Raw genomic sequence first — 60,879 nt, forward strand, 5'->3', positions numbered from 1 at the left:
ACAACTGCTTGAATCTGCCCACTGGAACTCAAGGAAGGCCATGGAGGCTGAATGAAGGCTGTTTCCTATAACCAAAGAAATGGGGGACACACAAAATCTTTGTTCTTAGGAAACCCACAAGGCCTTGCTCAGCATCATTTTCCAACCAGTGACAATTATGCCTCTCTAGGCTGCTGCCTACAACTAGATATAGAAGCGTCTCTCTCCCTCTCTCTGTCTTTCTCAATCTCACTCTCCCTCCCCTCCCCTCTCTCCTCTCCTCTTCTTTCCTTTTCTCCTCTCCTTCTCCTCCTTCTTCTCTCTCTTCTCCTTCTCATTCCCCTCTTCTTCTCTCTCTCTCTCTGTCTCTGTCTCTGTGCGTGTATGTCTCTATCACTCTGTGTATGTGTGTGCACAAACTGGAACCCCAAAGAAGAAAGTTTGCAAACTTTGATGATTAGAGTAAGTGACCTCCTGTCAAGAACTGAACTGTGAAGGGTCTGAGATTTCACCCTACCTGTAAATTGTCAAGTTAGTTTACCACAGTTCCATGAATACTGGCAGGAGACACTGGAATCCTAGGTCAAGGACACAGGACTTGAGACTTCCCTGGTGGTACAGTGGATAAGAATATATCTGCCAATTCAGGGGACACAGGTTCAATCCCTGGTCCAGGAAGATTCCACATGCCACAGAGCAGCTAAGCCTGTGTACCACAACTACTGATCCTGCACTCTAGAGCCTGCAAACCACTACTACTGAGCCTACATGCTGCAACGACTGAAGCCAGTGTGCCTAGAGCCTCTACTCCACAACAAGAGAAGCCACCACAATGAGAAGCCCTCACACTGCAACCAAGAGTAATCCCCACTCACCACAACTAGAGAAAGCCCACACATAGCAACAAAGACCCTATGCAGTAAAAAAAAAAAAAAAAAAAAAAAAGACACTAGATTTTGCTACGCACAGCAGTAACAGTAGGCAGAGATCATATTTGTGTCAGGTCCCCAATCCTACCTTTTTATTCAGAGGGTTGTGTTACAGGAGAGGAACCCTGAGCTTCTGGAACTCAAATCTTCATAATGGGCAGTCAGTAAACCTGCCAAACACGTGCTCTGGAAGTAAACATTTTATTACACTGAACATTAAGTAAACCTTTCCACTGGTCCAGAGGGAGATGTTGCCTCTTGTCAAAAGCCATTTGCTCTATAATCATCCTTGCAAAAGCCTTGCAAAAAACATTCTTGCAAAACAAAAAGGCAGTTACTACATTTTCTTGAAAATCATACAGAAACACAAAAGACCCATGAAAAATTGTCTCTGAATAATATCTCCCATCTTGACTTCTAGCATATTTCCCCTTGAGTATACTACCTCATCAGCTACTCTGGTTAATCTTAGATTTGGACCAAATTTATTTGGTTCAAATTTATTTAATTTGCCTCATACAATTGTTAAGACTACTATCAGTAGAACTTTAAACAACATGATGAGGCTAACCTACAGTATTTGACTTTAACCATGCCTCCCAGATCTCAGAACCAACTAGCTGAACAAATCCTATAAACCAATTTAGTTAACCTTAGAAAATCAAGTGGCTTTCTCACATTTCTGTATTCACCATTTCACTTGTACTGAGGCAATGATTCGTGAATAGTACAATGTAATAGTAATTACACTGACTCTCTGCTGGCCTGCAAAAAGAAAATCTAGGGAAGTTCTACCACTCTAAACCACCTTGGTTGTGAGATTCTGATTTAACTGCCTTCCTAAATGTCTGCTCTCTTATAACCAACTCAAAGGAGCAAGGCAGTGTTTTTTGAAGGGAAGCAAGCTGATGGCTCGATTTCATACAGTGATACAATTATGTGGGTACAACTGGTACCCCAGGAAAGTTTTTCAGTTATTCATGCCCCCCAGTGGGATCCATCTCAGTCAGACATCACACAGGTTCACAGTGCCTCAAACATATCCTTCTGGCCAGTTTATAAATATTAAGATTCTCAGTTTGGTATAAATAATTGAATCTAGCCTTTGCCTTTTGAGAGACTACTTGAAGAATATGAATGCAACCCATTCACTTGTCTATACCAACAACAGAAGACATTTAGCTGCCCCCAAGGAAAGATAGAACAATGGCTACAAAAGAAGGGATGGGTAAGATGTGGGTGTTAACAAGTGTACTACATGGGAAGTGGAGCCATCCACTGGTATTTCCAGTAAGCTTATCATTAATGTTAAGGAGTTACTATTGTTCAGTTGTTCAGTCATGTCCAACTCTTTGCGACCCCATGGACTGCAGCACGCCAGGCTTCCCTGTCCTTCACTATCTCCTGGAGTTTGCTCAAACTCATGTCCACTGAGTAAATGATGCCATCCAACCATCTCATCCTCTGTTATCTTCTTCTCATGCCCTCAGTCTTTCCCAGCATCAAGGTCTTTTCCAATGAGTCAGCTCTTTGCATCAGGCGGCCAAAGAACTGGAGCTGCACCTTCAGCATCAGCCCTTCCAATGAATATTCAGGGTTGATTACCTGAATATTGACTGCTTTAATCTCCTTGCTGCCCTAGGGACTCTCAAGAGTCTTCTCTAGCACCATAATTCAAAAGCATCAGTTCTTCAGTGCTCTAGCCTTCTTTATGGTCCAGCTCTCACATCCATACATGACTACAGAAAAAAAACCATATCTTTAACTATATGGACCTTTGTTGGCAAAGTGATGTCTCTGCTTTTTACTATTCTGTCCAAGTTAGTCATAGCTTTCTTCCAAGGAGCAAGCATCTTTTAATCTCATAGTTGCAGTCACCATCTTCAGTGATATTGGAGCCCAAGAAAATAAAGTATGTCACTGTTTCCATTGTTTCCCCATCTATTTGCCATGAAGTGATGGGACTGGATGCCATGATCTTGGTTTTTTGAATGCTGACTTTTAAGTCAGCTTTTCACTCTCCTCTTTCACCCTCATCAAGAGGTTCTTTAGTTCCTCTTTGTGCCATAGGGTGGTGTCAGCTACATATCTAAAGTTATTGATATTTCTCCCAGAAATCTTGATTCCAGCTTGTGCTTCCTGGAAAAAATCTACCTGGCATTTCATATGATGTACTCTGCATATAAGTTAAATAGGCAGGGTGACAATATACAGCCTTCACACACTCCTTTCCCAATTTGGAACCAGTCTGTTATTCCATGTCTAGTTCTAACTGTTGCTTCTTGACCTGCATACAGGTTTTGTAGGAGGCAAGTAAGGTGGTCTGGTAGTCCCATCTCTTTAAGAATTTTCCATAGTTTATTGTGATCCACACATTCAAAGGCTTTAGTGTAGTCAGTGAAGCAGATGTTTTTTCTGGAATTCTCTTGTTTTCTCTATGATCCAACAACTGTTGGCAATTTCATCTCTGGTTCCTCTGCCTTTTCTAAATTCGGCTTATACATCTGAAGTTCTCAGTTCACAGCTTCCTAGCTTGAAGGATTTTGAGAATTACTTTGCTAGCATGTGAAATGAGCACATTTGTGCACTGGTTTAAACTTTCTTTGGCATTGCCCTTCTTTAGGATTTAAATGAAAACTTATCTTTTCCAGTCCTGTAGTCACTGCTGAATTTTCCAAATTTGCTGGCATATTGAGTGCAGCACTTTAATAGCATCATTGTTTAGGGCTCAAAATAACTCAGCTGGAGTTCCATCACCTCACTAGCTTTGTTCATGGTAGTACTTCCTAAGGCCCACCTGACTTCACACTCCAGGATGTCTGGCTCTTGGTTAGTGACCATCATGGTTATCTGGGTCATTAAGACTTCTTTATACAATTCTGTGTATTCCTATGGTTTTTCCAGTAGTCATGTATGGATGAGAGAGTTTGACTATAAAGAAAGCTGAGAACCGAAGAATTGATGCTTCTGAACTCTGGTGTTGGAGAAGACTCTTGAGAGTCCCTTGGACTGCAAGGAGATCAAACCAGTCAACCCTAAAGGAAATCAGTCCTGAATATTCATTGGAAGGACTGATGCTGAAGCTCCAATACTTTGGCCACCTGATGAGAAGAACTGACTCATTGGAAAAGACTCTGATGCTTGGAAAGATTGAAGGCAAGAAGAGAAGGGGATGACAGAGGATGTGATGATTGGATGGCATCATCAACTCAATGGACGTGAGTCTGAGCAATCTCCAGGACTTGCTGATAGACAGGGAAGCCTGGCATGCTGCAGTCCATGGGGTCACAAAGAGTCAGACATGACTGAACTGAACTCTGTATTCCTACCACTATTCTTGCCTTGTTAAAGAGAATGGTGATTAAATTGTGATCAGAACCATCTGATAAAAGATGGAAGACTTTTAAAAGATGATAGTCAAGTTTAGTATGCATGGAACAGTTTGGGAGAATTGCATCATAGCATTTTCCTTCACAAGGCATACTCCACCAGTGGTTCTGAATGACAAAAGATCATTAATGTCCTCCTTTCCCTCAGACTTTCCAGGGTCTAAGATGTTCTTTTCCCAAGGTTCCTGGCTGTTGGTCTCCCACAACTACCACAAAGTTGGTGTGTGTCATTCCAGTAACTATAACTTCACCTTCATTTCATTCATCTCCTGTTCACAGTCAGACCTCTTATTTGGAAGGGACAGGTACAAGAAGGACAAGTTTCAAAATAAGACTTAAAGGAGAAGCCTAAAGAGACTTGAAGATTAAATGTAATATGCTATTCTGGTTGGGATCCTGGAACAGAAAAACATTAGGTAAACACTTAGGAAATCTGAACAAAATATGAACTTTAGCTAATGCAACAACATTGGTTCACTAATTGTGAAAAAGGTACCACACTACTGTAACATGTTAATGATAGAGGAAATTGGATATGAAGTGTATGAGAACTCTTTTTACTATTTTTCTTATTTTTCTATGAAACTATAACTATTCTTTAAAAGAGGTTTTTATTTGATGGATCATAGACCTAAGTATGGAGAAGGCAATGGCACCCCACTCCAGTACTCTTGCCTGGAAAATCCTATGGACGGAGGAGCCTGGTAGGCTGCAGTCCATGGGGTCGCTAAGAGTCAGACACGACTGAGCAACTTGACTTTCACCTTTCACCTTTCACCTTCATGCACTGGAGAAGGAAATGGCAACCCGCTCCAGTGTTCTTGCCTGGAGAATCCCAGGGACGGGGGAGCCTGGTGGGCTGCTTGTCTGTGGAGTTGCACAGAGTCGGATACGACTGAAGTGACTTAGCAGACCTAAGTATAAAACCCAAAACTGTAGAACGTGCAGAGAAAATGGGAAATTTTTTACGGCCTTGTCTTAGTCAAAGATTTCTTGGCTATGACAAAAAATCATAACCCGTGAAAGAAAAAAACTGATAAATTGGACTTCAACAAAATTAAATTTTATGCTATTAATAAACATTGTTAAGGAAATGAAAATACAAGCCACAAACTGGCAGAAAATGTTTGCACTGGGTGAAATTATACCCAACAAGGTATTTGTATCTAGTATGCTATGGTATGAATGTGTTCACCCAAAATTTGTCTGCTGAAGCCTATCAAAGGTGAGATGTTAGGCAGATGGGCATTCCGGAAGTGATTAGATCATGAGGGTGAGGACTTCATGAATGGGATAAGTGTTCTTACAAAAGAGACTCCAGACTTCCCTGGTGATGTGTATAAGTACTATGGATAAGGGGTAAGTGGATATCCACCTGCAAATGCAGGCAACACAGGTCTGATCCCTGGTCCAGGGAGATTCTACATACCACAGGGCAACTAAGCCCATGAGCTACAACTACTGAATCCAGTGCTCTGGAGCCCTCAAGCGGCAACTCCTGAAGCCTGCGTGCCTAGAGCCTACGCTCTGCAACAAGAGAAGCCACCTCAATGAGAAGCCTGTGCAACACAACGAAGAGTAGCCCCCATTCACTGCAACTAGAGAAAGCCCACATGCAGCAACAAAGATGCAGCATAACCAAATAAATATTTTTAAGATATATTCATAAGAGACCTCACAGAGATCTCTTGCCCCTTTTATCAAGTGAGGACACAGAAAAACATACTAGCTATGAACTAGAAAGAGAGCCTTCATCCAACCATGCTAGCATTGTGATCTCAGACTCCAGCCTCCAGAATGATAAGCAATAAATTTATATGATTTATAGAATTTATATTATTTATAAATATTATTTATAAACTACCCAGTCCATGGTATTTCATTACAGCTTAAGATCTGAACAGACCAAAGAACATATGCAAATGGCAGATTAGGGCAAGAAAAGTTGTTCAACATTGTTAGTCATTGGAAAAATGAAATCAGAACCACAATGAGATAACACTACCCTTCTATTATAAAGCTAAAATTAAAATAACTAACAATTATTGATGAAGATGTGGAACAACTGAAATTTTCATACATTGTTGGTGGAAATGCAAAATTATACAGCCACTTTGGAAAACAGCTTGACAGTTTCTTATAAAAGTAAACACACACTTGCTATATGTCTCCACAATTCTACTCCTAGGTTTTAACTCAAGAGAAACAAAACCTTATGTTCACACACAAAAAAAAACAGATTAAATCTTTAAAGTGACTTTTTAATAACTGCCACAACCTGAAAACAATCCAAACATCCTTCAACTGGTTAATGAATGAAGAATCAGTACATACATTGAAACAATGGAATACTAGTCAGCAATTAGAAAAACAAAAGGACAATTGATACACTCAAAAAAATGGTTGACTCTTTAGTTCAGTTCAGTTCAGTTTAGTTGCTCAGTTGTGTCCGACTCTTTGCAACCCCCATGAATCGCAGTGCGCTGGCCTCCCTCTCCATCACCAACTCCCAGAGTTCATTCAGACTCATGTCCATCGAGTCAGTGATGCCATCCAACCATCTCATCCTCTGTCATCCTCTTCTCCTCCTGCCCCCAATCCCTCCCAGCATCAGAGTCTTTTCCAATGAGTCAACTCTTCACATGAGGTGGCCAAAGTACTGAAGTTTCAGCTTTAGCATCAGTCGTTCCAGTGAACACCCAGGACTGATCTTTAGAATGGACTGGTTGGATCTCCTTGCATTCCAAGGGACCCTCAAGAGTCTTCTCCAACATCACAGTTCAAATGCATCAATTCTTCGGCACTCAGCTTTCTTCACAGTCCAACTCTCACATCCATACATGACCACTGGAAAAACCATAGCCTTGACTAGACGGACCTTTGTTGGCAAGTAATAATGTCTCTGCTTTTCAATATACTATCTAGGTTGGTCATAACTTTCCTTCCAAGGAGTAAGCATCTTTTAATTTCATGGCTGCAGTCACCACCTGCAGTGATTTTGGAGTCCCCCAAAAAAAAGTCTAACACTGTTTCCACTGTTTCCCCATCTATTTCCCATGAAGTGATGAGACCAGATGCCATGATCTTCATTTTCTGAATGTTGAGCTTTAAGCCAACTTTTTCGCTCTCCTCTTTCACTTTCATCAAGAAGCTTTTTAGTTCCTCTTCACTTTCTGCCATAAGGATGGTGTTATCTGCGTATCTGAGGTTATTGATATTTCTCCTGGCAATCTTGATTCCAGCTTGTGCTTCTTCCAGCCCAGCGTTTCTCATGACGTACTCTGCATATAAGTTAAATAAGCAGGGTGACAATATACAAATATACAGCCTTGACGTACTTCACTACCTAACACCATACACAAAGATAAACTCAAAATGGATTAAAGACCTAAATGTAAGACCAGAAACTATTTTTTAACTCTTACAGGAAAACACAGGCAGGACACTCAATTACATAAATCAAAGTAAGATCTTCTGTGACCCACCTCCTAGAGTAATGGAAATAAAAACAAAAATAAACAAGTGGGACCCAATTAAACCTAAAAGCTTTTGCAGAGCAAAGGAAACTACAAACAAGGTGAAAAGACAGCCCTCAGAATGGGAGAAAATAATAGCAAAGGAAAAAACTAACAAAGAATTAATTTCCAAAATATACAAGCAGCTCATACAACTCAATATCAGAAAAGCAAACAACTCAATCAGAAGGTGGGAACGGGACCTGAAGAGACATTTCTCCAAAGAAGACATACAAATGGCAAACAAGCACATGAAAAGATGCTCAACATCAGTCATTATTAGAGAAATGCAAATCAAAAGTACAATGAGATACCACTTCACATCAGTCAGAATGGCCATCATCAAGAAGTCTACAAACAATAAATGATGGAGAAGGTACAGAGAAAAGGGAACACTCTTGCATTGCTGGTGGGAATATAAACTGATGCAGCCACTATGGAAGACGGTATAGAGATTCCTTAAAATGGTAGGAATAAAGCCACCATATGACCCATCAATCCCACTCCTAGGCATATACCCTAAGGAAACCAAAATTGAAAAAGACACACGTACCCCAGTGTTCATTGCAGCACTATTTACAATAATTAGAATATGGAAGCAACCTAAATGTCCATCGACAGATGAATGGATAAAGAAGCTGTGGTACATATATACAATGGAATACTACTCAGCCATAAAAAAGGAATGCATCTGAATCTATTTTAATGAGATAGATGAAATGAGAGCCTATGATACAAGTGAAGCAAGTCAGAAAGAGAAATATAAATATCATATACTGACACATACATATGGAATCTTAAACGATGGTGATGGTTTAGTTGCTAAGTCATGTCCTACTCTTGCAACCCCATGGACTGTAGCCTGCAAGGTTCCTCTGTCCATGGGATTTTCCAGGAAAGAATACTGGAGTGGGTTGCCATTTCCTTCTCCAGAGGATCTTCTGGACCCAGGAATTGAACCTGGGTCTCCTGCATTGCAGGCAGATTCTCTACCGACTGAGCTACAAGGGAAGCATGTTCTAAAAAGATGGCACTGATGAATCTATTTTCAGGGAAACAGTGGAGAAACAGACACAGAGAACAGACCTATGGACATGGTGAGAGAGTGCCGGGAGCCAGTGTGAGGAATCCCGCCCGTGACAAGGTCATGAGGAAGGAAGCTGACATACGCAAGGCGTGCTCAGACTTCAGGGACCCCTCTGGAAATTCCTAAGCATGTACCCCAACAAAAATCTGCCGGCTTTTGTGCTCTGCTTTTCCACTCTTCTGACATTTTCTGGAAAAAGTCAATTCAGGGCTTTAGTCTTCTGCATTTGAAAGAGTGTTTCAATCCAAAAACCCTCTGATGGCTTTCTAGCCTGCCTGCAGGACTCGTACAGCTGCGCATGTGATTGTTTGAGGCCTCCTGACCGCAGGAGGCACAGGAAGCTTAAAACATCCTAGGAATGTAGGAGCTTCCGAGGAGTCAAAATCTTTAGAATAAGACTGATTAAAAGTTTCATTTTTTGGGTCAATGCTTGCTGCCAAATTTTCATATCCTTTATTTTTAGATATAGTTGGTATATAGAAAAACAAGTAGTAGACCTGGTATTAGCAACATTAGATCTTTGAGTTAAGTACCTTCTTTGTTATATCCCACTGCACCTTTGTTCTATAGAGATGTAACTTTAATGCTTTAAGGAGATGCAGATTAAAGAAAAACACTTCAGGGGAAACAAAATTAACATTCATTAAGGAAGAGAGCCAAAAAGTGTTAACAAGCCTCTTGGCCAAAAGATAATGTAAATCACCTGAGACCTTTTGTATACAAAATGATATACGGAAAGAATCTGGGTTGCGAACGCTACATAATTTTGTGTTATCCATTGATCTCCGTGTTTTATCAAAAGTATAAAAGGCCTTCTGAACAATAAAGGAGGGGGCCAGTTTCTCGGACCAGTTTCTCGAGCTAGTCTCTCGGCCTGGTTTCTTGGGACTCTGGCTCCCCCCGTGTCTTTCTCTCTTTCTTCTCTCCCTTTCCTTCTCTCTGCTCTTTACTTTAACTTCAGGCTGAATCTCCACCTGGGGCGCGGAGGCTCGCCAGGTCTACTCACTTGCCCTGGCTGTTAAGACCCGCACGAAAGGGAGCTTAAGGCGAGGCACCCTTAGATATTCAAGCGGGCGCCGGTGGCCCAACGTAGATGGTGCAAATTCCTTGTCTGGAATTTTATTGGCCTTCCGCGTAAACCAAGCTATTCAGCCCTCTTCCTCCACTTAATCTTCTTACTACACTATAGTTTCCTAATCTAATCTTATATTAATAAACAAACAAGTCTTTCCACGCCAACGCCGTCCACCCTTCGAATTCCCTGGATCCACCGGGGCTGGACCCCGGCAAGAGAGGAGGAGGGAGAAGGGGAGACGTATGGAAACAGTAACATAGAAATTCACAATACCATATGTAAAATAGGTAGCCAATGGGAATTTGCTGTATGACTCAGGGAACTCAAACAGGGGCTCTGTGACAGGCTGAAGGATGGGATGGGGAGGGAGATGGGAGGGAGGTCAGGGAGGGAGGGGTGTATCAATGGCTGATTTTTGTTGATGTATGACAGAAAACCACAAAATTCTGTAAAGCAATTATCCTTCAATTAAAAATATTTTTAGTCTTTTAAAAAGTGCATTAAAGATCTAAACATGAGACAGGATACTATAAAATTCCTGGAGGAAAACATAGGCAGAACACACTCTGACATAAATCACAGCAACATCTTTTTTGATCCATCTTCCAGAGTAATGGAAATAAAAATAAACAAATAGGACCTACTCAAACTCGAAAGCTTTTGCATAACGAAGAAAACAATAAACAAAATGAAAAAAACAACCCACAGATTGGGATAAAATATTTGCAAACAATGTGACTAACTAAGGATTAGTTTCCAAAATTTACAAACAGCTCATGATGCTTAACAGCATCAAAACAAACAACCCAATCACAAAATGGCAGAAGACGTAAGTAGACACATCTCCAAAGAAGACCATGCAGATGGCCAAGAGGCATGTGAAAAGATGTTCAATGTTGCTAATTATTAGAGAAATGCAAATCAAAACTACAATGAGATATTACCTCACTCCAGTCATAATGGCTATCATCAAAAAACCCACAAATAATAAATACTGGAGAGGGTGTGGAGAAAAAGGAAACATCCTACACTGTTGCCAGAAATGTAAATTGGTACAGCTACTATGGAGAACAGTATGGAGCTTATTTAAAGAATTAAAAATGGAGCTACCATAGGACCCTGCAATCCCACTCTTGGGCATGTATCTGGAGAAAAACATGATCTGAAAGAATACATGCACACCAATGTTTATTGCAGCTCAGTATACAATAGCCAAGACATGGAAGCAACCTAAATATCCATCGACAGAGGGACGGATAAAGATATGGTGTATATATACAATGGAATATTACTAAACCACCAAAAAGAATGAAATAATGCCATTTGCAACAACTTGGATGGACCTAGAGATTGTCATACTTAATGACAGATAAGGAGATAAGGAGAAATATCATATGACATCCCTTAAATGTGGAATCTATAAAGAAATGATATAAATGAACTTACTTATAAAACATAAAGACTCACAGAGAACAAATTTATGGTTGCCAGAGGGAAGGATGGGGGAAAGGGATAATTAGGGACTTTGGAATGGACATGTACACACTGCTATATTTAAAATGGATAACCAAGAAGGACCTAATGAATAGCACATGGAACTCTGCTCAACGTTATGTGGCAGCGTAGATGCGAGGGAAATTTCAGGGAGAATGGATATATGTATGGTTGAGTCTCTGCTGTTCACTTGAAACTGTGACAGTATTAATTTGCTATATCCCAATACAAAATAAAAAAAATTTTAAGTTTATTTTGCCTTAATATTAATAGAGCTGCCCCTGGTCTCTTTTGGTTATTGTTTGCATGGAGTATCTTTTTCCATTTCTTTCACTTTCAACCCATTGTATTTAAAGTCTAAAGTTAGTCTCTGGTAAGCAGCATATAGTTGAAATATGTTTTTATCAATTCATCTAATCTTTTGATTACATTTACATTTAAAGTAATTACTAACAAGGACTTACTTCTGTCATTTTGCCCTTTCTTTTCCATATGCCTTACAGCTTTATTTTGGTCCCTTATTTCCTATATTAATGTTTTCTTTTGTCTTTAGTTGAATTTTGTAGTAAAATCCTTAAATTCCTTTCTCTTTTCAGTTTGTGTATATTCCACATCTATTTTCTTTATGGCCACCATTGGGACTACATTTAAATTGTAAAGTTAAAACATTCTAATTTGAATTTGTACTAGCTTATCAGAGTACATCATGAGAAATGCTGGGCTGGATGAAGCACAAATTGGAATCAAGATTTCTGGGAGAAATATCAATAACCTCAGATATGCAGATGACACCACCCTAAGGCAAAAAGCAAAGAGGAACTAAAGAGCTTCTTGATGAAGGTGAAAAGTGAGTAAAAAAGTTGACTTAAAATTTAACATTCAAAAAACAAGGATCATGGCATCCAGTCCCATCACTTCATGGCAAATAGATGGGAATAAAATAGAAACAGTGACAGACTTGATTTTATTGGGCTCTAAAATCACTGTGGATGGTAACTGCAGCCATGGAATTAAAAGATGCTTACTCCTTGGAAGAAAAGCTATGACAAACCTAGACAGTGTTATTAAAAATCAGAGACATCACTTTGCCGACAATCCATATAGTCAAAGCTATGATTTTTCCAGTAGTCATGTACAGATGTGAAAGTTAGACCACAAAGAAGGCTGAGCACTGAAGAATCGACGTTTTCAAACTGTGGTGCTAGAGAAGACCCTAGATTGAGTACCTTGGACTGCAAGATCAAACCAGCCAATCCTAAAGGAAATCAACCCTGAATATTCAATGGAAGAACTGCTGCTGAAGCTGAAGCTCCAATACTTTGCAAAGACTCCTGATGCTAAAAGCTGACTCACTGTAGAAGACCCGGATGCTGGGAAAGCCTGAAAGTAAAAGAAGGGGGCAGCAGAGGATGAGATGGTTAAATAGCATCACTGACTCAATGAACATAAACGTGACCAAACTGTGGGAGATAGTGAAGGACAGGGGAGCCTGTCTGGCTGCAGTCCCGTGAGTCAGAGTCAGACATGACTTAGTAACTGCACAACAAATGATTAGTGGTGTTGAGCATTTTTCATTGTTTACTAAATAAATATGTATGCAAAGAGCCAAATCATTGGAAAAGACCTTGATGCTGGGAAACTGAGGGCAGGAGGAGATAGGGGCAACAGAGGATGAGGTGGTTGGCTGGCATCACCAATTCAATGGACATGAAGTCGGGCAAACTCTGGGAGGTGGAGAGGGACAGGGAGGCCTGGCATGCTGCAGTCTATGGGGTTGCAAAGAGTCAGACATGACTGAGCAACTGAACAACTAGCTTATCTTCAATAACATACAAAAACTCTACTCTTTGCACGTCTATCCCCACCACATTCAGTTGTTAATGTCCCCAAATTATATCCTTATATACTCTAAGTGAGAATTGAAGCTCATGGATCCAGCCTCTTCTCTCTCTATAATTATCTAATTAGCTGTAGGACGGTTTGGGAGCTGGAAAAAAGCTTGAGGTGGAAAATGCACAACACCAACCAATCTCACAAATACATGTTAACAATGGTATCCCATCTCTGCACACACACCCTTCCTCCACATATAAACAGCTGTCATTGAGGTAAGTCACAACATCATGTGGAAGTAGTAGATGTTTCCACAAGATGGCAGTCTTTCTTTGTACTGTAAAACTTAATAAGCAATATTGCAATGTTGCAAAATACTTAATAAACAGTATTTTATTATTTATGTAGCTGTTATCGTGACTTGTATTTCATACACTACCACATTTTGAACAGATTTTTTAATTTGGGTCGCAATTATGGTTTGATGCATTGGTGGTGTTATAACTGAAGAAGGAAACATTCTAAATAGTAGTGTGTTCATGGACGTGCATTTGTGTACCCCACCTACCCTCAACTGGATGATGAAGTTCCAGTGACTCTCAGGGGTGAAATTAACTTGAGAGTAGTGATTAAAAAGTACTGGAGACAGAGGTTTGTATATCATGTTAATCAATGTGAACCTTATCCTGGAAAACATGGGAAACCATTGAAAAATTTTAACCAGGTAGGTGTCTGGATCAGCGAAATGTTTCTCAAACTTTACTCCTTGTTAACACCTTTGTCATTTTTTCCATATGTCCATATCACCTATAGTTTATTTATTTAATGTTGTTTACATCAATCTTTTATTCTTTTATAAACATATGCCAGAAGGAAACTCATTATCAGCATTGCTTGCCATAATATTCAAAATAATATATAACCATTAAAATAGAACAATGTTCATTTATGTACCAACTTTATTTTTTATTTCATTTGTTGGTTGTGCTGGGTCTCTGTTACTATGCATGCACTTTCTCTAGTCGCTACAATGAGGGTTGGTGGGGAGGGGAGGGGCGGGGTAGCTACTCTCTAGCTGTACTGCAAGGCCTTCTCCTTGTAGTGTTTTCTCTTGCTGAGCACAGGCTCTAGGCGCACGGGCTTCAGTGGTTGCCATGCGGAGGCTCTAGAGCAGGATCACTAGCTGTGGCAGTGGCTTAGTGGCTCCACTGCATGTGGAATCTTCCTGGACCAGGGATCGAACCTGTGTTCTCTGCATTGGCAGGGGGCAGCTTCTTATCCACTGTACCACCAGGGAAGTCTTATGTACCAACTTTAAATCATCTCATGCACCACTATGTAAATCTACCACAGTTTTTGTGCCAGATTCTTTTTTGCATTTTTAAAAAATATTTTTTGGCTGTACCTTTCACAGCTTACAGGCTCTCAGTTCCCAACCAGAGATCGAACATGGGCCACAGCAGCGACGTCATATCCTAAACACTAGGCAGCAGGGAACTCCTGCCATATTCTCAATTACCGGGTCTTAGGTGTCCCCTGTAATCTCCTATTACAGAGTTGTGAGTGTAGAGAAACTCAGACACAGGCTAGGGGTATTAGTTTCTCTACTCTGTAACGCGTTATGAAATTTTCATGTGCATACAAATTACCTCAGGATCTTCTAAAAACGCAGATTTTGATCCAGTAGGGGATCCGAAAATTCTTCACTCGTAACAAACTCCTAAATTATGTTAATATTAGTTTCCCAACCATGCATCGTAGCAAGGTACAGGACTATAAGTCCCTGAAGGGTAGGGATCGTGCCTTAATCTTCAGCATAGTGTCTGGCACAAACAACTTCTTAGTTAATACTCGTGGAAAAGAGAAGAGCACAGAATTTTCTTTCCCCATCAGTCACATGAGGCTTTCCTGACAGCTCAGTTGGTAAAGATTCTGCCTGCAACGCAGGAGACCTCGGTTCCATTCCTGGGTTGGGAAGATCCCCTGGAGAAGGGAAAGGCTACCCACTCCAGTATTCTGCCCTGGAGAATTCCATGGACTAGTCCATGGGGTCGCAAAGAATTGGACTGAGCGACTTTCACGTTCTCTCCGCAGTCACGTGACTCTCCACATGCAAGCTTCCGCTTAGAAGTCTCTCAACCACTCACACCACTACTATTCAAAACATTTTAATTTTTCTAAAACAAAACTATAGTTCAGTTTTTATTTTCTAGATAACCCCAGCCTAGACTACTAACTCCAGGACAGCAGAGACCTTCGTTGTACTGATTTTCTAAGCTTCCGTCTCACCCAGGTGTATCCCCGGCGTGGTCTGACAGTTAGAGAAGCGAATTGATTGGACAAGGCCTGTGTCCTCATGGAGCTAATGACCCGAAGCCTAAGTCTTTGCAGAGAAGAGACTCTAAGAAGAGCCTGCTCTAACAAGAGCAGACAGACGAAGGCCTTTTAAAGCCTCCGGCTGCTACGGAGCGGGAAGTACTGCAGTCCAGATGGCTCAAGCCCAGACGCCGCGGGTGGAATCCGGGAAACCCGACTCTTTCATTGGACAGTCCGGATCGGCAGGATCCAAAGTGGCGGGGGGGGGTGGTGCTGCGATGTGCAGTCACAGGAGTAGTCAGAAGATTACAGAGTGGATATCCAGGCCAAAAAGAGAACTAAAAAAGCATTAACTTGAATTATCTTCTACATACTTCCTTACGAAATTATACATCTCTGTATCCTATGTCTTGGAGGAATTGGACTGGCCCAACCTCCACGGAGCAGTAGAGCGCAGCCGGTCGTCTAGAGAGTCCTTCACGTAAGAGACGTGGGAAAGAGTGTCGCGGGGAAAGCTGGGCCACTGTCGCTGTCCGCCACCATCTTGCTTTCCTCTAAGGCGGCAGTGACCGCGGCTCAGACCAGTCTGGAGCAATGAAGCTGTTAACCAGAGCTGGGGCCCTCTCGGTGAGCACAGCTGGCGGGCTTGGGAAAGGGTTGGAAAGCAGATGGTCAGCAAGGTCATACGGACCGGAGTTGCCTGGTTTGGGGCTCTTGGGCGCTGGGCTTCGTTCTGCCCTTCAGCTGAACCCTGCAGGCCAACTGGGCTCCAGGCTGGGTGGGTCAGGCTTTGGAAGGCCCGCTCGTGCTCTGAGCAGAGGAGACCTAATGCAGGAAAACGTGCAGAGTGAGAGAGAGAGGGCTTGAGAGCAGAGGTGAAGCGATTCGGTGGAGACACCTTTGAAGGTCATTGCTGCACTTGCGTGCAGGTGAAGAAGCCCGCAAAATATGGGTCGCAGGAGGCCGGTGTAGACCTAGCCCCCCATCCCTACCCTGTCAGCTGCTGCCTTTGTTTCTTGGCATATCATGTAGCATCAGCTGCTCCAACTGTTAAACGGGCTTATGAGTAAAATCATAAGAAAAAAAAATGAGCTAATACCTGTATAGCGTTTTTTGGTGAACCTGGAACTTGATTGTTACTGTCGTGTCCTGGCTGCGTAAAGTGTGCTTTTCTTGATCTTGTTTTAATATTATCCAGGAGGGGTTCTTGGCCTTCCCTTTAGAGCTTCTTAAGGCTCCTCCTCCATGTCGGAGTGACGCATAGGTGTCACTTGGGGAAAACTCCAGTATCGGTGTTATACCATTGTGGACTGGTGGTTATCAAGAGGGGACAGTTTCAACCTCTGAGTTTAAAACAACTCTTCGAGGCCAATTTTGCCCCCGGGGGACATTTGGCAATATCTAGAGACATTTTTGGTTGTGACAACCTGAGGGGCGGGGGAGTGCTACTTCTGAACATCCTTCAGTGCTCAAAGGTACCCACAACAGAGTTATCCAGCTAAAAATACCAGGAGAGCCTGGGTTGCTAAGTAACGTAGTACTAGAAGCTTCTGAAAAACCAGGGAATGGAGTTTCCAGGTACTTAGTATTTAAATATATAAACTATGAATTATACAAATGACCATGATTTAGACTGTAATTCTCTTAGCCTTCTTAGCACCCCAAACTAACCGGTGATTTTAATAACCCGTAGAGGGAAGTCCAGTTGGACTGGCTAAAGAGCTCAAAACCTCCTCCTCATTCATTCCATCCTCACCTTTCAGTAGAAAAAAGAGCTCAAAAGTAACAGAGTTGAAGAGGACCAATGTAAACAAATTGCAGTAAGCTTGAAAGCAATTGTTGTTTCTACTTAAAGCATTTACTCTACATAAGAATAAATTTATACATCTTTTGTTATTAAAACAAAATAGTAATTGTATGGACAGTTACTAGGATAAATCTTTGCAACAGGTTTGACTGGAACAAATTATAGAAAGTACGTTATCAACAAAGTGTCACTGCTCAGGCACATTTGAGAGGAGAGCACCTAAATCTACCTTAGCAACTGATGTGCCCACATATCTTAAATTTTTTACTTTTTGGAAAAATCAAAAGCTAGAAACACTAGTAGAGTTAACTGTACCACACCCAGCGAATGAAATTGTTGATAATAAAGCAAAGCTAATGGTAATTTATAATTTGAAAGTGCTAAGGAAAGTTATGACCAACCTAGACAGCATATTAAAAAGCAGAGACATCACTTTGTCAACAAAGGTCCGTCTAGTCAAGGCTATGGTTTTTCCAGTAGTCACATATGGATGTGAGAGTTGGACTATAAAGAAAGCTGAGCGCAGAAGAATTGATGCTTTTGAACTGTGGTGTTGGAGAAGACTCTTGAGAGTCCCTTGGACTGCAAGGAGATCTAACCAGTCCATCCTAAAGGAAATCAGTCCTGGGTGTTCACTGGAAGGATTGATGTTGAAGCTGAAACTCCAATACTTTGGCCACCTGATGCAAAGAGCTGACTCGTTTGAAAAGACCCTGATGTTAGGAAAGATTGAAGGGAGGAGGAAAAGGGCGGATGACAGAGGATGAGATGGTTAGATGATATCACCAACTCAATGGACATGAGTTTGGGTAAACTTCAGCAGTTGGTTGATGGACAGGGAATCCTGGGGGTCACGTGGTCGCAGAGAGTCGGACACAACCGAGGACTGAACTGAACTGAACAGCAAATGAAAACTAGGAACCAACTTTTTGACAGTACAGCATTGACGCTGAATGCACAACCAGCAGCCCTCCTGGACAACATGAAGTACGATGCAGCCTCTGAGGGGCTCCTTGGGAAACTCAGGCAGCATGTTCATTTAATCCTGGGAGTACTAAGGTTTAATTCTCAACATCTCCACTAGTAATCTTATGATCCTTAGACATAATCAAAATTAATTCTGTGGCATTGTATATCATTTGCCAAAAAAAAGCTGAATAAAATTACACATTTTTGATTCATTATCTGACATGTAAGAGGATCCCTTCCCATGGCTGCATATTACATTTTGAGAATCTGCTGTGGGTGTACCTATTGTTAATCTCAGGATATATTAGTCAAAGAAGATAAAAAAAAAAAAAAAAACCTTTAGTTGTGTAGTCTTAATGTAGCACAAAAGAGAGTGAAGATACTATGGGAAATATTTGGGGCTTGGATGAAGTTTTCTTTGATATGCTTTTTAAAGGTTACTAAAATAATTTAAGGAAATGAAGTCATTGGAAAGTAGACTAAAAAGATGAGACTCTTTAGGCAGATAAGAGAAGCAGTAATGCTGAAATCTATAAAAGGGTATGAATGTGGCTATTCCACACTTTTTGAAAAAGTTCCAAAGCATTAGAGCCTAGAAAGGACCACTGGGAGCTCTAATAAGGTTGTTAAAGGGTAAAATAAAATGCAGTGAATCTTTATATAAGAAATGAACATGTTCAACTCAGCATTTCTTCTAGCTCTACAGATCACAAATAGAGATTTAAGAGTGGCATGGGTAAACTGGTGGGTTAGTTAATATGTTAATCAGCTGAATCCTCCCATGGAGTTTTTTTACCACTGAACACCCTCTATTGCTTGGGCCAACTCAGATACAATGCACTCTCCTTTTGAGAAATGTGGTAACCTGTCTTTTTTTGTATTTAGAGATTTTATTCCCTCAAAGTTGCTCCTAAAGCTAAAGCCACAGCAGCCCCTGCAGGAGTGCCTCAACATCCTCAGGACCTCGAGGTTAGTCCCCTGAGTTACTCACTGGACACAGACGCCTTACTGTTCTTGGTAATATAAAGACATTCATCACATCCCTGATTTATTTTATATACAGTTTACCAGGTTACCAAATGGTTTAGTGATTGCTTCCCTTGAAAACTATGCTCCTGCATCAAGAATTGGTTTGTTCATTAAAGCAGGCAGCAGATACGAGAACTTCAACAATTTAGGAACTTCTCATTTGCTTCGTCTTGCATCCAGTTTGGTAAGCATCTTTACTACTTCCGTGTGTTTAGAAATCTGTGATATCTTGGTGCTACAGAGAAGAAAAACTAAAAGCAGCACCCCTATGTTAGTTTCCTGGAGCTGCCATAACAAATTACTTCAAACAGTCTGGCTTAAACAACAGGAGTTTATCCTGTCGCAGTTCTAGAGGCTAGAAGTCAAAGTCATGGTGTCAGTAGAGCCATACTCCCTCTGAAGGCTCTAGGAAGAATCTTGCCTTTGTGTCACCCACAGCTTCTGGTGGTTGCCAGCAGTCCTTTTCATTCCTTGGCTTGCAGCTGCATCATTCCAATATTGCCCCTGATTTCATGTGGCCCTGTCTGTCTGTGTTTCTGTGTCCAAATATCCCTCTTACTGAAGGGCACTCTTAGCCAGCATGACCTCATTTTAAATATTTACATCTGCAAAGGCTATTTCCAAACAGGGTCACTTTTGTAGGTTCTTGGGTAGACATGAATTTTAGTACAGACCTCTAATATAGCATGAAAAATCACAGGATACTTATCATAGAGAAGCAGTAAATTAGCGCCCATCCAGATGTTCATGCTAGAGCATAATGAATCAGTAAAAAGACAACATTTTTAGGGTGGCGAGACACATGTACATCCATGGCTGATTCATGTCGATATATGGCAAAAACCACCACAATATTGTAAAGTAATTAGCTTCCAATTAAAATAAATTAATTAATTTTTTAAACAATAAGAGAATCATGTACCAAAAAAGGACATTTTTAATTTTTAAAAAGAAGTGCCAGAAATTGAAAGAAAATTACTTTTTCCCATATGCAAATCGCTTTCACAATAGATTGATGAATCCAACAAGCATGTATTTGATAACTGAATTTTTATCTAAATGTGCTTTATATAAAAATCTATACTTGTGCTTTTGGGTCAACTTTGTTGGGTATTTCTTAAAAGGAGGCAGTATTTTTAGTTAGTGTTCCTTTTGAATTTAATGACAGACATTAGATTTTGACATAAAGTGATATTTGGCAAACTTGGCATTAAAAACTACCAAAAATGGTTGTTTTTTTCTTTTCCAAGACTACAAAAGGAGCTTCATCTTTCAAGATAACCCGTGGAATTGAAGCAGTTGGTGGTAAATTAAGGTTTGTTAAAAATAAATAATCAGAAATAATGAAAACACCAGAAGATGATCAGTTGTAAAGGAACTTTTCTTGTGTTATCAAGGTGGTTAACAGTTTCTTAAGGCACAAGAAGGAAAAGACTGATGAATTTGACTGCATAAATGTAAAACATCTTTATGCCTGAAAGTAAAAATCTAAGTACCTTAAAGTAGGTATTTGTAACATATGTAACATGGAGAGGATTATTTGGAAAAATAAAGAACTGCAAATTAGGAAAACAACCAAAGGGTAAATGGATAGGAACAAAGATAGGAATAGGCTGTTCCCAGAAGAGGAGGCCAGAAACAATGATCTTTACTTATAATCAACAGTTCAATACCATTTTATACTGCTGGTGGGAGTATGAGTTGATACAGCTACTTAGGAAAGAATCAAGAAATATCAGTTAATATTAAAAATGAGCATAGTCTACAACCTAACAGTTTTTAATCCACATGCACAAAGGAATTCTTTATGTTGTGACTGGAAACAATCTAAATGCCTGTCTTTAAAGAGGTGGATAAGTAAAGTATGATACAATAATATGCTGGGGCTACTACAGTTAGGAATGAACAGCAGTTAAGAAATGAATTCAGTCTGTATCAACATGGCAGACTTAACAAAATGTTATGTGGAAAACAAGTTTTAAGATTTTTTGGAGGTATGAGAAGGTTTTTAACAAAATAATATATAATGCTTATGTTTGTCTCAAGTGGGAGAAAGTGTGAGAGCCTGGGAAGGATACAAAGAGATCTTCAACTTTAAAATTGCCTTTTCTTTTTTAAGTTGTGGTAAAATATATATAAGATAAAATTTACCACCTTTAACATGTGTAGTTCTATAATAAGTGTCATTGAGCAACCATCACCACCACCCATCTCCAGAATGTTTTCATCTTCCCCATCCCAAACTCTGTAGCTATTAAACACTACCTTCCCTTCCCTCAGCCCCAGGCAAGCACCGTTCTGTGTTGTTTCCATGATTTTGACTAGGTACCTCATATCAGTGGAATTAGACAGTATTTGTTACCTTTTCATGACTGACTGACTTCACTGAGCAAAATGTTTTCAAGGTTTATCCAAGTGTAATATGTCAGGACTTTCTTCCTTTTTGTCAAGTTGAAATACTTAACTCTTTTCTTATTTAAGATTTTTTTAAATACTTAAAATCTTTAGTTGAGTGTGCATATTTTTGTTCACTATTACTTATACTTTTTATCCTTCAAAATATTTTTTCCAAAAGATTGATTTCATGAAGATATGAGAAAGCTTATTCTTCTGATTTAGATAATTCACTGTAATTTATTTTTGACTCAGCGTGACGTCAACAAGGGAAAACATGGCCTATACTGTGGAATGCCTGCGGGACGATGTGTGAGTACCTGTGATACTTAGTTGCTCAGTTCTACTCTTTTTTTTTTTTCCAATGTGGCATGACCTCTGATGTTGGTTTTGGATTATTATTCACAAACTGCCTAAAGTTGAATAAAAAGCATTACAGTTATGTAGAATGGATGTTCGTTTTAAATTTTTGACTGGTAACTCTGAGCTTCATGTCTTCTGTAGTGATATTCTAATGGAGTTCCTGCTCAATGTCACCACAGCACCAGAATTTCGACGCTGGGAGGTAGCTGCCCTTCAGTCTCAGCTAAGGATTGACAAAGCTGTGGCTTTTCAGAATCCACAGGCTCGTAAGTGCACTTTTAGATTATATTCGGTCGTTTCTAAGATACTGGGATTTCGAGAAAATCAATTTTTAGAGAAATAAAACTGCTGTTGAAATTCTTTTTCTCCTTGGGTTTGAAAATACACTTTCCAAAAATTTGTCCACTTTTTAAAACATTGTTCATTTCTAAACATTTGTATTGTTGATTATTTTTCATCATGTTAATATGTAAATTTATTACAGAATCCTAGGCCTTTCACCTGTGTTTTATGCCCATCCTCCCACCACTGATTTTTTTGCTTTGTTTTGTTTATTTATTTATTGGTTGCACTGGATCTTCCATGCTGCGTGCAGATTTTATCTAGTGTGGGGGAGCGGGCTTCTCTTGCTGTGGAGCATGGGCTCCAGGCCTGCAGGTTCAGTAGTTGTGGCGCGCAGGCTTAATTGCTCCTTGGCATGTGGAATCTTCCCAGACCAGGGATCAAACCCATGTACCCGGCATTGGCAGATGGATTCTTAGCACTGTGCCACCTGGAAAGTTCCCTGGTGTTTTTTGTTTTTTAACAGTCTTTTATCTTTAATTGAAGGATAATTACTTTACAGTATTGTGGTGGTTTCTGCCTTAAATCAACATGAATCAGCCATATGTATATATATGTCCCCTCCCTCCTAAACCTCCCTCCCTGTCCCACCCCTCTAGGTTGTTTCAGAGCACCCCCTGGTGTTTTTTAATGATTGTTTTACTTACACCAAATCTGGCAGCAATTTATTGCTGCTGCTGCTACTTTTACTGTTATATATTACTGCTGTTGTTTAGCCAGCTCCCTTTTATTGGGTTTTTCCAAAGCAATCAACTTAATTTTAAAAAACCTTTCCTGTATTCATGTTTGTGTTTATAGAGTGTTTGGTTATATAATCTTGACAAGCATATCTGGCAGAACCAATCTGTAAGATAAAAAAAGCACCACTGATTCTCAGAAGTCATAGGACTTCTGGTAGGAGCAAAAATGTGCAGGTAGCCCACTGAGGTATAAACAGGCGACCAACTGCAGGGGCTCAGGATGGCATGGACTTCATTCACATGCAGGCCTGTCAAGTGTCTGGAACATAGTGAGTGCTTGACTCCTGTTTGCTCATATTATATTTCATGGTGATAACTTTATTACCCCAGACCTTTGATAAAAGAAATAGAATAGTAAAATTGTAGAAAAGATGACTTCTGTGTCCTGAGTAGCTTTCTTCCCCACTGGTAGCAGTGAGGCTCCAGCCCTCATCCTTTGTGCCTGAACAGTTATTGTAGTCTCCTGGCTGGTATCTCTCTGCCCAGGCATACCTCTTCAGGTGGATTCTGACATTTATAGGCTGCTATCAGAGAATCTGATTTTTCTCAGCACATTTGACTGGCAGAATTTTAGAAGTTGCTAGAGGTTAAATGATGATAAATTTTCAATGCTTGAATGCGATGACCAAAGTTGTATAATTGTTTTCGAGGCTCTCTACATGGTGTTGTCTTTATTTAAGCAATGTTTCTGTAACTGCTTCTTTACTTATTTTACAGACGTCATTGAAAATTTGCATGCGGCTGCTTACAGAAATGCCTTGGCTAATTCCTTATATTGTCCTGATTATAGGATTGGAAAAGTAACACCAGATGAGGTACTGATAAAACACCTTACATTTTTAAATGTGCTCATTTTCACATTAATTTGAATGTTCATCTACCACTCAGTTTTGTTAGCTAATTTTCTTGTCTTCTAATTTTAGAGATTCTCTTGCTTGCTTTTTTTTCCCATCACTTTGCCTTTTTTTTTTTTTTTTGGCTATACTACCCAGCTTGTGGGAGCTTAGTTCCCCTACCAGGGATCAAACCCATGTCCCCTGCAGTAAAGAGCAGAGTCCTAAACCACCAGGAAATTGCCCATTCATCAACTTGCTTTTTAACTAAAATTCTGTCTGAACAGTTCTTGTGTATCTTTCAGCTAAAAAAAAAAAAAAGTGTTTATTATGAAAGGGGCAATTCCCTGGTGGGGAATTACAGAAATTTCAGAATTACGTTCTGAACAGAAATTTCATTCATTCATACTTTATGAATTCATTACAGAAATTTCATTCATAATTTATGAATAGAGTATATTAAGGGGTCCCATTTTTCAAAAAGTAAGGTGTGTGTATCATAGACAAATACCAAGATATTAACCATGATTATCAAAGTTACTAGCATTTTTAAAATGTATCCCTAGGCTAAAGGAAATTCTAAAGAAATTGGTGCTGGAACACTTTGAGCAAAAGCAGCATTCAGTAGAAAAACATCACCAGGAAAAAAAAATAATATGACTTTCCAAGATGGCTCCATAGATGGAGACAGCATTCGTTTTAGGGCACAAATTCTAAATAAACTGAGCTTCAGCAAGTCTAAACATTAGTCAGGGAACCTTGTAAGCCACCCCCCTGCCATGAATTTTTAACACCACAGGTATACTGTATATCTATTTATGCACTGTATGTATATTTGTACTTTATATATAAAGGATTTTCTTTTTTTTTTTTTTTTTTCCCTTCCCCCAAGAAGTAATTTTCACTCTCTTGGGAACAGTAGTATAGTTGAGAATGCATGTTTTAGCCCTACTTTTATATAAAGATTCCAAGATCTCACATTGAATCTACTGTATAAGCCTATATTAGTAGGGAGACATTAACGAATTTTTTTTAAGCTCCCAAAATAATTCTGTAATCATCCAAGTTGGAAACCCTGGTATAGACAGTAACTTAATAGCAAAAAAATCTTCAGACAGGCAAGAGGAATATAGTGATATAACTGTTAACTCTACTGTAGAATGTTAACAATAGTGCTTTATTACTACCTGTATAAAGATGAACCTGATGTACTACTTAAATCACATTATAATAAAAATCATAAACTTCGTCCCATTTCTTCAAGTTCAAGCCAATATGTGCTCTTATTTTTGTTTTGTTTTTTCATTAACAGCTTCATTGAGATGTAATTTACATACCATACAGTTCACTATTTAAAATGCACAATTCAGGTTTTTATTCTATTCACAGAGTTACATAACCATCACCACATTCAGTTCTAGCAATGGTTTTTAAAAGCTTAATTTAACTCAGTACTGGGAAGTCCCTTATAGTTTATTACAGCAGCTTTTAAGCCTGTTTATTTTCTGCTAAACTGCACTTTGACATTTTTATAGTTCTTTATATTTATACCAGTATAACCAGATAAATGTTTTTACTTTCTCAGTTACATGACTATGTACAGAATCATTTTACAAGTGCAAGAATGGCTTTGATTGGACTTGGTAAGTTGGCAATTCCCTGCATGTCAGTTTGCTTCTTTTTAAGAGTAGTTCTTTTAACTGACAAACATAGAAAACAGACTTATGGTTGCCAAGGGGGAAGCACGGGAAAGGCTTGGTTTGGGAAGAGCAGATGCAACCTATTCTGTATAGAACAGATAAACAACAAGATCCTGTGTTATAGCACAGGAAGCTATATTCAATGAGAAGGTAGAATTATCCTTGAAACTGTAAAATCAGATACTATCATATGTAACTGTGTATATATACATCTTTTACAGTTATATCAACATCTAGATAACTTACAGTTCCATGTTTCTTGGCTCCCAGAGAAAGTGGTAGATAGTCAGGAAATTCCTGAGGTTGCTGACTTTTCCTTTTGTAATTGTTGGGGTAGTGAAGGGGACACCTTTCCAGTGCATTGTAATTCTATCACTATATTGGTAACCAGCCTCAATGTATAATATACTCACTTGGGTATTTTCTTAAATTCTGATTACACAATTCTCCATATGTTGTTCTGTCTCATTTTAGAAAGTGGTTAATCGAAAAAAGAGAAACTAAGGTGCACTCTTAGTAGATGCTGCACTTATAGTTAAGAATAAAGATATTGTTTCATTGTCTCTGTATGAGTTACTTTAAAAAAGAGTAGTCCCTTAAGCTATAATTATGTGATTACTGGATTGAACAAAATTTGAGAACTACCCTGTGTTATGTCAGAAAGTCAGTATATGATAGGATTTTTATGTACATAATTTTTTAAATTTATTTGGCTGTGCTGGGTCTTTGTTGCTGCATAGCCTTTTCTCTAGTTGCAGAGAGCGGGGGCTACTCTCTAGTTGTAATGCACAGGCTCCTCACTGTGGTGGCTTCTCTTCTTGCCGAGCACAGGCTGTAAGTCTTCAGTAGTTGTGGCGCACAGGCTTAGGTGCCCCACAACGTTTGAGATCTTCCCAGATCGAGGATCAATCCCAGACCTGTGCCTCCTGCATTCGCATGCAGATTCTTTATCACTGAGCCACCAGGGAAGCCCTGATAGGATTTTAATAGCTAGTCTTTCATGGAAACAACCTGAATGTCCACTGACGAATGGATGAGGAAGATATGGTACATATACACAATAGAATATTATTCAGCCATTAAACAGAATGAAATAATGCCACTTGCAGCAACATGATGAATGTAAACATTATCATATTAAGTAAGTCAGAAAGAGAAAGAAGTACCACATGATACCACTTATACATGGAATCTAAAATACAATACTAATGAACATATCTGTGAAACAGAAACAGACGCCTAGAGAACAGAATTGTGGTTGCTGAGGTGTGTCAGGGAGGGAAGATTGGGAATTTGGGATTAGTAGATGCAAACTAGTATAGATAGAATGTATAAGCAACAAGGTCCTACTATATAGCACAGAGAACTATATTCAGTTTCCTGTGATAAACCATAATGAAAAAGTATATGTATAACTGAATCACTTTCCTGTACAACAGAAATTAACACAACATTGTTAATCAGCTATACATCAATAAAATTTTTAAAATATCCCCAACACAGTTTTACAGCATGTAAATAAATCCTCCACAACTCTGAAAAGAAAAAGGCTAGTCTTTTTTTTTTTAAGTACTAACTTTTAAATTCATTACAGTATTTGCAAAACCTATGACAAAGGGCAAATTTCTCTAAGCAAAGAGCTTTTTACAAAGAGCTTTTAAGTACAGTTTAATGGAAAAATCGACAAAGGGATGAACAAACAATTCATGCAAAAAGTGTGTTATGTGTGTATACAATTATTGTAAAAGATGTAATAACTAAGAAATTTTTAATCTGTGAAGTTGGCAAAAATTAAAAGATTGACACTACCCAGTATTAACCAAGGTATGGAGAAATAGGCACTCAAAAATTATTGGTAGGAGTGTAAACTGGTACCTTTTTGGAGGTCTATTTTAAGAATTTACCCTGCAGAAATATTTTGATAAGTTTACAAAAGAATATTGTTTGCAGTAGTTGGATTTTGTTCATTTGTTTTATAAATAATAATTGAGGTATAATTCACATTGTGTAAAATTCACCTTTCTAAAGTGTGTAGTTTGTGGTTTTTAGATACTCAGAGTTGTGCAGCTATTGCCACTATCTAATTTCAGAACATTTTCATCATCCCCAAAAGAAACCCCATACTCATTAGCAGTTACTCCTCATTCCACCTCCTTGCATCTGACAACTGGCAGTCTACTTTTTATCTGTAGAGAGCTGACTATTCTGGACATTTCATACAAAGAGAATTATACAGTAATAGCTTCTGCAACTGACTTCTTCCACTTAGTCACTTAGCATAATGTTTTTAAGGTACATCCATACTACAGCATGTACAAATGTTCCGTTCCCTTTTCTGGCTGAAAAATATTTCATTACATTTTGTTCATTCACCATGTGGACATTTGGGTTGTTCCTGCATGTTTTAGCTATTAAGAATATAAACATTCACGTGTAAGTGTTTTAACAAAGTATCTTTTTCATTCTTTTGGGTGTATACCTAGGAGTAGAATTGCTAGGATTAGGATATAGGATTATCTCTCTGTTTAACACTTTGAAGAACTATGAATCTGTTTTCCAAAGCAGTTGAACCATTTTATTTTCCCACCAACAGTGTATAAGGATTCCAGCTTCTCCACATCCTCACCAATATGTACTGTCATATATCTTATGAGGTGGTATCCCATTGTGGTTTTTGATTGTAGTGATTGATAACATTGAACAACTTTTTTTGTGCTTTTTGGCTGTTTATGTGTCTCCTTTGGAGAAATGTTCATTCAAGTGCTTGCCATTTTTTAATTGGGTTGTTTGTTCTTCATTGTTGAGTTGTAAGAGTATTTTATATATTCTGGATACTAATCCTTACCAGATACATGATTTGCAAATATTTTTCCCGTTTTGTGGAATATCTCTTCGTTCCTTTTAAAAATGCCTCTTGGTGCTTATTGCAGTATTGTGCAAGCATCAGTCATGTCCATCAGGAAGAGATTGATTAAATAAATAATGGTACATCAGTATAATAGAATTCTTTATAACCATTAAATGTTTGGTGTAGTCCACTCAGAAGTAAATTACAAAAGACAATTTAGAAACTATCAATAGAAGACACCATTTTAAAAATAAAAAGGATAATATTAGTATTTACATAGGAAAAAGGTTCTAGATGAATATATAATAAAGCTGTAAATGCATATCTCTGTAAGAGCATTATAATATTTTAATTATATAATGAAGCATTTTTAAAATAGTAGGTATTTACAATTGTGTTTTAGAAATTCTGGTTCTGTAGTGTGTTTTTGTTTGTTTCTACTGACAGGTGTGAGTCATCCTGTTCTAAAGCAAGTTGCTGAACAGTTTCTTAACATAAGGGGTGGCCTTGGTTTATCTGGTGCAAAAGCCAAGTACCATGGAGGTAAGCATTTTGTTCTGTTAAGGTTAATTTACCAGGATGCCGCCTCTCCCCCACAATAGCATATTGGAATACAATAGGCCTGATTGTTTACTACTAAACAGTATCAGTGTGGAAAGAGAGAGAATCATTGTGGAAAGTATCAATTGCTTGGGTATTATGTGTTAAGTATGTTTGTGAATGTGTTGGGGGAAGGGCAGGATAGCAAGGAGAAGACCAGGCCAGAGAAATGCTTCATCTTAATGCAGTAATACCGTCTAATAGAGAATATTGAAGAATAAAACCAAAAAATGCTTTCTTCTTTGCTCTTTCTTTACGTGGCCCCAGGTGAAATTCGAGAACAGAATGGAGACAGTCTGGTCCATGCTGCTCTTGTAGCAGAGAGTGCAGCCATAGGAAGTGCAGAAGCAAATGCGTTCAGTGTTCTCCAGCACGTCCTTGGTGCTGGACCACATGTTAAGAGGGGCAGCAATGCCACCAGCTCTCTGTACCAGGCTGTTGCCAAGGGAGTTCACCAGCCATTTGATGTGAGTCTGAACAGTGAACATCTTTCCTTTTGTTCTCAAAGGCTTAATGTTTATAGTGTTGTCCTGGGAACTTGATCTAAGTGTTAATCTGCTTTTAAAATTTAAGATGACTCAAAGAAAATCTTTGTAAAATTGAAGAGGCAGCCAGGCTTAATTTTAGTACCTTAGTGGGTCTATCAAAAACTTACTGTTATTCTAATATAAAAATAAGAATTGAATGCTTAAAAAATCCAAAATTCCACTCTCTCTTGGAGTTTGCTCAACTTCATGTCCATGAACTTCATGTCCATGAACTTCATGTTCATGTCACCCTGCTTATTTAACTTACATGCAGAGTACATCATGAGAAACGCTGGGCTGGAAGAAGCACAAGCTGGAAGGAATCAAGATTGCCGGGAGAAATATCAATAACCTCAGATATGCAGGTGACACCACCCTTATGGCAGAAAGTGAAGAAGAACTAAAGAGCCTCTTGATGAAAGTGAAAAAGTTGGCTTTAAAGCTCAACATTCAGAAAACGAAGATCATGGCATCTGGTCCCATCACTTCATGGCAAATAGATGGGCAAACAGTGTCAGACTTTATTTTTCTGGGCTCCAAAAGCACTGCAAATGGTGATTACAGCCATGAAATTAAAAAACACTTACTCCTTGGAAGGAAAGTTATGACCGACCTAGACAGCATATTAAAAAGCAGAGACATTACTTTGCCAACAAAGGTCTGTCTAGTCAAGGCTATGGTTTTTCCAGTGCTCATGTATAGATGTGAGAGTTGGACTATAAAGAAAGCTGAACACAGAAGAATCGATGTTTTTGAGCTGTGATGTTGGAGAAGACTCTTGAGAGTCCCTTGGACTGCAAGGAGATCAACCAGTCCATCCTAAAGGAGATCAGTCCTGGGTGTTCGTTGGAAGGACTGATGTTGAAGTTGAAACTCCAATACTTTGGCCACCTGATGCGAAGAGCTGACTCATTTGAAAAGACAAATGAGAATACTGATACTGGGAAAGATTAAGGGCAGGAGGAGAAGAGGACTACAGAGGATGAGATGGCTGGATGGCATCACCGACTCAACGGACATGGGTTTGGGTGGACTCCGGGAATTCGTGATGGACAGGGAGGCCTGGTGTGCTGCGGTTCATGGGGTCACAGAGTCGGACACGACTGAGCGACTAAACTGAACTGAATGTCCATTAAGTCGGTGGTTCTGCCTAACAGACTCATCCTCTGCTGCCCACTTCTTTTGCCTTCAACCTTTCCAAGCATCAGAATCTTTTCCAATAAGTCAGTTGTTTGCATCAGGTGGCCAAAGTATTAGAGCTTCAGTTCAGTTCAGTTCAGTGAACTTAATTGAAGCTTAATAGTTTAGGATTGACTGGTTTGATCTCCTTGCAGTCCAAGGGACTCTCAAGAGTCTTCTCCAGCACCACAGTTCAAAAGCATCAATTCTTCGGCGCTCAGCCTTCTTTTTTTTTTTTTTTTCGCTCAGCCTTCTTTATGGTCCAACTCTCATATCCATACATGATTACAGGAAAAACCATAGCTTTGACTATATGGACCTTTGTTAGCAAAGTGATGTCTCCAGTTTTTAATAGCTATCTAGGTTTGTCTTAGTTTTCTTGCCCTGGGGCAAGCGTCTTACTTTCATGGCTGCAGTCATCGTCCACAGTGATTTAGGAGCCTACTCTTTCACCCTCATTCTGTTTGCTTTCTACCATCACGGTGGTATCATCAGCTTGTGATACATCGAGCCTGGCATTTCGCATGATGCACTCTGCATATATAGCCTTGGTTGCGCTCCTTTCCCAGTTTTGAACTAACACCAAAAAAAGATGTCCTTTTCATCATAGGGAGTCAAGAGATACCTAGAATAACAGGCAAGTATGGCCTTGGAGTACAAAATGAAACAGGGCAAAGGCTAACAGGGTTTTGTCAAGAGAACACTCTAGTCATAGCAAACACCCTTTCCAGCAATACAAGAGAAGGCTCTTCACATGGACATCACCAGATGGTTAATACCAAAATCAGATTGATTATATTCTTTGCAGCCAAAGATGAAGAAGTTCTGTGTAGTCAACAAAAAACAAGACTATGGCTCAAATCATGAGCTCCTTATTGCAAAATTAAGGCTTAAATCGAAGACAGTAGGGAAAACCACTGACCATTCAGGTATGACCTAAATCAAATCCCCTATGATTACACACTGGAGGTGATGAATAGATTCAGAGGATTATATCTGGTAGACAGAGTGCCTGAAGAACTATGGATGTAGCTTTGTAACATTGTATAGGAGGCAGTGACCAAAACTGTCCCAAAGAAATGCAGGAATGCAGCGTGGTTGAGGAGGCTTTACAAATAGCTCAATGAAGAAGAGAATTGAAAGGCAAGGGAGAAAGGGAAAGATGTACCCAAAACTGAATGCAGAGTTCAGAGAACAACAAAGAGAGAGATGAGAAGGCCTTCTTAAATGGACAGTGAAATAGAGGAAAACACTAGAATGGAAAAGACCAGCAAGCTCTTCAAGAAATTGGAGATACTACGTGAACATTTCATGCAAGGATGGACACCATAAAGGACAGAAACAGTAAGGACCTAACAAGCAGAAGAGATTAAGAAGGGTTGGAAAGAATACACAGAAGAACTATACAAGAAAGGTCTTAATGACTGGATAATCATGATGGTGTGGTCACTTACCTAGAGCTGTACATTCTGGAATGTGAAGTCAAGTGGGCTTTAGGAGGCGTTACTACTACGAACAAAGGTAGTAGAAGTGAAGGAACTCGGCTGAGCTATTTAAAATCCTAAAAGATGATGCTGTTAAAGTGCTGTACTCAATGATAAAAAGTAACACAAAATTGTAGGGTTAAGTATTGTTCATAATTTCAGCAATAGCGCATGGCACAGGTAGGTTATGTTTTAGTAAGTCTTTGGCCATTTGACATATAACAGTGGAAATTAAATCAGTCTTCTCTTTTTATCCTTTTAATACTTGAGTGGTTGTGTCAGACTTTTTTTTTTTTAAGCAGAGGAGCCTTTTTTAATACCACTTCCAAGCTGCAGTGCCCAACACAAAAGCTTTTGCTTTTAAAAAAGTAGAAGGCTTACTTGACAGTGAAACCCTTGGAATCTTCTAAACAGAGCCTTAGGGGTCCATGGAGCAGTTTTCAAACCATTATCTTAAATTAGTCCTAAATTAGAGTTCCTCCAAATGGTCTTTCTTCCCGTCTGTGATCTACTCTGTTTTCTTTTTTTCATGCTTTACTCTTTTCCATTGAACGTTAATGATCCTTTGGATAGTTGGAGTTTAATCCAGTGACATAATTTAACAGAAATTCCTACTTTAGAATTTGGCCAGAAATTTGGAGAATGACTAGGTTAGTCTCAGAACTGTAATTAAACTTCAAGTGATTGAAGTGCCTATCTTTGTGTGCTCCATATAGACCAAACCCATGGTTTTCAAACTTCACTTGGAATATAGTTTAAAATTCGGGCTCCCAGACTTCATCCGTAGTGATCTGAGTGAATCTGTTGTGGGAACCTGAAAGTGTGTTTTTTATAACTCAAGTGATCTTTGGACTTCCCAGGTGTCATTGCTGGTAAAGAACCCACCTCCCGAAGCAAGAGATACAAGAGATGTGGTTTCGATCCCTGGGTCCAGAAGATCCCCTGCAATAGGAAATGGCAGCCCACTCCATTGTTCTTGCCTAGAAAATTTCCGTGGACAGAGGAGCCTGGCAGGCTACAATCCATGAGGTTGCAGAGTCAGATACAGCTGAGCACGCAGTACTCAGACACACATGAGTGACCCTTAGGTTATTGGTCCACATAAACACTGAAAAGCACTTTACTAGGATGTCATATCCATCTCAAGGAGCTTAACGCTCGACTCAGACTACACACAGAAATACCCCTGTTTTCCAGAGGCTTAACTTTTTGCTCCCCTGGACACCTGCTACTAAGCAGAAAAAGTTTTCTAACCCTTTGACTTTGGTCTGTAGAAAAAGAAAAAGTGAATTGGTGAAAAGGAAGTCACCACCAACAGAGGGAAGAAAGCAGGTTTGTCTCATGTCAAGGACATGATCTGCATCAGTCAGCTGTACTGAATCTATAGTAGTAATGTAGTAATGTTTACCGGTTACTGTTTGCATTAACCCTTAATCATCAAAAGGTTAGAAAATACCAAGGAAAGTGACCAATCCATTTTAGAAAGAGTTAAATGAGAAAAGTTATAGTTCTGAAAAAGGTAACCTGTGTACAGAACACTTCAGTCCTTAATAGAATCAGTTAATTGAAATATTAATTCATCTCTTTGCTTATACTGTGAAGGTACATATTTTTTCTAGTCAACCTTAGGGAAACTGTACCGTTTTACCTGGTAGAATGACCTACAGTAAAGTTTCATTATATTTCAGGTTTCTGCTTTTAATGCCAGTTACTCAGATTCTGGACTCTTTGGGTTCTACACTATCTCACAAGCTGCATCTGCTGGAGATGTAAGTTGCAGACTGAAAAATTCTCACCAGATTTTTTTCTCCTGTTAACATTTTTTTAGTAAAAATATAGAATGTTTGAATACAGTGATTTATCTGATCTCTGTCTAGTGTAATATCATTAAAGTGTTACCTGCTATGGAAGAAAGTTAGGAATGGGAAATGTATATACTGATCCTTCCAGGAAAGAGGGAGGAAACGCCTCCTTGCTATTTTGGTTCTGTGTGGACATGTGGCATTAAGTTGCCTCTAGGGTATCTAAATGGAGAACTCAAGAGAAGTCAAGGCCAAGATGTATACTGGGAGTCCTTAACAGAAAAAGTGTGTTGAAATCAGGGTTACATACAAAAGTTCGTAGGAGAAGAAAACTGAAGGTCAAGCTAGGGGAAATGGCCAAGAAAATAAAAAGAAGAGAAACTGGTATATTTGGAGACCAAGAAAGAGAGACTGGTTAACAATCTTTTGATCTACTCTATATTAACATCCCTTTAGTTACCACAGGGAAGTCTGGTAGTTTTAGCAAACTTGGACAATATCAGTTTTTACAAGACTATTGGAAGTGAACTATAATTTACAATATTAAGAAATGAATGAGAAGAAAGAAATGCAAAGTTGGTGCAGGTATAGGGGAGTGGGTGGGATTTTAGTAGAGTTTACACTGAGAGATTAAGTAGGAAGAGACAGACATTCATACTGAAATGAAAGAAATTGGAGTGAATGTAGGAGATAGGAAATTATAGGTGGATTAAATCTGTAAAAGCAAGAGCAAGCAGGATCCAAAGTATAAATAGACATTTTATCCTTGGACATAAAGGCTGATGGGAGAACAGGATATCAGAGATGAGGAAGTACATCCCTGGTGAGGTAGGAAGCTAAATCATGTTTAATTCATGGATTTAGGCTAAAGAAGTAGACCCCGAGGGACATGATAGATTGAAAGTGAACAAGGAACTAGAGATGTTGACAGAAATGGAAGATATGGATAGCATGATTAAAGACAGGCCAAAGGTCTTGGAATTGAGGATTTCAGAGTTCAGGTCTGGGGTGTGGCTATGGAAATAGGTAGCTCACTTGGAGGGTAAAGTAAGTTAACAGACCCCAAATGATGCCAAGGTTGGGATGGAGCAAATCATGGGCCAGGTTTATTATACCCACTCACATCACTAGAACTTGATTCCTTCATGACTCCAGCATTCCAGGCATGGACAGTCTTCACAGATTGGCTCTGTGTGGTTTACTGCTTTCTTCTTAGTGAATAGTAAGAGAGAGCAATATTAATTACATGATGCTTTGAGAGCCTGGGGAAATTTAAAAGGTGCTTATTCTTCATAAGCAATTATAAATCCCTGAGTTTTCTTTTCCTAAACCCTACTGCCATCCTCTGCCCCCTGCCCCTTAATGCTTATAAGAAGCTTGGCTACTTGGATATTGTACAAACAGCTGCTTTATTGGAAGTGTAAGCAGCATCTAGTGACTTAACGAATTCCAGATGGACACAACTATTTCCATCTTGTGTTTCTGCCTCATAGAGGAGCATCTGGAATACTGCAGGAGACTCTGGCACTGATCAAAGATGACCAGCTTTTACTTCTCCTTCCTAGGTTATCAAGGCTGCTTATAACCAAGTAAAAACAATTGCTCAAGGAAGCCTTTCTAATCCAGATGTCCAGGCTGCTAAGTAAGTTTCAATATTAACTTTCAATTATTGGAAAGCTGTATTTTTTCTAGTTACAATACTATTGTAACAAAGGTACAATAGTATTGAAAAGTATGAAAAAGTATTTAAAGGAGAGGAAAATACATTCCTACCACCTAGAGATACAATTGTTAACATTCTGAATATTTTCTTCACCATTTTTAAACATAATTGTTAATACTGCATATATAGTTGTTAATTAAGATATATAGTTAATAAATAATTATCATTACTAACCAATGATTTCTCTTTATAATGTGGTTTTCATTTATTCAGATTACTGAATTAATTGGTATGTCAGAATATACTTGTTGACAGTTGGAAATTATAAACTATAAAGGATATCTTTGGGCTTAAAAAAATTTCGTATTTCACATTACTTTTTGGTATAGATTTGCAATTGAGCCAAGAGTTAAAAATATTATAATGAAAGGCTCTGCATTAAAATATATGTTTGTGTTTATATATTTTGCAGTCACAGTATTAAAAGGTTGTACCAGTTTATAATCCATCATCAGGAGTGCCTGTTCCACCATAACCACTAGGAGCTTTTTTTTTCTTCTTTACTGATTTGATAGACAATAAGATACCTGTTTAAAAAATGGCAACATCCATCTATTTGGTGATTTTTAAATCCCACTGTCTTCACTATGCTAACAGCAAGTGCTAACAAACACCTGTTAACTCAGTAGTTTTGGGAGTTTCTCTAAAAGAGACAAACTATGGACAGAGTTACAAATCAGCTTACATTTTCATACAGGAGATGAAAACATTTAAATTTGATTTCATCCATTTAGGACAATTCAAAACGTAAATCCTAAAACTCAGACAGTCTTCAAGATCATTTAGTATTGTCCACAAAGGAAGTTATGATGGTGAATTACAACCCAGGAGGGAACAACCTTTTACCATTTCTCTTCTCATTAGTAGTATTACATTTTTCACACTGTACACACTGAAAAGTGCATCTCTCAAATGTATAACACACTTTATTAAATGTTGTATACATGGAACCAAGGACTGATAGGGTACAGCTCTACATGACTGCATCAGAAACAGATGCTTATAACAAACTGAAACACTGGATAAACTTAGGAAAAATCTGTTTCAAGTCTTAATTTATTTAAGAAAATTTATTTTCTTAATAAGTGTAGAATTTTGGTTATTAATGCCAAGTTCTGTTTATTTCCTGCCATTTTGATGGAGTTGATACATTTTTGGTAAGGTTCTTAGTCCTGTATTGAAAGAGAGAAAGTGAGGTGTCATTGCTGAAGGGACAAACTAATAATCTCTTGGTAAAGTTTATTGCAGGTAAAATCTTTTTTCAGTTAAGCTGACAGTGTGGTAAAATTGCTACATTAAGTTGTAATTATGTCTAAATGGAGGTCTTGCTACAGAGTTTGAGTTAAATAACTCAAGTGCCTTATTGAACACCAGTTTCTTTCTGGGATAATTATGAATTGGATTATATTTCAAATTGACGCTTTTATGCCCATATTTAAGCTATAGGAGCTTATTCTATATTCTCCTTCCCCATTTGTTCTGTCCTCAATGAGACAAATCCAAGTCCACAGCATGCTGCTAAAGGGACAGTGAGAAGAGCCTACACAGGTATTTTCTTCAGTAGAGATGTCTAATATTATCACCAAAAGTGTATCAGGAAACTAGAATTCCTTCAGTAATCAAGACTTCACACTAAAATAATTTTAACTAGAGCTGAGTTCTAATCTAAAAGCAAAATGCATTCTTTTGGGTTTTTAGTATAATCTTATAATGACAGCTTTCAAAATGATAATGTAAATAATAAAATAGTTGGTAAACTGAAGAAATGGAATGGAGACCTTTAGCACTCTTAAAATTTCAAAGCTGTTAAGTTTGCATATTTACTGAAACATGCTTAAGGATTTAGGAACATACTTTAACTTGCTCCATAAAACTGCCTTCTGCTTTACTTACATACCTTTCACTGGACAGGAACAAGCTGAAAGCTGGGTACCTGATGTCAGTGGAGTCTTCTGAGGGTTTCCTGGATGAAGTTGGGTGCCAGGCTCTAGCTGCTGGTTCATACACGCCGCCATCCACAGTCCTTCAGCAGATTGATGCGGTAGCTGACGCTGATGTCATAAATGTAAGCAAATGAAGATCTGTTTAACATCACATAACTTGTCCTTAATGATGCCATTTCAGAAGGAATGCATAAGGACTGTAAATGCTATTCTCAGGGTATTTGGTAACTGTCTGCCTGGTGTGGAGGCAGAGGCTCAATCCCATCAGATCTGCAGATAGCTTCCTTGTCAACTCAGGAAGTCTATGTATCTTCCTCATTCAACTAACTTACCATTAGGTTAAACTATTTTAAATTTTTAAAGGTCAAGAAGAGTCCAATATTGGCAGTTTCATATGATTCAATCTAATTGTCAAGTTTGGTAGTTTTCCTCCTCACTCTGAAATAAACTTTCTATTCTGCCAATCCTTCACAGTCCACCATCTCAAGATTTTCTTTAGTCTTCTCAGCCAAAGACATTCTCCTGCCCTTGTTCTTTTTTTTTTTTTTTTTTTTTTTACATATTGTTTCCTATAAAATTGACTGGTTTTGAGGATATAGGAACATACTTTAACTTCCTTGAGGATTTAGGAACGTACTTTAAGGACTATGTGTTATACCTCATTGTATTCCCTACTATGCCTAACAAGTACATGAACTACAAAATGAACCCTAAATCAGTCCTTTCTGTATTACAAATGCCAACTCCCCTTTCATGTCATGGTCTCAACCATCTTCTCACCAAGGGGTCTATCCTTGTGGATAGAAAAAACATGAAGGTTATTGGAAGATAGCAATACTGACTTGATTTCACTTGGCGCCTAAGTTCATCATCATTGTTGTTGTAGTTCAGTCACTCAGTTGTGTCTGACTCTTTGTGACCCCATAAACTGCAACACGACAAACTTCTCTGTCCTTCACCATCTCCTGGAGGTTGTTCAAACTCATGTCCATTGAGTCAGTGATGCCATCCAACCATCTCATCCTCTCCCGTCCCCTTTTCCTCCTGCCTTCAATCTTTGCCAGCATCAGGGTTTTTTCAAATGAATTGGCTCTTTGCATCAGGTGGCCAAAGTAATTGGAGCTTCAGCATCGATCCTTCCAATGAATATTCAGGACTGATTTCCTTTAGGATTGACTGGTTTGATCTCCTTGCAGAAGTCTCCTCCAATACCACTGTTCAAAAGCATCAACTCTTCAGCACTCAGCCTTCTTCATGGTCCCACTCTCACATCCATACGTGACTACTGGAAAAACCATAGCTTTGATTATACAAACCTTTGTTAGCAAAGTAATGTCTCTGCTTTTTAATACACTGTCTAAGTTTGTCATAGTTTTTCTTTCTTTCAAGGAGCAAGCATCTTTTAATTTCATTTCTGCAATCACCATCTGCAGTGATTTTGGAGCCCAGAAAATAAAAGTCTGTCACTATTTTCACTGTCTGCCCATCTGTCTGCCATTAGTGATGGGATGGGACCAGATGCCGTGATCTTAGTCTTTTGAATGTTGAGTTTTAAGCCAGCTTTTTCACTCTCCTCTTTCACTTTCATCAAGAGGCTCTTTAGTTCTTCACTTTCTGCCATAAGGATGATGTCATCTGCATACCTGAGATTATTGATATTTCTGCTGGCAGTCTTGATTCCAGCTTGTGCTTCATCCAGCCTGGCATTTTGCATGATGTACTCTGCCTAGAAGTTAAATAAGCAGGGTGACAGTATACAGCCTATGTACTCCTTTCCTAATCTGGAACTAGTCCACTGTTCTGTGTCCAGTTCTAACTGTTGTTTCTTGATCTGCATACAGGTTTCAGAGGAGGCAGATAAGGTGGCCTGGTATTCCCATCTCTTTAAGAATTTTCTACAGTTTGTTGTGCCCACACAGTCAAAGGCTCTGGCATAGTATAATGAAGCAAAGGAGATGTTTTTCTGGAATTATCTGGCTTTTTCTGTGATCCAGCAGATGTTGGCAATTTGATCTCTGATTCCTCTGCCTTTTCTAAGTCCATCTTGAACATCTGAAAGTTCTCAGTTCACATACTGTTGAAGCCTAGCTTGGAGAATTTTGAGCATTACTTTGCTAGCATGTGAGATGAGTGCAACTGTGCGGTAGTTTGAGCATTCTTTGGCATTTCTTTTCTTTGGGAGTGGAATGAAAACTGACCTTTTCCAGTCCTGTGGCCACTGCTGAGTTTTCCAAATTTGCTGGCATATTGAGTGCAGCACTTTCACAGCATCATCTTTTAGGATTTGAAGTAGCTCAGCTGGAATTCCATCACCTCCACTAGCTTTGCTCAGTAATGCTTCCTAAGGCCCACTTGACTTTGCACTCCAGGATGTCTGGCTCTAGCTGAGTGATCACACCATTGTGGGTTATCTAGGTCATTAAGATCTTTTTTGTGTAGTTCTGTGAATTCTTGCCACCTCTTCTTAATATCTTCTGCTTCTGTTAGGTCCATACCATTTCTGTCCTTTATTGTGCCTGTCTTCGCATGAAATTTTCCCTTAGTATCTCTAATTTTCTTAAAGAGAGCTCTAGTCTTTCCCATTCTGTTGTTTTCCTCTCTTTCTTTGCATTAATCATTGAGGAAGGCTTTCTTATCTCTCCTTGCTATTCTTTGGAATTCTATCTTCAGATGAATATATCTTTCCTTTTCTCCTTTGCCTTTCACTTCTCTTCCTTTCTCAGCTATTTGTAAGGCCTCCTCAGACAACAATTTTGCCATTTTGCATTTCTTTTTTCTTGGGGATAATTTTCATCACCGCCTCCTGTGCAATGTTACAAACCTTCGTCCATAGTTCTTCAGGCACTCTGTGTATCAGATCTAATCCCTTTAATCTATTTGTCACTTCCACTATATAATTGTAAGGGATTTGATTTAGGTCATACCTGAATGGCCTAGTGGTTTTCCCTACTTTATTCAGTTTAAGTCTGAATTTTTTAATAAGGAGTTCATGATCTGAACCACAGTCAGCTCCAAGTCTTGTTTTTGCTGACTGTATAGAGGCTTTATCATTGTATACTCTTCCAAATGGTTGTCCTTGTCTTATATACTGTACTGTCACGAGTCCAACCCAGCTGCCTCCAACACCATCTTTATTTAAAAAGCTGATCTAAGTACCACTCCTCATGGTACTGCATTTGACGTAAACTAACAGACTTTGAATTCTAAAGTAGTGGCATAAAGAACACTAGGATATAGTGGAACTTTGACAAGTTAGCAATTGGTGTATTTTCATTGACTCAGACTATTTGCCATTGTAATACAGACGCAGAGGCAGACAGCCGTGCTCCAAGAGACTACCCTATTTTGCAGTGTCAGAAATTCCCTTTCCCTCTTTAACAGCTACTGTCATCGTTAGAGCACCACGCTCACTTAGTCACACAAAGTATGAAATATTCAGAGTAACAGAACTTTGTCTATTTGCTTATTTGTATTAACTTTTCTGTCTTTGTTTCTGTCTTAAAGGCTGCAAAGAAGTTTGTTTCTGGCCGGAAGTCAATGGCAGCAAGTGGAAATTTGGGGCATACACCTTTCATTGATGAGTTGTAATACTGAATCCCATATTGCAGGAAAGAACTGAACGTTTTGTCAACCCAGAGCAGCAAATACATAAAAGTGAAAAGTCTCTAATGTAACGTTTATCTTTTTTTCCAATGAGATGAAATATAAAGCATAAATATAGGTAATTGTTCCCAACTGACCTAAAGTCAATAAAGCATTCTATTTAAATGTTTTTCTTGCATTTTTCCTAATCAGTTAATCAAGAGGTATTTGTTTTATGTTGAGTTTTTGCTTTAGATACTTTTAAGGAGAATAGGAATATAATTATAAAGTACAGAAGCATGAGAAACTATTAAAATTAAGGCTTAAGTTGCTATCAGAGTAACTATCTCCAGATTATTATTGGCTTTTAAAGATAAAAGCAGTTAAAAGTCTGTATTCTTGGGTAAGAACAGTTAAATGATCTGGGTTTTACCCCCTTTTGCCTTTTTTCCAAAAGTTATTTGTGCAAAATATATATTACCTGTTAGCTGTAGCCTGTATTTGCACTGCTTCCTTTTTTATGTTTATCTTCACTGTGGCACAATTTTGGTGTATTTTTTTTCCCCCTCATCTTCTCCCTTTTCTGTTTCTATTCTGTCTCTTTCAAGTAATTATCAACCTAACACTCAAAAGTAAGGCAGTGCACAAAAAAATGAGTGTTTTCAAGGTAAATGCTTCTGTGGTCACAGATTTGAAAACTGCTGCCTAACCAACTCGTGATACTGGTTCACCACTGCCCTTTTCAACAGGGGTACAGTCTTCCAGCCAAAATGCATCTGAGGTGGAGGAGGCTGATGAGGAGGAGGAGATTTCATTGTCTTGCTTCACCATGGTCCAGTATGGAGAAGGGGCCCTCACTTCTTTCTTGTGATCTCTGTGAATCATTACGTCACAGTTAATATCTTTTCCTACACGCATTACATGGTTCTTCTTTTTATATCCATGCCATTCTCTGGAGATAGACATTGGTCTCCTTACAGGGTAATGTCCAGTGGACCGTGGATATTTATAGTACTTAAGTCTTGTATCGAAAGCTTCATCATCATCACTGCTTGTGACAGATCTATCTTTTGCCTCCTCAGTTTTCTTTGTTGTGCTGAAATGGAAAGACTAGTGAATGAAATGGATTCTTAATGTCTACACATTCATTATTATCACCTAACAAGCTGTCTTATAACTTGCTTTGGTTCATAAAAGAAAAAATACAATATAGCTTTAGTATTACCTGTCTGTATTATTGAAAATCTTCTCTTTTAAAAATTACCTTTATGGAATTCCCTGGCAGTCCAGTGCTTAGAACTCCATACTTTCACTGCCAAGGGCCAGGTTCGGTCCCTAGTAGGGGAACTAAGATCCTTTTTAAATTTGTTTAAATTACCTTTAAATTTGTTTACGTTCCTAAATGGAAATCAAATTCTGCCCTAAATTATTTCACATTACTTTTTTTGCACAGACTTAAGCGAGACTACTGACCAGAGTATTAGCAGGCCTTAAAGGGTGGGTTGATTTCACCTCACACAGAATATAACAGGTCAGTGTGGCCATCTCATCCACGGAACTCAGTTTTCATGGGTCTCGTGGGATCAGCAATAATAGAATATTACTGATTTCCAAGGAGGTGTCCAGAAATAATGGGCCTCAAAGATCTTCAATATGCTTATCATTGGTTATTCTTCTGAATCCTTTTATTTTTGCCCCTGAGTATCATTTGCTTCTCAATTGGGTTTACAAATGTGGATCTGTAGAACACCCTTCCACCCAGATGTCTCATCATGCACTATTCCACCTTGCTGTTGCCATCCAGAAACTTGCGAAGATTCTTTTTTTTTCAGTTTGCCAACAACAGGGTTCTTGAACTTTTCTAATGCCTGTAGCACCTGCGCCTGCTATTATTTTCCTGAACAAATGCTGTCACGTGCTACCCCTCATGCTGGTGCTATTACCCAGCAGATCCAAAACTAGATCTTTGCAATTATGAACCTCCGTTACCTTCTGTCCTGCTAATAGGAAATGGATTTCTTCCCTACCCCAGTCCCTCCAACCTATCAGACTTACTAGTGTTTTCCCTAACATCCTTGGAGGCCTGCTTGTAGTGTGTGTGTGTTTGTTGCTTGCTCCTAAGGATCTGAACAGATCTTCCCTAAAGTTTCTCTTTTCTGGTAATAGCATTTGATACTGAGTCATTTTTTTCTGAAAGCCACTAGTCTTAAATTGTATGATTTTCTTTAATCCTTGATGTAGTGCTGTGTAAGGAGATTCAGAAGATCTTAGGACTAGAACAGTTTGCCTTCAGACTCAAGGACCTTCTCTGTCGCTTTGTTAGATCACCATAAAGACTGGTGGCAGAGCCAGGTCCTTATTAAAGTGGCATTAGATAGAAATGCCACAAGCCAGCAGAGGTCAGGGTTCGCTGGAAACAGTTTTTAATATCACTAGGCCTGCCCAGAGCATCACATGGCAAATTGTGCACTCGATGCTATCTGCTCCTGAAAGAAGCCTTACAACTTTGTGAAATAAACAAAAGAATGGAATTTTTCGTTCCCCTTCTGCCCCTTCCTTACCCTTTTCCACATAAGATGCTAACATGCCTTAGCTATAAGCCCTTTGCTTAATTAAGGGATTCAGAACATGATTGGTATTGTTCCTAAGTTTGTGGATTTTAGCCTCATAACTTAAGTTGTGGTATTCTGTGTTTGCTTTTGAATGGTCAACCTGCCATCCCTAGGTTTTTAATATTCTGAATCTCAAACTCTACTTAGAATGTAGTTGTCCCATAAGCAAATGGTGAACAGCTCTGTTTCGGGAGCTGAACTCTCCAATACAGGGTCCACCAGCTATGTATGGCTGCTAAATTTAAACTGATTAAACTTGAATAAATTTAAAATTCCTCAGTTACAAATCTTCACATTTCAGGTTCTTAGTAGCCACCTGTGGCTAATGTTACCACACGGGATGGCACAGATACAGGTCATTTCCACTAGCATAGAGAATTCTTATTGGATGTTGCTGCTCTGAAAACAGACGTATACTACTTAGCCCTGTGGCCTCTGGCAAGTTTACATGCTCCTCTGTTGGCTTCAGTTTTCTTATCTATAAAATGAGGATAAATAGAACTGTCATGAGGATTAAATGGTACAATGCTTGTAAAGCGGTGTCCATCACATAGTATTAAGTTCAGTATTATCATTAATGATTTTTAATCAAAGCAGGATTGGTTTAGTTATTGGGAGAAAATTTTTCCCATTCTGTATCTGATCTGAAGGGAACAACTGCTATCCAGCTCTAGTCCACTGTTACCATGTGGGGATGCAAGCCCATCTTTTGTTTTTCAGGAGAAACCAGAGATTTGTAAATTTAGCAATTCCATTTTTTTTTTCATTAAAAATGTTTTGAAACAAAAATGCAAATAAGTTGAATGAAAAAAAAATTTCTAAACACCTTGGTAGCTACCACCCAGGTCAAGAAATAGAGTATTACTGGCCCCTGGAAAAAGCCCTCCTATGTATCCTCCTTGCTCAGCGCTGTCTAAAACAGTGAGGGAGATAAGCAAAGCATATCTGTGAACCGTGTCAGTCCCTGTAGCCACAAGTTGGACTCTGAAGTAATATGGGCCATTTTTTAATCTTAGGAAAGAGCCCCTAGCCATATTTCTTTGAGCACATCCCAATAAGCAAAGGTACACAGCTGTACAGCTAGTGCTCAGGGATCTGGTCAGAATTAATAACTCTTGGATCAGAATACTAAATGTGCCACTTAAAGAAAAAGGAGATAGAGAAATCAAGCCAGGCCTTAAATTTCTGACTTGTTTGACTAAGCAAATGCTCTCCCACTAAGACAATGGCAAACTGGCTTTTAATTTTAGGCATAATGAGTTTAAGGGGTTTATGATACAGATATCAAGTGGGTGTCTATACAAGTTTGGAGATAATACAATTTGGAAATTATTAATGTATGAATACTAATAGAAACCAAGGAGTTTGCTTAGAAGATTGAGAGAAGAAAGCCAAAGACAAGGCTTGGTAAAAGGCAATCACGAGGAAGTGACAAAAGGAGATAAGGGAGTATGGTATTCCAGAATTCTGGGAAAATTTATATTTCAACAAGAGTTGAGGTGGGAGGCTGTAGAGTGCCTGCTGCTGCTCAGAAGCCAAGCAAAATTAGAGACTGAGAGGAGTCCACTGAAATCAGCAGTATGAAGGTTGCAGGTGACCTTGGGGAAAGGGCTCTCAGCCAAGGTCTGCACCGAGGTGGGTAATGTCTAATAAAACTCTTTCAACAGCTTTGGAGTCAAGGGACAGGACAGTGGCTGGTAAGGAAAGGAGAGGGGAGTGGAATTAAAGTGGGCTTTGCTAAGATGGAAGACTTTTAAACAGGCTTAACGGTTATTGAGAAGGATCCAGAGAGAATTGAATATGCTGGAGACAAATGAGGAAAGGGAGTCACAGCACATGTTTCAGGGCTAACTTTGGAAAAGGGGGAGTCATATCTAGGTTTGAAGGCAGAGTTGCCACTAGGTAGTTTGGTCCTTTTTAAACTCCATGTCCAAGGCTCGCTCTTGCCTTTATCATCCTGCCTCATATTAGGTCCTACAGATTGTACTTTCCAAAAGGATTTAGAAACTCACTGAACTGTGACAGTGTCATTAATTCCTCCTACATGGTCCAATTGATAATTCTCACATTTAACTAAGACTCTGTGCTTCACAGACCCTGGGGAATTCTGTAGTATAACAAAGATTTCCTAAACTTAACTACTTACCGTGTGATTGGGAATTTGGTCTCAGGGATTAAATCATATATTTCTTGCCATTCTTGGGGTATGTCTATAAAATCTCGGTAAACTTTTATTTGTAGTATTGTTCCTATGGTGATATGTTGCAGAAGCTTTAAAAATTCTCGAAGAGTATAACCTAACACATTTGCATAGCCAACACTAATCAAAACATCACCTGAAAAAGGGAAAAAAATTCAATAAAATTAAGATGATGGTTTAAAAAAGATCATGCCATTTCTGTCTTCATTGTGCAATGTTACTCCCTTTTTTTTATTTGGTGAAGGTATTTCATTTTATAGGTTCATATTGTTGGTTCATTTTCAACCAAAACCAGGCTTCAAACTTTATTTAATGAAAAAAAAAATGATCCTCTCAGTGAATAATGAATACATGCAAGATGTTTCTTAATAGTGTAATGGTAGATATTATAACATGTTTTTAGAACATTTCTAAAGTCCTTGGTGTGACAGAGGCTAAAAATGATTTAGAATCTGAACCATCCTTGAAGATTCTAAAAATGTGCTTGTTTCAAGTAAAATAAATGGCTACTACTATTAAAGAAAAACATCACTTACACTAAGTGAACAAACGACCCATTTTTATTATACCTGCCTGGCCATTGCCAATGCCCTCCACAGTAAGCAGACCATAGTAAACATCAAGCCTTACAGTTTAATATTCTTTCCGTATGCAGTATTCATTGAGCAAGTAATTCTACATATAACACTGGACATTTAACATGCTTTAATTAAGTTGAAGATGTGTATACAGAGAGTATGGAAGTTCAAAGGGATTTGACGCCTAGGTCCCCTATCGTAGGACAGAGTTGAACAGGGAGGGGAGTATGATAGCCAGCCATGCAGCTTCTGAGCCCCCAACAGATGGAAAGAGAACCACATCTTGACAGCCAAGTCCCTGGACCTCCCAACTGGATGTTAAATAGACCCAATTATTCATTTGTACCCAGCAGCTAAGGCATGGACATGTAGAATAGGTCCAGCTATTGGTCAGTCCCCCTGGGTCACTAAACCTGGAGCAGGAGATACAGAGAAGCGACAGGAGCATCCAGTTTCCATGGCCTTTTGTTCTCTCATCATTTTCCAAACCTGGTTCTCAAGGCTTTCCAGGAATTCTGTCAGATTAAATGTTCTAAATTCAGTGCCTTTACAGAACTTGAAGAAAGTTCTTTAAACTTCAAGCGAGAGCTTGAAGAAAGCAGGAAAAACCATTAGGCCATTCAGGTATGACCTAAATCAAATCCCTTATGATTATACAGTGGAAGTGACAAATAGATTCAAGGGATTAGATCTAATAGAGTGCCTGAAGAACTATGAATGGATGTTCGTTACATTGTACAGGAGGCAGCAACCAAAACCATCCCCAAGAAAAAGAAATGCAAAATGGCAAAATGGTTGTCTGAGGAGGCCTTATAAATAGCTGAGAAAAGAAGCAAAGCAAAAGGAAAAAGAGAAAAGGAAAGATATAACCATCTGAATGCAGAGTTCCAAAGAACAGCAGGGAGAGATAACAAAGCCTTAAGTGAACAATGCAAAGAAAGAGAGGAAAACAACAGAATAGGAAAGACAAGAGATCTCTTCAAGAAAATTAGAGATAACAAGGGAACATTCCATGCAAAGACAGGCACAATAAAGGACAGAAACGGTATGGACCTAACAGAAGCAGAAGAGATTCAGAAGAGGTGGCAAAAATACACAGAACTATACAAAAAAGATCTTAATGACCTAGATAACCCACGACGGTGTGATCACTCAGCTAGAGTCAGACATCCTGGAGTGCAAAGTCAAGTGGGCCCCTTAGGAAGCATTACTATGAACAAAGCTAGTGGAGATGATAGAATTCCAGCTGAGCTACTTCAAATCCTAAAAGATGATGCTGTGAAAGTGCTACACTCAATATACCAGCAAATTTGGAAAACTCAGCAGTGGCCACAGGACTGGAAAACGTCAGTTTTCATTCCACTCCCAAAGAAAAGAAATGCCAAAGAATGCTCAAACTACCGCACAATTGCACTCATCTCACATGCTAGCAAAGTAATGCTCAAAATTCTCCAAGCTAGGCTTCAACAGTATGTGAACTGAGAACTTTCAGACATTCAAGCTGGATTTAGAAAAGGCAGAGGAACCAGAGATCAAATTGGCAACATCCTCTGGATCATAGAAAAGCCAGAGAATTCCAGAAAAATCTGCTTCACTGACTACACCAAAGCCTTTGACTAACTGTGTGGTCACAACAAACTGTGAAAAAATCTTAAAGAGATGGGAACATCAGACCACCTTACCTGCAAAACCTATATGCATGTCAAGAAGCAACAGTTAGAACTGGACATGGAACAACAGACTGGTTCTAAATTGGTTAAGGAGTACGAGAAGGCTGTATATTGTCACCCTGCTTATTTAACTTCTATGCAGAGTATATCATGTGAAATATTAGACTGGATGAATCACCAGCTGGAATCAAGACTGCCAGCAGAAATATCAATAATCTCAGGTATGCAGATGACATCATCCTTATGGCAGAAAGTGAAGAGGAACTAAGAGCCTCTTGATGAAAGTGAAAGAGGAAAGTGAAAAAGCTGGCTTAAAACTCAACAGTCAAAAAACTAAGATCATGGCTTCCAGTTCCATCACTTCATGGCAGATAGATGGGGAAACAATGGAAACAGTGACAGACTTTATTTTCTTGGATGCCAAATTTACTACAGACAGTGACTGCAGCCATGAAATTAGAAGACGTTTGTTCCTGGGAAGAAAAGCTAGGACAGAGCTGGACAGAGTAATAAAAATCAGAGACATCAGTTTGCCAACAAAGATCTGTATAATCAAAGCTATAGTTTTTCCAGTAGTCATGTATGGATGTGAGAGTGGGACCATGAAGAAGGCTGAGTGCTGAAGAACTGACGCTTTCGAAATGTGGTATTGGAAAAGACTCTTGAGGGTCCCTTGGACAGCAAAGAAATCAAACCAGTCAATCCTAAAGGACATCAACCCTCAATATTCATTTGAAGGACTGATGCTGGAAGGGCAATACTTTGGCCACCTGATGCAAAGAGCCAACTCATTTGAAAAGACCCTGATGCTGGGAAAGATTGAAGGCAGGAGAAGGAGACAACAGAGGATGAGATGGTTGGACAGCATCACTGACTCAAAGGATATGAGTTTGAGCAAACTCTGGGAGATGGTAAATGACAAGGAAGCCTGGCGTGCTACAGTCCATGGGGTTGCAAAGAGCTGGACATGACTTTTTTAAGAGACTCAACAACAACAACAATAGAACTTCTTTATTGCTTGCAGTTAAGACCCCTGACTGCTATAGGGCATCTAGCAAGAGAAGAAGGAATACAGGGAAATTGATCTTTAAGGTCAGATTCACACTGGGTAAATAAAATCTTAGTTATCAGATCATACAAGTACTATCATCCTGCCAAATGGTCATGGAGACTTCAGAGCTAACATCAGATAAAGTGACCCTAATAAGTCCCAAAGAATGTTTACCCCACTGTACATGGGAAGCTAGGGATCCCTCAATAACCTCATTCTAAGACAACTGAGGTCTAACCTCAGAGTAGAAAAGAGTCAAGATGAAGTACTTTCTCTATTACTACTCCCCAACTCTTTGCAACTCCATGGACTGTGGTCCACCAGGCTTCTCTGTCCATGGAATTTTCCAGGCAAGAATACTGGAGTGGGTTGCAATTTCCTCCTCCAGGGGTTTTTCCCAACCCAGGTGTCAAACCTGCATCTCCCATGTCTCCTGCATCAGCAGGTGGATTCTTTACCACTGAGTCTCACCTGGGAAGCACTACTCCGTACTCTGCTATAATTAGAAATTATGCTGAACCTAAAGGAAGCCTCCAAGGAACACCAAAGACAAATTTCCATAGTGCTAGATTCTATCAAACAATAGGTCACAGTTTTAAAGAAAATGAATACTGAGATGGGTGGAGAAAAGCTTCTACTTTGGTCTTTAAAGACAGCTGTGGCTAACTTCAGAATGAAACAGGCCTTCTCCCAGCTACCTACAGATTGTGTAATCTGAAACAGCTGTTCACCCTATAGAGGTTAATTAAAATGTCAAAAAAAAAAGAAACCCTCACGGGATAAGCTTACTTGCCTAATGTTAAAAGGGGTGTTTATAGCTGAAAGCTATGGCTTGACATGCTGCTTAATTATGTTGTTAAAAAGGTGACTTATCGAGAGGGCAGAAAATAAACAGCTTAATTGCTTGACCGTCCTGACTATAAGCCAAAGGTGTTATTGCATGAATGTGATTATTCTAGCAAGAGACATTAACATTGCATTTCATAAAGAAGCACCAATTTGGTATTTATAAATATTAATATTATACATTTTTTTCTGTTTTAATGGGCTGTAGGAACCACATTGTATAAACTGTCCCAGTTATCTATATTTAATCAACTTTTCAGCAGCCAAGCCACTACCAAAAAAGTAGATTTTATTTTTCTCCCATTTCTCTCAACTAGGCTGTAAATTCCATAAGCTCTGTGTGGTTAGAGACCACATATGACTGGCTCACCATTACACCCCAGTGCCTGATGTCTGCACACAGCAGGCATTCAGGAAATGCTTATTGAATTAATGTGGCCTAGTAAGGGTGGTGACCAGTACATAACTTTGTTTACCTTCAAATCTATATTAATTTCTCCAAGAAAAGAAAAATGCTGTATTAATTTCTTAAGATTCTGGATTTCAGAGTTTGCTAAAACTATGCTGGCCAAAAGGATTTTAAAGTTTAGACAAAATAAATTAGGAAATCAAGATGAAGCCCTATTAAGAAACAACAAAAGAAGAGAAATTCAAAGCACGTAAGAAATAATGGGGCTGGGAGGTAATGGGGTTAAAAAAAAATCAGGTTTCTAGGACCATCACCTCTTCAAATCTCATAATCATTGTCAAAGGGACTGAGTTACAGAGCCTTTGAATCCCAGGCCTTGAAGAGAAGCGCCTGACTTGTCATGAAGAGATATGGGACGTACTCCATATTGCAATCTCTTTTCTAGTCAAAGGTATGGGCTTTCTAAGCAGACATAGGTTCAAATCAGCTCTGACCACCCACTTAGCTCTGTACTAAACAATTCACTTCATCTCTCTGAGCCTCTGTATTTCATTATCTACCTTCTAGGAGTGTTGCAAAGATTAGCTAATAGATGTGGAAACACCTTGCAAAATCCTAGAACAATGCTCACTTACTCTTCATTTATCAAGCACAGACATAATAAATGCACCAGTTCTAATGGTAAGTCCCTTGAATTCATTAAAAGATGAATTCAAGACTGCCTCTGACCTCCAGGAGCACACTATGACCCTACCAGGAGATTCTGTTTCATGAAAGCATACTCCCATCCCACTCCAGCGAGTGTGCACTCTGCTTATCAACCAGCGTCTGTCCCCTGACTCCAAAAAACCTACGGAGAACAAGCAGAAAAGGCCCATGGGACCTGGCCTAGAGTTCTTTTGGATGGAAAGTCCAGAACTTTCTTTCTGGAAGGCTGTTCCCTAGCACCAAATAGTAAGTAATATGTGGAGAAAATGCTTTGGATTTTAAGGTGAGGTGAACTTTCATAACAGCATCATTGATCCACTTAATTCTTTAATCTGCTGCATTTAACCCTAACTACAATTAGAATAATCTGAGAAGTTCTAAACCATGAACTGCCCTGTCCCCAAACCAACTGAATCAAAACCTCTGGAGAGATGGGGCCAAGCCATTTTTATTCTAAAAGGTCTCCAGGTGATTCTAATAAGTAACCAGCGTTGCAAACCAGTGGTTTAATCCACTAGGGCTGTGGCACCACAACCATTTTTATTGTTGTTGTTCAGTCACTAAGTCATGTCCTACTCTTTGCAACCCCATGGACTGCATCATGCCAGGCTTCCCTGTCCCTCACCATCTCCTGGAGGTTGCTCAAATTCCTGTCCATTGAGTCGATGATGCCATCCTAATATCTCATCCTCTGTCATCCCCTTCTCCTCCTGCCCTCAATCTTTCTCAGCATCAGGGTCCTTTTCAGTGAGTCGGCTCTTTGCATCAGGTGACCTGATGCAAAAATATTAGCCAATACTTTGGCCAATACACAATCCTTTTTGGTTAACAACAAAACAAGATACAAGTCTGGAGAATCTCTAAGAACAGCATTAGAGAAAGGATTGCCAATATTTCCATAGCACTGTGGCTCTCCAAGTATTTTCATAAAGATTATCTCATCAAATACTAGCAACTTCTGACAAAGGTGGTATTATCCCAATTTAGAGATGAGGTGACTAAGGCCAGGAAAGTTAAAGGACTTTGTCCAAGGTCAAAGAACCAAAAAGAGGTACAGCCTGGGCCTGAATTCAGGCCAGCTCGCACTGAATGGTTTTTCCTTCCACCACCTTACCATCCCATTGTGTGTCCCTAACTCCTGAGCACAGCCCAGAGAAGGCATTGGGGAAATGTCTTGAATTGGATGGAAAATTCATTCATCTAAAGACAAGAGAAGCAGGGCAGTACTGACAAAGACAGCATTCAAATCTCCACTCCTTGGTGTGACAACGTACAAGTTACTAAATATCTGATTCCTCATCTGTATATCAGTTTAATGTAGAATCTACCTTGGGGATTGTCAGCCAGGTGAAATGAGATCACACATCTAAACGTTAATGATGATTCATACTGCCTACAAAAGAAAGCCTTATCCATACAGAGCCATAAACGCTGGAGTGACACTATTCCTGTATATGAATCCCTTCTAGATGGGGGTGAACCTGGACAAGGAACTCAGTCTCACTGAGCCTTAGTTTCCTCATCTGTAAAAGGTAGACGATAATCATAGTTCCTACCTAAAGGGTTATTATAAGAATTCAATAAATAGGACTTCCCTGATGGCTCAGTGGTAAAGAATCCGCCTACCAAAGCAGGAGTCCTGGGTTCAATTCCTGAGCTGCGAAGATTCCATGTGCCGTGAAGCAACTAAGTTCGTGTGCCACAGCTACTGGGCCTGTGCTCTAGAGCCCTGGAGCCACGACTGCAGCATGTGCGCCCTAGAGCCCATGCTTCACAGCAAGAGAAGCCACTACCAGCGAGAAGCTCAAGCCCTGCAACAAGCGAGTAACCCCTGCTCACAACTACAGAAGAGCCCGCACAGCAACAGAAACAGCACGGCCAAAAATAAATAAGTAAAAGAATGCAACGAATAAATACAGTGAGGGTTATACAAGTAGTAGCAGCTGGCTTGCCCACTGAAAGCTCTCAAACAATGTCACCATCATCACTGTTACACTGGAACCTAATAACCTGAGTCTCCCTGAAGGCAGATGAAAGGGAGGCAGAAGAAGAGGGGTCAGGAGGCCTGGGGAAACCACAGTCACCTGGCTGGAGTGTTCCATCCCTGGCTGCAGCTCCCTTTGCAATGAGATGGGTGATCTGAAGGTAGGGCCCATGCTGGATGATGATCAGGCCTAATCCCAGACTACCCACAGTGAGCTTGGTCTGATGAGTTTTGCTCAAGTCGTGTACAGATGGCTTGACCTTGAGGTTGACTTGTTTTCCTAAAAATGGAGAGATTTGTTTTAGTCCTTCTGCTAGATATCAGCATGACAGTAATAACTGGGGTTCTAACGCCAGAATCTTAGGGCAGTTACTTAACCTCTCTCTGCCTTAGCTTCCGCATCAGTAAAGTGAGGATAATAAAAATACCCACTCAGAGGGTTGTTATGAGAATTAAAGGAGACAGTTAAAGGGCTTTTGCACAGTGCCTAGCACACTGTGAATGTTTAAAGTTAGTTATTATTATCCATTCACTTAACAAGTATTTATTGATACAGGCAGTGTGCTAGAAACTGAAGTGTTTCTTGCCCTCATGAATCTCCCAGCCTAGTGGAGGCGACAAATATCAATGAGCTATGTAAACATACAAACAAACTGTAACACATGCTATGAAGGAAAAATACAGAGCTCTGAGGGTGACCAACAGGTTAAGTCTCCTGCGGGGAAGAGGGATCAAGGCTTCACAGAGGAGGTAAAATTTGAATTGAGGTCGAAAGGCCCAATATGAGAGCTTTAAGCAAAGTATGGTGGAAGGGAACAAATAAGATTCTGAGACAGGAAAGAACATAAAAGGAGATCAGTAGGGGCCAGACAGGAGGAGCGAAGCCGTCCTGACAGGCTGCTCAGCCATTTTACCTCACTGGAAAAGCTTAGAAGCGATCTTGGCAGGACAAGCTAAGATCTGCATGCAAAGAAAGAATCAAACACCTCAGGCTGCTATATGGATTGTGGGGTCCAGACTAGAAGAGAGAAAATGTTACTGCATTCACCCAAGCACGTCGTGACAATGTCAGTGGAAATAGACAGTAGAAAATAAGCATTGGGGAGGAAAATCCAGGAAAATGGGTAGTGAGGAATTGAAATGTTTTATACAGAACTAAATCTCACAAGAAAAGTTTCCAAGACTGAGGAGTGATTAGAACAACAAGTTATTTTTCCAAGAGGAAGCTTCTGAGATTCATTTTCAGTTCACAGGAAGCTTCTGGGGAAACCTGTTTTCAGCACACTCTTCACACCAGCACTTTTCCTTAAGGAGAAGTGACAAACTGCTACTTGCCAAACCTTTGCCAAATCCATGTGACTGTAGTGTTTGGGGGTGGGGGGAGTGAGTCCAGGAGTCCTCCCCACTGTTGGGGGTGGAATTCCCTACATCTCCAGGGTTTTCACAGTCCTTTCAACTTCAAACAAGTATCCTTGCCTGTCTCCAACCTCACCCTCCCCACAACCACAGATGCTCTCTGACTGGAAAATTAAGTGTGTGCTTAGTCGCTCAATCATGTCTGACTCTTAGTGACCCTGCGGACTATAGCCCGCCAGGCTCCTCTGTCCATAGCAATTCTCCAGGCAAGAATCCTAGTATAAAGAAGGCACCATCTTTGAGACTTTTCAGGATTATAGGAGCAATTTGGAACAGGTCATCCCCTCCTCAAATTTATGGCTCCTGAGCAAACAGAGAACTGGCATCATAGACAGGGTCTGAGTTCCAACCTCAGCTTGCAAATTAAACATGCTCCTGATATAATCTATGAAGCCCAGTCACAAAAGACAGCAGGGTTAAGTGAAAGAAGCCAATTTCAAAAGACTCCATACTGTATGCGTCCATTTTTGTGACATTCTCAATAGAAAGGGCAAAACTATAGAAAACAGATCAGAAGTGTCAGGAGCTGGGGTGGAAAGAGGGTTGTCAGTAAACGGGCATCACAAGGTAACTTCAGGGGTTGTGGAAGCGCCACGTCCTGATTGTAGGGGATTAAATGTGGATATATGATTATCGAAATTCACAGAGCTGTACACTAAAAAAAAGGGGGGGGGGGCTCTTCCTGTATGCAAATTAGAGTTTGGCAAACCAAGGATGGTGAGGCGCTTTCTCAGAAGCCAAGAGTGTGATGTCCCCATTTTACAGACAAGGAAAAGTGAAGGAGTCTTGGTCTCCAGAACATACCCAGTTACCTTTAACGTTTTTCTGGACGGACTTCCTCATGGCCCTGGGAGGCCAGGCCTCTCAGGAGGGCCTCCCTGAGCGGAAGCTGGAGTCAGTCCATCTCCCAACTGTTTCGAACCAGGAGCCGGCGCACTGCGGATCGCCGGTGGCAAGGAGAGCTCGAGCTGGCCCCCAGGGGGCGCTGCGACGCCGCATCCCAGACGTTGCGCGGCAGTGCGGTCACCCCAATGCTTCAGCAGACCCTGGAAGACCCTGGAAAATGCAGTACGTGAAAATTTTGGTGCAGAAAAACAAAACTTCTGCGGAACTAACCCAGTGCCTGGCTCATAGTGGGTTCATCACCCATTCTTGGGAAACTACTGAAATGGAGAGGGTGGAGGAAACCTAGAAGAGGGGGCCTCAAAGATGTGAATGGTCTGCAGAATATCATGACTAGTTCATAGACGAGCACAGATGTCCTGCTGAGCTTCCAATAATGGCATTTTCAAACACTGTTACATCAACAGCGCCAACTGCTTTGGAACTGTACTTTATTCATGAATGTTTTGAATGAAAAAAGGCCAAGGGTGGCCTGAAAAAAATGAGTCACGATTAGGAGAGGAATTAATTCTTCCTTCTTTTTTTCCAAAATAATCCATTCCACCGCCCCCCCCCCACACACACACACACACATTGACTCACACAATAAATATTTACTGGAAGCCTGCTCCACGGTTTTTGCTAATGCAAAGGACACAACAGTAGACAAAACAAACATAGGCTCTATCCTCCTGGAACTTAGATTTAAAAAACAGATGAAGTAAACAATTTCAGGAAAGTATAAATTATCAAAAATAAATTCTATAAAAAATAGAAAACAATGTAATAACACAGTACTACTGTCATCCCTGGGCTGCCCAGGTGGCACTAATGGTAAAGAACTCTCCTGCCAATGCAGGTAGATACTGGAGACAAGGGTTCGACCCCTGGGTTGGGAAGATCCCTTGGAACCCACTCCAGCATCCTTGTCTGGAGAATCCCATGGATAGAAAACCCTGGCAAGTTACAGTCCACAGGGTTGCAGAGTCAGACACGACTGAAGCGACTTAACACGCACACACGCACTGTCATCCGGACTCTGATAAAACCAAAAGGCAAAGTCTCTTGTGTTCATGCTTTCAACAAACAGTAATCAAGCACCTGTGAGGTATAGCATTGTCCAAAGATTTCCATGGTAAACTGGGAGGTCCCAGCTTATTCAGCTACTTCTGTGGCTTTACCCAGTTAACCAGAGCAGACTTCTTGTTGCATAAATTTTGTGCTCAGGTGGCTGATTCAGAAGGAAATGTCATCCTGTTCCCTGTTACTCTCAGCCTCAAGACATCTCCTGCAGGTAGCTCCTTGTGATAGATTGCCTGATTCCTCCTTCAGTCTGGCGAGGCTTCTGTCCAGACACTAAATTAATTCTATCATAAAATGCATCCTTTCCCTCCATTTTCCTATCAGTAGAGAATGGTGAGCATTTGCAGGAATCAAGTACGTCAGCCTTCAAGGTCCTATGAGGGACCTGGCGCATAGGGTTCCTGGACCCTCCTTCTATCCCAGACTGAAAACTCTTTATAGTGAATGCCAAGATCACACTGACTGGTAGAACTGAAAGGTACCAACCTTTGTGGATGCTATGCTGTGCTGCCCAGATCCCCCTTCAGGACTGAAGGATCTGTTCCTTCTCTTCTACCCCAAACCTGCCGCTAGCTGAAGAGAGCTCTTGCCCGAGATCACATCTACCCAGGGCAGCTAGCATCCAATGACCGATCGATGCAGGGTAAAAAACCTGGCTCCCTCAGCCCAACTTGAACAACTGTAAAGGGCCATCTCAGCTTCAGAGCCCCCTAAGGGACCTGCTGAGGTCCTCCTATCACTGCTCGGCAACCCAACTTCTCCCTCTGCCAGGCCTTGCTTCCTTCTGTCCACTGATGGAGAGGACTTCCCAGTAAATGCCCTGCAACTCACAGTATTCCCAGAGAACACAACCTGCAACAGCTTGTGCCAGGGACAGCATGAACGAGTAGATGCTAAATGGGATTCTGGAGCTGGACCTGCTGCCCAGGTAATAATGAGGACCCCATCCCCATAGAGGAGGAGCATACATAGCCTTGGGCACAGGGAAGCACTAAGATTGTTCAGTTTTTCACGGGTAGAAAAATGGCTTGGCACCCACATGATCTACCTGGGTGCCTCAGTTCTCCTTTGCCCTATTTTATAGTAAATAGACAAATTCAGCAGCTACAGCCTGAGAGGTACATGGCAACCAGAGGCTCAGCCCTCTTAGGGATGGAGGTCTGGACCATGCCACCATGTAAGCCACCTAGAGGTGCTGAGGGTGAGAGAAATCTAGGATGGACAGGAGAGGCAGAAAATGATGAGTATGTCAGTTATACATTAAGGTGAGCTACAGCAGCAGCAGCAAGAGTTCTATTTTGTCCCATTAACCTTCCTATTATAACTTTCCCACAGGAAAAGACTCTACTGGGTCCTGAAGGTGACGCACTGAGAACTAAAAAGAAGCAAGTGAATCTGTGCAGCACAATGGCTGCACTGTTGCAAATGCTGCACTGTCCTACCTAGTCCCTCTTCAGGACTGGAGGACCAATGCCCAGCTTCTGCAGAGGTTGTAGGTTGACAGCTCTCAGCTGTCAGCCCTCTCAAGGAATTGTCTTTGGCTGAAGAGCCACATTACCCTAGGTCACACCCCATGTCTAGCATCCAATGACTGGTCCAAACAGAGATATCAAGGCTTTGCTGGCCCTTTTACCCCAGCTCAGAACTCAGAACAAGCATTACCACTTCAGAGTTCCCTGTAGGTTTGCTAAAGCCTCCTGTGACTGCACCACAGTCAAACTGCTTCCTCTGCCCAGTCCTGCTTCCTTCCCTTCCTCCACAGGAGTTGATCCTAAGAGTACTCCCTAATAAACTTCTTGCACTGTAATCAATAATCTGTCCCTAAGTCGCTTCAGCAGAACCCAATCCAAGAGACTAAATGATATTTGAGCCCCTGGCACAAGTTACTAGCCTCTGGATTTAGCTTTTTCATTTCATCTGATCCCAGAAACCCCAGGTGAACATGTATGTTGCATTCACCACATCCTTAGCCTGCATGGTAAACCTGATCCCCAGGGAGGTGGTGTGTTCTTTACCCTGTCAGGCCAAAGATTCTCCTTAAAAAGAAGAGTTATTGCACAGTCCCCTCCACAGCTTTCCTTGAGGTTGCCTCTGGATTCAGCCTCTGCTGGGCTGAGGCCTAACATCCATCATGACAAGGCCTGCTATGTCCAGAGCCCTTTAAAAACCACAGAATGACTATCTATGACTTCAGGCTGCTAGCATAGCTCCCTCCTGGGGACCTTCTGTTTTCCTGGATCCTTAAGGACTTTCTGCCCGTTGGAGCCTCATGGCTCATCTTCTCTCTGGATACGAAAGTTCTAGCTGCTCTGCATAGAGGTGAGAGGATGGGGAGGTTCTATCACTGAAACAGAGTGCCTGACTCTGGGAATCTATTGGTCAGATAGAGGAAAGAGGCCCAGAGAGGTGATGTAACTTTCCCAAGTTCAAGTTAGTAGCATGGGTGGGACTGAAATATGGTTCTGTGTTCTTTTTCACTCCATCACACCATGTCTCCCTAACCCCTAGGGTTTGCCTCTACTAAAATCTAGACTGAGATATAGAGAACAGACTGATCTGTCCTGTCCTGAGAGTCTTGGGACTCTGAAACACTACATTGGCAAGCAAGAATGAAACTGGGGGCTAAAACCAGCCCCAAATTATTGGGACTAATAGGAAACCTGTAAACAGAGAATTTGGTTCCTGCCCACCCCTCTCATCCCACATCCTGATTGGTAAGGAATGGGATAGGTGGCTGTTGTCTGCAGTGATGTGCAGCTATTATCCAGTAGAAAAAGTTTTAAATTCTTTTAACTTTGTAATAGTTGTTTTTGTGTTTAATCTTAGATTCAGACCTCTCATGGAGGGGCAAAGGTAGGAGGGACAGGAAGGGATGCCTGGGTAGAGGGAGGAATTTATGCTTGTATTTTTTAAACACAGGAATCAAGTCATAATTCCACTTAGTTGGAGTTAGAATAGGCAAGTGTTCCAACATTTCACCCTAGGATTCTCAACTGGCCAATGGTGAACATCCGTGGACATTGTTTGAGAATTCAGAACTGTACAGCTGGAGTTTCTATCAACTGGCAACAGAAACACCAGAAAGAAGCCAAGAAAATGACTCCGCCAAAGTTCTCCAGTGTTTAAACAACAACAAACAGTGAAAAATTCCTGCAGTAATGTGCTATGCATTATGTCTAAGTCCCTGGAACATATAAATCAGCTTGTGTCAATTTCTGTGGCAGAAGAAAAATATATGATTTAATAATAATAACAAAAACCCTACCCTTCCCCTCCCCCTCCACAAGAGACCAATGTTTGGACAGGAAAGTCTATAGGCTAGCAATTGAACTTCCTTACCCAATCTATGTGCTGATACTGATAACTCTGTGCATTTCTGCAAAGCTGTTGGTCTGGTGGAATTTGAAACCTGCTGAGTTCTGTGGACATGTAGGCATTCCAAAAATAGAGACAGATATCACTCTTCTGGGTCTTTCTAGAGATGACCTAGGTGGCCTTTATGGAAAAAAATGAGCATCTCATTTCCTGTTCGCTGCATGGGGAACTATCTGGGAAAGAAAGAGCTGGACTCGACGTCAGAGTTAATAGTGATTTAGTACATGAGTCATGGAAGAAAAGGAAACCTCCACTAGATAGTAAAATCGTATGTGATAGACCATATGTGTTGCTAACAAATTTTGCCAACCATCTCTTTTTCTGTTTCTCCATCCAACTTAAGCCCCTCCCCACATCCCACCTCAGTAATAGTATCATCAAACGCCCAGTTACTCAGGCCAAAAATTTAGGAGTTATTCCCTGAATCCTCTGTTTCAACTGCCCCCCTACCCCCATTTATCAGCACGTCCTTTCCTCTGCCTAAAAAACATCCCTATCTGCCCATTGTCCCCTATCTTCAATACTCTTATCCTAGCTAAAGCTACATTTCTCTCTCTCCTGGACTACTGTGCCTCTTAACTGG

The 60,879-nt window shown here is 40.0% G+C and overlaps 2 protein-coding genes across 2 annotated transcripts; one reads left to right on the plus strand and one right to left on the minus strand.

The window, feature by feature from the left end:
- On the plus strand, nt 16,090-41,672 carry LOC100861263 (cytochrome b-c1 complex subunit 2, mitochondrial). The gene is made up of 14 exons (XM_005697593.3): nt 16,090-16,244; nt 19,279-19,362; nt 19,457-19,606; nt 20,673-20,737; nt 22,072-22,128; nt 22,321-22,445; nt 23,979-24,076; nt 25,680-25,737; nt 29,090-29,185; nt 29,510-29,709; nt 34,121-34,201; nt 35,800-35,876; nt 37,869-38,022; nt 41,405-41,672. Exons 1-14 carry the CDS (start codon nt 16,212-16,214, stop codon nt 41,486-41,488), a joined length of 1,362 nt encoding a protein of 453 aa, XP_005697650.1. The 5' UTR covers nt 16,090-16,211; the 3' UTR covers nt 41,489-41,672.
- On the minus strand, nt 41,583-60,547 carry PDZD9 (PDZ domain containing 9). Its single transcript, XM_018040736.1, has 5 exons — nt 60,261-60,547; nt 55,769-56,002; nt 53,641-53,820; nt 46,241-46,430; nt 41,583-42,578 (listed from the first exon to the last, which is right to left on the minus strand). The coding sequence occupies exons 2-5, from the start codon at nt 55,797-55,799 to the stop codon at nt 42,188-42,190; spliced, it is 792 nt and encodes a 263-aa protein (XP_017896225.1). The 5' UTR covers nt 55,800-56,002; nt 60,261-60,547; the 3' UTR covers nt 41,583-42,187.

This window comes from Capra hircus, chromosome 25, assembly GCF_001704415.2.
Source record: "Capra hircus breed San Clemente chromosome 25, ASM170441v1, whole genome shotgun sequence".
NCBI classification, from domain to species: domain Eukaryota; kingdom Metazoa; phylum Chordata; class Mammalia; order Artiodactyla; family Bovidae; genus Capra; species Capra hircus.

Excerpts from the sequence above, each read along its gene's own strand:
- LOC100861263 (XM_005697593.3), top strand. The coding sequence starts at position 16,212 with ATGAAGCTGTTAACCAGAGCTGGGGCCCTCTCG. Across the intron at positions 19,607-20,672 it reads TTCGTCTTGCATCCAGTTTG|ACTACAAAAGGAGCTTCATC; the intron begins GTAAGCATCTTT and ends TTCTTTTCCAAG. Across the intron at positions 29,710-34,120 it reads GAGTTCACCAGCCATTTGAT|GTTTCTGCTTTTAATGCCAG; the intron begins GTGAGTCTGAAC and ends ATTATATTTCAG.
- PDZD9 (XM_018040736.1), bottom strand. The coding sequence starts at position 55,799 with ATGAGGAAGTCCGTCCAGAAAAACGTTAAAG. Across the intron at positions 53,821-55,768 it reads CGTCCAGAAAAACGTTAAAG|GAAAACAAGTCAACCTCAAG; the intron begins GTAACTGGGTAT and ends CTCCATTTTTAG. Across the intron at positions 42,579-46,240 it reads ACCAAATTCCCAATCACACG|CACAACAAAGAAAACTGAGG; the intron begins GTAAGTAGTTAA and ends TTTCCATTTCAG.